The following is a 72,089-nucleotide window of genomic DNA, read 5'->3' on the forward strand; positions in this document are numbered from 1 at the left end:
ATGACTAAAAAAAAATTTTTTTTGCTTGCTTTAGGCAAATTAACCTTTGATCTGGACACTCATGTCCCTGGGACCTCTCATAATTCCAAACTAAAACTTATGTTCCTCAATGCTCTGGAAACACAAAAGAATTTAACTCTATTAAGTATTGAAAATTGGGTTGGAAATTGGGTCACCATAGCTAAATATGTTCCTGGTAATTTGTAATATTCAAATATTTATTTGAAGAATGAATCATCATCTTTAATACATAGATCATAAAATTATTGAAAGAGAATCTTTTAGATTCTAAGATTGTTTATGACAAAAATGTGTCATATTGTTTTGTTTTCCATTCTTGTGTGAACCCCACTGCTGAACTTACAAATGGATATTGTCTACAGTGCTAAGTATGAATGAACTTACCCACAGTTCCATCAGATCTGGGGAACTGTGACTAGCAAGCCAGAGTGCTCCATTCCATGTCTCTTTCAAGAAGTATCTTTCTTCAGGAGGTCTTGGGCACAAAGAGACAACAGGAACTTGGGAGATACATTTCAATCTGGATTTTTAATGTCCAGGTCCTTATTGAACAGAATTCCCCTTGCCTGTTCACATTATTAGTGACAATTCCCTTCTTAAAATCCCTCAGCTATATTTATTTCATAGCTGGCATCTCCACTAAATGTTAATCTATCCTGAGCTCAAGATTAATCTCTTGAGTTTTGCTATTTGTTCTAGCTTTGCCTAAACTAACTGAAATGGATGCTAATTTTCTTTAATGGCTTGGAAGTATGTGAATCTCTTTGCTTAAAACTAAATCTTAATTGCAATACAGGCTTTTTCCTTAAAACGCTGTGAATGTAAAACTTTTCACAAAATAAAACAGCATGGTGTCAGATTTACCTTAGCTTCTAATTATTTGTTGAAGAAAAACACAGAAGCCTTAATACATTTCAATAGCTATTGAACTCTGTATTTCCTGCCAAATAATTAACCCATAATAGAAATAATGTCTTTATTCCTTTAACTCATTAAGTACAAAGTAAGTACAAAAGAGAAAATTTCAATGGAATATAAACATACTCTCTCTCCCTTACTGATATTAATATACATACATATACATATAAATGTATATATATATATATATCAGTAAGAGTGATATAAAATACATAATTTACTATTTGAAGACTGTTATTGGCTATAAACTCCTTGGTCTGTAATTTACTTTTTAAACATTAGTTCTTCAGCATTTATTTATAGAATCTTTATTTAAAGATTAATTTATTTTTATTTGTATTCCTTTTTGCTTACATGTATGTATGTACACTCGAGGCATACCTGATATCTACAGATGCCAGAAGAAGACATCAGATCCTTTGGTACTGGAGTCACAGATGGTTGTGAGCTGACACGTTGGTGCTGTGAACTAAATAGTGTCCTCTACAAGAAGAGCACGTGTCCTTAACCCTCTTCTAGCCCCATATACATTCAATCTTAAGCGAACATGTATCTGTTGCTTTATAGAACATTTTAATGCACTATGGTAAAACCCATGATTCCAGACATTTACAAGCTTACAGGCTAGAACTTGAGATGGCAAAGAAACCAGACACTGAAATGTGGTTCAGTAGTGGAACTATCCAGTCACCCAACTTTTTATGATTCATTAATTTTCAATTTTTTTGCCTTTTCCTTTATAACATTTTGTAGTGATATGAAGATTCAATTCATAACATCAAGTCTTAAAACACTCTATAAAGGCTGGGCGGTAGTGGAACACGCCTTTAATTCCAGCACTCGGGAGGCAGAGCCAGGCGGATCTCTGTGAGTTCGAAGCCAGCCTGGGCTACAGAGTGAGTTCCAGGAAAGGCACAAAGCTACACAGAGAAACCCTGTCTCGAAAAACAAAACAAAACAAAACAAAACAAAACACTCTATAAAGCAATATAGACACAAATAAAACATAATTTAATGTATTCAGCATCACAACAGAGATGTGCACAGGGCATTGTTAGAGAAAAGGGAAAAACAATATTTATCTTTGTAAAAAAAGAAATAATTATCTCAGTGATGTGTGAGGGAGGAGAAAGGGAAAGGACTTTGAAAACATATAGTATAGTGTGAATAAAAAAAGGCAAACACCAAAAAGTAATTACAGGGTCAGGATAGGTAAATCAGTTGTGGAAAGTTGCCCATAAAAGACAGAGTGGCAAATAACCCAGAGGTCTGGAAGGCCTGGTTTATGGAAGGGAGACAACTTGCTTTAAAGATTTATAATGTAATCCACAAAGATTAAGATTATTATGTGTTCTTAAGAAGGGAAGAAACATAATAATTTTATTTTGGAAAAACAAAACACTCTTACCACTCATATGTAGAAGGGACAGAGTAAACCTACTTAGGGCTCTTAAGACTCATAGTCAAAAAGAGAAATTAAACCAATTTCTAGAGATAACTAAAAAGGGATGTTGGTTGAAATATTTTCATTCATCTGTTGGAATAGGGGGAGTTATGAAGACTTCAAGTTGGATGGATACAGTACCATTGATGGAAACTTAGGCTATATGAAAAGCATCCATTAAAATAAAATGTTTGTGCTCTAAATTTGAGGTTCAAATTGATTCTTTCAGTAGACTATAAGTGGTCAAAGGAACTTTTGAGATTCAGAGCCATGGGCATACAGACTATGACAGAAATCATAAAAACAGATGAACTCCTTAGGAGCATATGTATAGGTATGGAAAAACGAGAAGGTGACTATCCTTAGGAAGATACATCAATGCATAAGTCTGGGAAGAGGAAAATGGAATGCTACAGAAGAGCTATATCCATTTCCAGGGTATTTAATGCCCCCCTTTAGCCTCAGTGGACTCCTGTACACACATGGTGCACATATGCTCATGCAGGTTCACAAATAAACTAATAAAAATGTCTAACAGCTTGAATGCAAAGTTCTAAATGTAGATAGTTTATCTAGGATTTGAAAACTAACAGGAAAGCAACAATTTGCAGCCAAATTTTTGAATTTTAAGAGCTATATTTACATTATTAAATGAATAATAGAATGATTTGTAGTCCTGTGTTCATGTGGGCCCAAATCAATATCAACCCTGGAGAGTAGATGCACTTTCTCTATCTGAAGACCACAATGGAATGGATGAAGCAACATAAAAGATTAATTTTTCTGATGTGTGTGCCATAAACATAAAAGCACTCACTCTTCACTCCTGGAATATGTTTGCATAATAACAAGTTAATTTTTATGCTTTTAATTCTTTTGAGTATACGTGCTGTGAGATTTGCATGTCATCATTGAGTGAGAAAAGGAAAATGTGAACATGTTGCCTTCTGTCGGAAGTGTGGAGGAAGACAGCTGAAGATATGGATTAGGGTTTCGAGTCTTGACTGTCTTGAGCAATAAAGGATATTAAAATGGATCATACTTCTCACTTTCCTCTTCTAAATTCAATATAGTTGAAATTAGCCTAAAATTTCCTTTCTCTGCAAGGCATCCCTTTCTCTGCATTAAGCACTCACAGCACCAGGCAGGTTGAACTTTGGAAAGGATACTTGAATCCCTCCCTGTATCATACATAATTCTACACACTAAAAACTGTCGCATTTGCAGAGTCCCACAGGCACTGTTAGCATGCTCCTCAAGAAGGAGACAGAATGCCATTATTTTATCATGGCTGAGGCAAAATAAGCACTTCCCAGGAATATTTGAATAGGCAATCTATGCCATGGAAACTAAGAAGTGAGACTGAAACTTAAAATAACTTTTAAATGTATAATACACTTCAGCTTCTAATCAAGTATGGCCATTTTGTTGTTACCTTTTAAATTTATTCAAGAAAAATGACATAATGCTTCTTGTTGCCCCTACTACATTTTATGATGTTATCATGCCTATGTATTCATCTAGGGAACATATAAAAAAAGTTTTGGGTTGCTTTAATTTCATTGCCTGAATAATATAATTCAGTACTTGCAAGTACATAGGTTTTGAAATTGAGGCCAAAATATGAAAATCCATACGAAATACTAAACTTGTTTCCAAGAGATTCTTCTTTTCAGGAGAAGAAATTAAAGCCGAGTAACTTGTCTGTAATTTCAGGAGTCTCAGGAGGCAGAAGTGAATGTGGCCCCCTGAGCCAGAATGGAAAGCCTACTCTATTCTCAGTATGCCAGTTATCAAAATACAACATGAATTTTCTCTTTTCTCACCCTTAAAAGGAATCTGTACAACTCCGAGCCTGTACTTCACTAGTTTTTAAAGACACCAATAAGAACTTCCTAGAACAGATTTACAGGGTGCACAATAAGCTATAATTAAATCCTGCAAATTGCTGTCTAGAACTAGCCAAGAGCTCCAGGTCCTCTGTGTGCCCTGAGCCCTTGAGTGTAGCCAACCCTGACCACTCACTGTTCCCTTTATGAACACTGTGATGAGTACAAGGCTCTACTCATGGCTGCAAACCATGGCCACGAAATTGAAAGAAGCTAAGTGACTCAAGAAGAACTGTTTATAACATGGTTCCATGAAACACTGATATTGGCACTGACCAAAATTAATCTATTTTCTGAGCTGTTGGTATCACAGTTTCTGGGGGAGTCTGTGCAATCTTTTGGCATGAAAACAAAACAAAACCTAACCCTAAAGCTCTTTTAGTGTGTACGCCAACCTTGGTTCTGACCCTGGAAAAGCTTCTAGTTGTTTATCCTCTTTAACTCTTGAGTTCTCACTGTATTCCATTTTTGGGTGCTACAGTCAGTCTCAGCTCTCATTTGGTAGGTGGAGAAATGATAAAATGGTTACATTGAAAAAAGGATGTGACAAGAAAGTTTCATTGTATTTTCTTCATTTGTGGGATGGGTTCATTTCATTTATTCATTGTTATTCTGACTGCCTCCTTCCTAGTCACTGTACTTGTAAACAGGATACTTGTCCTTTAAGTAATTAAAAAAACAGTCAAAAGTAGGGCACTTTCCAGAGGACAGATAAGATAGGCTACACTGTGTTGGTTACATATACTTGAAGCCTGGGGCAAAAGCACATCATGGACCATAAGAGCACTTGGGGTTGTACTCATGTGCAGCATGAAGTAGGAAGAGAGGTGAGAATCAGGCTTTGTACAGCAAGAGGCTAGGGTGCTCTTGAGATCTTATGGAAGCTGTGATTGGCTGTGTGAATAACATCAATTCATGACCAGATAGGGAGCAGCTAGTCCACCTGATTTTGCAGGAGTGTAACAGGAGCCATGACTATGATTTATTCCATCCAATCATGTGGCTGACTTAAAGCTCCAGCCCTTGGAGTAAATGGACCTATTGATGCCCCCAAACAGTCCCACTATAAATTGGCTTTGTATAACCCAAGACATCCAAGTAAGGAACAGTGTCCTTTCTGAGCAGGTAACATTCCTAGAACTCAGAAGTTGTCTCCCAGAAGCCAAGGACAAAGACTGCATCTATCATTCATTCAGACTTGTCCTGAACACATGTAGTCTCTTTCTATCACTAGTATTCTTTCTACACCTCTTGTGACACTGGGTTTAAGCTTCCTCATCTGTAAAGTGAGATGGCAGTGGCTCTCACACTTATGCAAAAATGTTTATGGGTTTTTTTTAGACCTGAGAGAAAATTGTTAAATGTGGAGAAGAAAAAAAGCTGCTGGAATCTTCCTCAACAAAGTCAATACAATGAAATGTGTATTATAGACATTTTGCATGAGGTTTAACAGGAAGAAAGTATTCTGTGAAAAGGAGATAATTCCTACAACTATAGTTTCAAAGATTTTTATCATATCCTGTGTCCATGAATAAGAAAAAAATTATTTGTATGCAACTAGATATAATTATGTGGCTACCTTTTAAAGTAATAGTCTTTAATGCAACACATAAAATACTTTGAATTTTGAATTAAACTCATGCTAGTCACTTTTCTTAGCATTGTAATGAAATACCAAAAAAAGAAAAAGAAAGGAAAAGAAATCTAAGGCAGGAGGGACTTCTTTTGGCTCACTGTTTTAGGGGATTCAGCATGTTTTAGGAGATGGTTGCTTCGCTCTGTGTATTTGATCAGAGGACAATGCCAACAGGAGTTGTTGGCTGCAGGAGCTGGTGACTGCAGGAGCTGGTGGCTGCAGGAGCTGGTGGCTGCAGGAGTTCAGGGCTGCAGGAGCTCAGGGCTGCAGGAGCTGGTGGCTGCAGAAGCGGGTGGCTGCAGGAACTGAGGGCTGCAGGAGCTCCTGGTCGCAGAAGCTGGTGGCTGCAGAAGCGAGGGCTGATAGAACTGAGGGCTGCAGAGCTCCTGGCTGCTGGAGCTGAGGACTGCAGGAGCTGAGGGCTGCAGGAGCTGAGGGCTGCAGGAGCTGAGGGCTGCAGGAGCTGAGGGCTGCAGGAGCTGGTGGCTGCAGGAGCTGAGGGCTGCAGGAGCTGGTGGCTGCAGGAGCTGAGGGCTGCAGGAGCTGAGGGCTGCAGGAGCTGAGGGCTTCAGGAGCTGAGGGCTGCAGGAGCTGAAGGGTGCAGAGGACTGTGGCAGAGGCTCTTCTTCACTTCTTGTTATACTTGAAGTAGAGAAAACGGAATACAGGAAGAGACCAAGGCACTAGGTAGCTCCATAAAAACAACTCTGGTGACCCCACTTTCTTTAACTAGACCCCAGCTCCTTCCTCTCAGCACCTCTCAATGATGCTTTCAAAATTTTCTAAACCAAAGCATTGCTTTATCAATGAGATCTAAGCCCTCATGATCTAAATATGTTTTAAAACTTAGTCATAGACAGAGACATAGAAGTGTATCTCACTAATTTCCTAAGGAAGTCCAGTGAAGTCTTCCCTAGATGTTTTGGTGCAGACCTAAGAATCAGAAGACAGAATGAAAGTCCTGTGCTCTCAACCCCAACCCCATTCATCAAAACGATTTTAATGAAGTCCAGACTGCCTTCCTCTATTCTTCCTGAGTTTCGATAATTTTGAAATCCCAGATGCTTTACGTGTAAGTTGAAACTAGTTTTACCTGTTTCTCTTAAAATAAAAAAAAAAACACTATAGAACTAGAATTAAACAAATGAATGACTCCTCAAAAAAAAAAATCTAAAGATATTTGAGGCTAAGTTTGGAGTTAGTCAACATAGGATTTTCTTTCAGCTCTCAGTCTCAAGGACATTGTGACTTTGTACCATATAATTCCTTCCTCATCAGGTTTTCGTGTGGCTAATGAGGACGTTGAGCTGAGACCCCCAGCTTGGGCAATGCTTGAAGTTGATTGCCGATCTCTTATCTTCTAGCTAAGTGTTAGGCATTTGAAAGCACTGAATCCTGGATATACTTTTAACGTATTTTGTGAAAAATTATTTCCGCATGCTAATCATTTAGTGATTGCCTCACAGAGGGCAGCGGAGGAGGTTCAAGTTTTGTTAAAACACAACTTGCATAGCTCAATATATTTTATCACTTCTAAGGTTTCTTTTCTCATTATAAAAATGTATTTGACTGAATAAAATAGTCAGCATTTGTTTTCCAGTTCATTTGACCTTTAAGAACAACTCCAGCCTCCCAGTTTGGCCACTTGTATTAAATAACCAGCTATAAAGGGCACACATTTGCTACAGCTGCCAAGAATTACTAAGAAACTATAATGCAGAGTTCCAAGGCCATAAACTATGACTGCGTATGAAAGGCGGGCTGTGACATCATTTCGTGTCACATTCATTGTGTGTCAGTCCTGTTTGGTTCTTGGGGCCCGGAAGTGTGAAGGTAAATACAGACAATTCCTTTAGGGTAGGCTGAAATACTACTGACCGTTTTAGAACCACAGAAACACTGTGCCATGCTGGGCAGGCCATCTCATTGCAGTGAGTCACATAACTGCCACGGTCACTGGCCTCCTTTGTTCTCTGTCCAGCTTATTTGGAAAAGTTTGGACAGTATGTATGAATCAAATTACTGTTTGATTCTGTAAATCGCTTCTTTAAACATCTCTTCAGTAAGCAGAATTTAACTTAAAACAGATAAATGAAAAACAAAACTGTGCACAAGTAAGAACGTGTCTTTAAAGGTAAAATAGGTATGGTTAGCAGTTAGTACTGAATGTATGTGCTAATCATCAATAAAATACTTTTGCGTATGAAAAGTCATAATCTGTGGCCAGTATTTTAATTTCCATCCAGCTATCTCACATTAGTGAGAAGTTACGTATGTTTTTATAGCTGAATGATTAAAAAGCTTGCATTTAAGCAATGATCACCACAGTAATTAAAGCACATAGTTCATTTTGGGTTCATTTCAAATAAATGACTATTGTTTTCAACCAACCTAAAGTAAAACAAGGCCATTAGGAAGCCACCTGGGCCACATTATGTCAGAGAGTGGAAATAAAAGTTTGAATCCTGGCTTGGATGGTTCTCAGAAAGAATTACCTCACAGACCTGGTCTCATTCGTCCCTTGAAATAAGTGAGTTTATAATTGCTGGTACAGATGAAGCAAATATCAGTGTGGATGCTGTACCATAGATATTTTGTTTTAATAGATATACAAGGTCCTAGAATTGACATTTTAAAGTTCCTTCAGGTAGTTTTAATATATATTTAGAAATTAAAGTACTAAGTAGATGTATTTATTATCATATTTCCATTTTTCTTATACAGTAAGTAAAAAAAATCATACAATTCACTTGATCTGGAAATTACATTCAATAGTTAATTTACATGTTGTATGTGAGCTGTTAGAATATATTGATAAAATAGCATGAAATATTTTCTTAATATCTATTTCCAACCTATTAAATTCTCAATAATCTCATATTCTAAAAATGGCTGTTATCTCTTTTAGATTTTCCATTTATGAATCATATCCTGGACTCTATAAAACCAGAGAAATACAAGAGAAATATCACCGACAGTATTTTCCAATGCTATATTATATAATTAAAAGTGAGCAGTAAAATCTGGTATTAGGGATAAAGGAAGGTGGGGCAGCTTCTTGGAGGGAAGAAGCTAGGGATAGAGGAATGTGGAAGGGTGACATGGTGGGCTCTTAGATGAACAGATGGATTCATGGACGGATATATGAGGAGTAGATCTGGGATCTTGTTAGAGTCTCTGAAGGCTTCACAGTATGATGCTGCTACGTGTTAAGTCCAGGAGAGAACTAAGCTCTAGAGATATGAGGACATGGACTTAGAAAGCATTTGTTGAGAAGAACCAGGAACTGTGAGACAAGTGGTTGAAGGGAAATCATTTCCATGATGTACATCTCTGGGAAGGATAGTGGAGGAGCATAGATGCGCCAGAAAGGAGGAGCAGGTGCTGGCATCCTAAAATGAACAAATGAAAGCTGTGCCACTAGACAGAGAGGAGGTGGGCAAAGTAATGAGAAATACGGCACAGGCTTTAAAAAGAGGTTTTATTTATCAGTATCCAAAGACGCAGATTGCAGTAAGAAAGACATCAGCATTAGCATAAATAATACGAAGTCTACAAACTCAAATGTGTAGAAAGTCCAGCTAAGGATCTCAGATTTGAGTTAATGAAGGCAAAATAATTTTATTTCTCTATACACTGATACAGACTGTTTTGTATAAGAACAGTGAAGATAAAATGCTTAACTAGATTTTAGAGAGATTTTAATTAGAGAAAAAATGTACATTTTGTATGTCAAGGGCAGGGAAGATGAATCTTTATCATTACTCTGGAGTGATGTTTGCTACAGTTTTGAGGTAAGTATTAAAACTTCCCTAAGTTTTACACTTAGGGAAGGATGACAATAGTGTGCCAAGGGCTATGAATACAAAGAGGTGTCTTGCATGAATAGCACTCAGAAGGCAGAGGCAGGAGGATCTCAGAGTCTGAGCCTACAGAGCAAGCTCCAGGACAGTGAGGGCTATACAGAGAAACCATGTCTCAAAAAACCTAACAGAAAAAAGAGAAGAAAATAGATTCCTCTCTCATATATTACATCCTGACCACAGTTTTTCCTCCCTCCACTGCTCCCAGTCCTGCTCCACCTCCCACCCATCCTCCCACCCATTCTCTTGTATTTCTCTGGTTTTATAGAGTCCAGGATATGATTCATAAATGGAAAATCTAAAAGAGATAACAGCAATTTTTAGAATATGAGATATTCAGAAAAGAGGAGACCTCCCAAAGACAACAACCAAACAGGACAAAACAAGATACAATGAAACCAGGCCAAAACCCTTACACTGAGACAGGACAAGGCAGCTCAAGAGGAGGAAAAGAGTACCAGGAGCAGGCAAAAAAAAAAAAAAAAGTCAGAGACACATCTGTTCCCACTGTTAGGAGTTCCACAAAAACACCAGGCTAACAGCCACAACATATATGCAGAGGACCTGGTGCAGACCCATGCAGGCCAGGTGCTTGCTGCTTCAGTTTCTGTGAGCCTGTATGAGCCCTGCCTAGTTGATTCAGTGGGCTGTGTTCTCCTTCTGTCCTCCACCTTATCCGACTCCCACAATCTTTCCTTCCCCTCTTCCATGGGGTTCCTCAAGCTCCGAGGGGAGGGAACCAATGGAGACCTCCAATTCAGACTCTCTCTCTCTGAATAATGTCTGGTTGTGGGTCTCTGCACTCACTCCCACCTACTGCCAGCAGAAGCCTATCTAATGACAAATGTACAAAGCACAAATCTATAAGTATAGCAGAATATCATTAGGAATTATTTATTTATTTATTTATTTATTTATTTATTTGGCCAGTGGTGTTTGGTTCTACCCTAGGTCTCTGGGCTATCTAGTCTCTTATTCCTGGTCATTCAGATAGGGTAGGGAATGGGCTCTCTTTCATGGCATGGGCCTCAAGTTAAACCAGACACTGGTTGGCCACTCACACAGGTTCTATACCACCATTTCCCTAGCACATCTTACAGGTAAGACAGTTTGTAGGCTGAGGGTTTTGTGGCTGGCTTGGTGTTCAGGTTTCTTTTTCTGTAGCCTACTAAGTACCTTCCCACACCAAAAAGACTAGAACGCAGGGATGAAGGCTTCATGTAGACACCTGCTCAACCTCTGGTGTTCAATGAGCTGTGTAGATGTTGTCCTTGGCAATAAGGCCTTACTGTCAATTTTTGGAGAGTGACTCTGACACAGCTTCAGTCTGGGTTGTATAAGAATCTCCACAAGATTCCTCGGCCAACAACAAAACAAGGCAAAAAAACCACCTTACTCCTCCATCTTTCCGGTCTCTCCAACACAGTCATATGTCCTAGTGGCTTTGGAGCTTCAGTATGTCACTCATCATACCCTTTTGTCCAGTCAGTCCCATCTGCAAATGTTCATTGCAATGAGTCATTGGACTGGTTCAAGGCCTCTGGTCTCTGACATACCATCATCACTGGATCCTCACCAAAACTCCTCAGATATCCTGCTGTTGCATGGACTCTTGGCAATCCTGCAGCTATGGTTCCACAAGAACAGTTCCTTCATGCACTCTAGTAGGTCCTAGATTGGGAACATGTTAGGGTGGGCCAACCCATGGCCCAGGATGTGGGTCTGGGAAATAGCTGAGCTGGTCAGTCTAGGCCATTGGGACCAACCCCTCTGGTGAGGGGCAGAGCAAGTTCTCTTAGGCCCAGGCCATCAGGGCCTGCTCTCTCATATCTGTGGCGAGGGGTGGGGCCATGTTTTCTGAGTGGTGTGGGGGGGATAACTCTTCCATGAGGGGTGGGGCTCTATTCTTCTTCAGTGTCCAACAGGCAGCTCTCCCATGAGGGCTTGACTCTCTTCTGCTGCAGTGTCCAGTGGGGGGTAGGGCCAACTATCCCAGGGCAAGTGAAGGGAAGGCCCAGCTCAGCACAGACATTGGATTTCAACATCCATGGTCCCTATGGCCCCCTGTAGTAACACAGGCCATGGACATCAACACAGACCCTAGCTGCAATGGGAACAGAGACTCAAACATGGCCCTTGGCAGCTCAGGCCTGAAAATCACCATGACCCCACGTGGCAGCACAGGCCACCCAGATCAGTATGGCCCTGGCAACATTATGGGCCTTGTACACCAACATGGTCTCAGGTGGTTATTGGTGAAATTATTAAGGCCACTCCACGTAGTTAAAAGGGAGGTTTATTTTGTGGGGTAACTTACAAGTGAAGGAATAGGCTACAGGGTCCGGCGGTGTTCTCTGGAGAACCCTGCTCGGTCTGCCTTCAGCATCCAGGGTCCATTAACCAAGAGCGCCTGCTCATCCAGATCTCGGGTCTTCAGCTTCCTCTCTCTGCCCTGCCTTGTAGGCGTGACCATTACCGAAGTCTCAATGGGGGTTGGAACTTCCAGGTCAAAGCTGGAATGGCTACCCACTACAGGTGGCTGATCAGACCACAGGCATATGCATGACCCTTGGTGATAACAGGAGCCATGGATATCAACTCAGATCCTGGCTGTATTAGGGTCACAGACCCGGACATGGCCTTCAGCAGCAACCTGGGCTGGGACAACACAATGGCCTCATGTGGCAGCACAGTCCACTCAGATTGACGTGACCCTTGTGGCTGCACATATGTTGGACACCAACATGGCCATAGGTTGTAGTTGAAAGTCTTCCTGTATCCTGCCAGGTCCTGTAGCTGCTCAGACTCAAATAAACATACAGAGGCTTATATTATTTTCAAATTATGACTATGGCAGGCTTCTTGCTAGCTAGCTCTTATATCTTAAATTAACCCATTTCTATAAAACCATGCCTTGTTGCTTACCAGTACTTTACATCTTGCTTCTCCTGGCAGTGGCCGGCAGTGTCTGCTTTACTCTTCTTTCTCCTCCCACTATCTTTCTTGGATTTTCCTGCCTGGTTCCATCCTGCCCTGCCATAGGCCAATGCAGCTTTATTTATCACAGCATACAGAAAGATATCCCACGGCAGCCAGTTGAGGCCCAGACCCCAGGCATCTGTATGGCTTTTGTTGACAACATGAGCCATGAACATTAACACAGACCCCAGTTGTGGTAGGACTACAGACCCAGACATGGTTCGCAGCATCAGGTCAGGCTCAGATATCACCATGTCTCCAGGAGGCTGTGCAAACCACTCAAATCCTCATGGCCCCAGTAGCTTCATGTTCCTTGGACACCAACATGGCTCCAGGTGGCAGCCCAGATCCCCGGCCGGCATCAGCATGGCCTTTGATGATATCAAGAGACTTGGACATCAATAGAGACCCTGGTTATGGTAGGGCCACAGACCCAGGCATGGCTCTCAGCTGCAGCTCAGGCCTGGCTATCACAATGGCACTTTGTGGCAATGCAGGCCACTCAGATGTGTATATCTCTGACTGCAGCATGACCCTCAGACACCCAACTGGCCTCAAGTGATGGCCTGGAACTCAGGTATTTTCACAGTCTTTGGTGGCAACATGGGTCACAGATGTCAACAAAAAGTGTGGCTGTGGTAGGACCATGGACCCAGACATGGCCTTAGGCAGCAGCTCAGGTCCAGATGTCACCCTGGCCCCAGGTGGCAAACAGGCCACCCACATTAGCCTGTTCCTCACTACTTTGTTTCTTCAGTTCAGTTCTGCCTCTTTCCACAGCTCATGAGCTGTTCTGCTTCTCTTTCTCTCCCATTTCTCCACCATATATCTGCTGATCATAATGGCACCTGTGGGTGCCTTCAGGCAGCCAAGACTCTGAGGACCCAGGCTGGCCCATGGGTGTCTTTTACCCACATGAGCTGACTGCACCAGGAAGGCCTGTGCATTCCTTAAGCCAGGCCCGATTCTTGAATTTCTTTAAGGGATTTATTCATTTCCTTTTTAAGGACCTCAATCATCTTCATATAGCTGGTTTTAAGGTCTTTGTGTGTGTGTGTGTGTGTGTGTGTGTGTGTGTGTGTGTGTGTGTGTGTGTGCTTCAGCTATGTGTTCAGGGCCTGCTGTGGTAGGATCAGCCTGAGCTGGGGGATGGAACATAGCAACAAGAAGGGAAGGGGAAGCTAGAGGGGACTGTCTGTGGGATCCACAGGAGGTGTGGACAGGGGAGAGGTGAGGCTGCAGCTGGTGCTCAGTTGCAGTGCTGGGGATGACCCTGAGGTTTAGGTTTGGGTGAACAAAGACAGTAGAGAGGAGATGAAGACAACCTACCTAGTCTTCTGGCAGGCTTGGCCTGTGGTTAAGCAGAGGGTATCTGCCCAATTTGGGAGATGGAACACAGTGATAAACAGGGAGGGAAGGCCAGGGAGCATGGTCTGTGGGATCCACAGGAGTCATGGATAGGGGAGAAAAGAGGCTGCTGCTGCTGTTCTCTTATAGTGGTGGCCCTGAGGTTTGCTTCTGGGGGACGAGAGCCAAAAGGTCTTTGTATAAAGAGAATTTTGGAGTCCAGTACCATAGACTCTGAATCATAAAAGATGAACATTTGTATTTGTAGAGAATAACAGCTATTCAAAATACTTTTACAGTAAACCAGCATATTTTGTTCTGAAGAAATTATATTGGTTGAATGGCAGTTAAAAATAACAGCAACCGTTACTTAGCAATGCAGCCTACTTTTACAATTTCCTGCTTGGCCCATTGATGGTTGCCCTTCCCTTAATTGATAAAGTTCTTTTCAACAAATATAGCACTAGTGTTATAAAGTGCCCATAGTTCAACAAATTTGTGTGAAACTTCTTATAAAAGGATGAGTTTATTTTGGTTTACGGTTCCCAGAGGAGTGTTCATAATAGTGACTAGGGCACAACAGTACAAAGCTGAAGTAGGAAACGGAGAGATGACATCTCAGCAGCACACAAGGAACAGAGACCCCAGTGATCTACTTCCTACAGCAAGGCTGCACCATCTATAGGTTCCATACCTGCCTCCCCTCCAAATGGTGCCACCAATTAAGGAGCATGTGTTCAACCTGGGATGTTTCTTATTCAGACCACTAGGAAGTGTGTCACATGGCATGAATGCTGTGCATGTTTACTGGCACTTCCTGTAATAAGTTGAACACTCCATATACATACTAAAGAGATATAGAAAGTCATACATCGAAATGCAAATAAATACACAAGATGCACACACAAAATAATAAACCAGTCTCAGAAGTAGTACCAATGCTAGAGCAAGAAGAAGGTCTTTCTTTGGATAAAAGGTAAGATCACAGAGGAGGGTGGCTATTAGAATTTCATATGCCAATGCCTTCTACAGTTCTGATTTCAAATTTCTTTTTCATGGAGAATGGGGAGCCATAGTTCTTGTCCATTCAATGCATACCTTTATAATTTTCCATTCTAGATATGTCTTCAGCTTTTTCTCTATTCTCCATTCCTATGTTAAGTGGTTTTATGATGTCCCATACCCACTGATCTATGAGTATAGAAGAATGCCATTAGGAGGGATTTAGTTATTTTCTGGATGCCTTGTCCATAGGTGAGAGTGGGGAATTGGAGACTGACTTTTTGTATGACTTAGACTGTAAAAGTATGAATTTGTGTGCCCTTGTGTTTGGTGTATAGATGTTAAGAATTGTAATATCCTCTTGGTGGATTTTCCCTTTCATGAGTATGTAGTATTCTTCACTATCTTTTTTGATTAGCCTTAGTTTGAAGTCTGTTTTGTCAGCTGTTAAAACGGCTATACAAGCTTACTTCTTGGACCCATTTTGTTGAAAATACTGTTTGTGACTTTGAACTGAGTTTTTTTTTTTCTTTATTCTTATTGTTCATAGATTTGGTCTTTTCATAGTGTCCCAAACTTCCTTAATGTTTTGTGCCAGGAGATTTTTTTGTTTGTTTGTTTTGAGATTTTTGTATTTGTTTTTGTTTTAGAGTTCACATTTTCTTTGATCAAAGTATCAGTGTCTACTATCTTGCCTTCAATGTCTGGGGTTCTCTCTTCCATATCTTGTATTATGTTGGTGAGGCTTGCCTCTGAGTTTCCTGTTCAAGCTTCAAAATTTTTGTGGCCAGATTTCCCTTAGTTTGGGTATTCTTTATTGACTTTATTTCTACTTTCAGGTCTGAACTATTTTATTATTTCCCTCCACTATTTTTTAAGCTTTCATGGATATCTTTAAGAGATTTATTCATTTTGTCTTTAAGGACCTCTATTATAATCATAAAGGTATTTGTCTTGTGCTTCAACTAGTTGCAGATTTCAGGGTCTACTGTAGAAGGGTTGATGGGCTCTAGTGGAGACATTGTTCTGGCTGTTATTGATTTTGTTTTTATGCCTGCATTTGGGTATCTGGATGTGGAATGATTATAAATATAGGTGTTTATATCTGGTCTTGTCTTTGTTGGATGCATGTTTTTTTTTTTTTTGTTAAGAAATATTAGTTTTATTTAACCAGTTTTCACAGCTGAATATTTATTCTATAAAAACTTTACAGATTGTACAGTTTATATATAGTTCAAACTACTGAACAAAAGAGTAGGTCCCACAGATGCAAAAATACTGTACCAACCCATCCACCGTAAAGGCAGATTTACACACTGCACAGCGCTCCTCACGGCTGGGAGGTGTCAGTTCTGAGTATAAACTCAAAACTGTACAAAAATAAGGTTTCGATTTTCTTTCAATCTTCATACATTCAATATGATTGCAAGCTCAGAAGCCTAAGTAGTCATAGGCGCCTGTAGTCAGGAATCAGTCCCCACTCCACGGGGTACTCGTGAACACAATACTGTGCACAGTATACGGCAGACTTCAAAGCAGAGACCGCAAACAATAAATGTCCAATATAAGGTAGTTCTTTTCTGGTTTGAAAGGAGTTTCTGTGTTTAATAGTGTGCCAAGAGAATTTTAAATTAAATAAAATATATTCTAAGTGAACCTAAAAATTACACTTTATAACCATAAAAATACTCTTTTTGGTGTAATACATCAATCATATCTGCAGATAGACAAACAAAACTATGCAAAGTAGTATTTCTCACCCAGCCACAAGAAGCACTTACATAGTTATTTTTTTAAAGAATCAGGAAAACTATTTAAACCCACTAGTGCTAATTCATAACTTAGCAAGTAGCACTCAAGCTATGGAGGGCTTCACGGACACTAAACCATTCGATTTCCTCCACAGACACTGATTGCTTCATGTTAGCTGGGTAAGAATGGAACACATTAAGAAAGGGAGAATTGGTGGTCATCTCAGCATGAACCCATAGTTCATGTAGGATTTTCCATCAATGATGCTTTTCCTACAAAACTGGTTTTAATTTTGATTAGACTTTTTTCAGCACTGAGGTACTTGTACTGCCCCTGCCCCTGTCCTCCTAGGTGCAGGGACACGTTTCAGATATTTCTGTATCTGTTTAGGTAGAGGGAGGGGGATGAGGCTGGCTTGCACTCTTTAGGGTCTGTGATCTAGGTTTAAAATAAAAACCAAAACTAAATGAGGAAAACAAACATTATTGCAAACTCTTCTGTCACCAAAAATGAAAACATAATTCCTTTAAAAAACACAACAAAAACCCCACAACTAGCTTCCAAGGAAATCAGAGCTTCTAAGAGTAGCCTGGTGCTCAATTACATTTTTATACTGTGTATACATGGGTATAAAATAATGACATTTGGACAAAGAAGCTTTGTAGTTATTTTAAAGTTACAGTACTTAAAAACTCCTCGGTAATAAATAGCTTGGATGTTTCCAGTCCTGCTTCCAAGCGTGAGCTCCTGGTGAGGATGACTGTGGCAACGGGGAGCCACTGATGTCCTGCTCAGTCGGCCAATCTAAACTCATCAATTTTTCTCTGCAAATACTTCAACATGGAGTCCATGCCCTGGGCACAGCCCCAGATCTTCCTCAGCACTTCACATTCCCTCTCGTTGGCCTGCTCCAGCTCCACCTTCATGTTACAGCGGACCAAGGCTTTGGATTCCTCCAGGACAACTGGGTTACACGAGGCCAGCTCCCTGATGCGAACCATGACTTCCTGGGTGAAGGTCCCTCGCCAAAACACCTGGGAGACCAGGCCCTTGCCACATGCCTCCTGAGCCGGCAGCTTATTCCCACTGAGCAGCATTTCATCTGCAGACGCTCCTCCCATACTCTTGGGAAACGTAACAGTAGAGCAGCCATCTGGACTCTGTCCGAAGGTGGTATAGGGTATTTGAAACCAAGCCTTTTCGTTAGCCCAAACCACATCACAAAGAGGCAATATGGATGCTCCTAGTCCAATGGCTGGGCCATTAACTGCTACAATAATAGGCTTCTTAAACTGAATGAAAGTATTCACGAAGTTCCTGATAGCATCTGCCATCTTAGTGCTTTCTCTCTTTCTGTCGTCCGTGAGAAATAAATAAAGTCCAGACCACAGCAGAAGACACTGCCCACAGCGGTGAACAGCACCAGCTTGCTGTTGTCGGCTGCAGCCGTGCTCAGGGCACTCTGGACTTCTTTCATCACCTCTGGGTTTAATGAGTTATTCTCTGATGATTTTGTGGATAACAAGATGTGGGTGAAGCCATCTTGCTTCCTGACGACAATATCTCTGTATCTGTAGGCACTCTCTGTCTGCCTCACACTGAAACGCAACCGCTTGTCAAAAGGCTGGTCTCTTCTGTCGTCAATAAATTTCCTTTTCCCGGCTGTCACTCCTGTAACAGACGTCTGTATGGTGGCTGTTCCATTGGCAGTTAGCGCATCCATGAACTGAGATGTACCTTTTCCATTAACAGCTAAGTCCGTGGCCATGGCAGCAGTCACAGGGCCAGAAACCTGAGGCACTTGTGGATGTATTCGGGCCTGCTCCCCATCCTGGCTCGTTCGGCACCAGGGCCCAGCAAAGCTCCAATGGGCTTCTCTGCAGTCTCCTCTGGTGCTGTGGTGTCCTCGGGACCCTGCTCCACAGGGTCCAGCTTCTCAGGGCTCTCCCCCTGAAAGCCGTCCACCGAGGTCTTGCCCTTTACAGGGCTCTTAGGCATGAGAATCTTGATCCCTGACTTGGCGAGGTCCATGTTCTTGCGGTTTGCAAGAGACGGGGCTGTGTTTTTCCTGAACTTCTGGCTGGTAGCCAACAGCTGGCTGTTTTTGGACTCATGATCTCTGCCTACCACAAGTGCTTTGGGGGTGGTCTTGGGGAGGTTGCTGTGAGTGGACCTGGAGATCTGCTTCCAGACGTTGCTGGGGAAGGCTCTGTTGGCACGGGCCAGGCTACCCTCCTTCTGCCTCTCGCTGTGGCGCCGGTTGAAGTCATGGATGTAGTCCTCACAGTTCACCAGGTGCTGCTCCAGCTCCCACGTATCATCCTCGCTCTCATAGCCTTTCCAAGGCACCAGATACTCTGTCTTTCCTTTCTTGTTTTCCTTTTGTCAACAATCCTTTCCACCTGGCTTGAAGCAGCGGAGGAAGGAGATCCACACAGTCCATTTTACTCCTTCTCCAGAAACACACAAGCCAATACTCAAGTATTGCTCTTGGATCAGGCGCCATAGCTATTTTCCACCTCTGGAGAGCAATGACTGAAAACAAAATTCAAGATCTCCTCTTTCTCCCTTCCTTCTCCCTCATTGGATGCATGTTTTATTCCTTGGTTTCTTTCTGGTTCTTAGAAAGCTATGGTAGCTTTCATGTAGCCTGGTGGGAAATGCTTCTGAGTCACTACCAGGTCTGGTTATTAGAGGTGTGAATAAAATGTGCATCCACGTATTGGGATTTCATAGGGATAGGGATGGGCTGGAGGGTGCATGATCTTCTTAGTCATCTGAGTATGGGAGCAGAGACTGAGGAGAGACTACTTACAGGTAGTAGGATACGGAGTTGGGCATGAGACTGGGGGTGGGGAGTTAAGTTTGGAGGAATGAAGAGTGAAGATCTGAAGCTCACTATGTGCTTCACTGTCCTACTTGCTTGTCCTCAGGCTTGGATGGTGGGTTCCCTAGGAATTTCTGATGAGTTGGGGTCTGGGATAACAGGATGAGTAGGAAGATGCTTGTGGGAGAATAACAGATAAGATTGACATTCTCTCTATTTCTAGAACTTACTATCATACCTTTAGAACATAACCTACAAAATCTTGGATCACTCCACCTGTTAAATTGAGATATATAAATTCTATTCTATGAAGAAGAGTGAAAAATTCTTAATTTATAGATACTTTCTAAAAAAACTATAGATTAAAAGTTACATTCTCAATGACATTAAAAAAAGAGAATAAATGCATTTAAGATGAGATAAAAAGGGTTTAATGTGAGAAGAACTTTACTGGGAAATTGCATTTTTCTTGTATTATATTACGTCAAAAAAATGAACTGCAAAACTGGACACTGTATAAAACAGCAATCAAGTTAGAATAGTAAGATATAACTTAAAATTAGGTCAATATTATACCTTGAGGCACAATCATAGCTTTTCATTTATTTTTAAATGAAAGTATGCAAATAAATGATCTAAGTCTTTAATTTAGGAAATAGATTGGGTGTGAGGCAAAAGAAGTGACTTTTTTTTTTTTGGTTTTTCGAGACAGGGTTTCTCTGTGTAGCTTTGCGCCTTTCCTGGGACTCGCTTGGTAGCCCAGGCTGGCCTCGAACTCACAGAGATCCGCCTGGCTCTGCCTCCCGAGTGCTGGGATTAAAGGCGTGCGCCACCACCGCCCGGCCAAGAAGTGACATTTTATATTGTAGTTACTGATTTATATAATTAATATACATTAATAAAATATACATTTGAGTCTGAAATTGTAGTATAGAACTGTAATCCCAGAACTCAGAAGACTGAGGTAGAAGATCATGAATTTGAGGCTGCCTTGAACTTTATAGGTCTTTCTCAGAAGATTAAACATAACAAAACATATTCTTAAAGTAAGAAAACTCATTGTGGTGGTGTGAAAGAAAATGGTTCATATAGGCCAGTAGGGAGAGGTATGGCCTTATTGAAGTAGGTGTAGCCTTGTTAGAGGAAGTAGTCACTGGGGGCAGGCTTTGAAGTCTCAGATACTCAAGCCACACCCAGTGTGGCAGTCACTTCCTGCTTTCTGTGGATCCAGATATAGAATTCTCAGTACTTCTCCAGCAACATGTCTGCCTGCATGCCATGGGTCCCACCATGATGACAATGGACTAAACCTCTGAAAATGTAGGCCAGCCAAAATTAAATGTTTTGCTTTATAGGAGTTGCTGTGGTCATAGTATCTCTTCACTGCAATAAAACCCTAACTAAGACAGAAATTGATACCAGAAGTAGGGTATTATGATAGGTCTGACCATGATTTTGCTTGGAGGAATGTGGCCTTTGGTAGTTTGGATTAGAAAAGCAGTTAGACACTTTAATTGGGGCTTAATAGGCCATACTAGTAGGATCATGGAAGACAGTGGTACTAAAGGTGATTGGAACTGTAGGGGCCTGGCTCAAGAGGTTTCAGAGGAGAAAAATTTTAGGACATTGCCTAAAGATCATTCTTATAGCTGAGAGGAGATATAAGTAAAAAAACCTCATCTGTTACCCAGAAACTATCCCCAATTTGTAACTTCCCACAACAGAAAAATTAATTTTCTCCAATGGACTTTCATTGGTTAGGTAAATTACACTAAAGGGCAGGCTCCATGGCCAGCAGTAGATAGTCAACATAAAAATTAATTCAGTGTTATTTTTGTAAGTTTTTTGGTCTCATAATGCTTGTCAGGGCATTTTTTAACTTTATATATCATTAGGTCATCCATTATGGTTTCTGATGTTGTTTTTTTTGGTTTGTCTGAATATGAATGCGTGTGTGTGTGTGTGTGTGTGTGTGTGTGTGTGTGTGTGTGTGTGTGTCAGTATCTGTATGTGTTTCTTGTGATTTTTCATTGGCTCATTTTTTGTTTGTTTGTTTTGTCCTATTCTGTTTTCTACTTATTTTATCTTATCTTGTAATTTTATTGTTATTGTTATTTTTAGATGACTGTTTTCTAATGACAGAGAGAAAGAAAGCATGTGGATTTGGGTGGGTGGGACAGTGGGGAGAACCTTCGAGGAGCTGGAGAAAGGAAAAACCATAAGCAGAATGTATTGTATGAAAAAAATCTAATTTCAATAAAAAATAAAATATACAAAACCAAATAAAAATTATTTCATTTCATTTATTAAATAAAATTTGTGGGAATCCAAGAATTTGGAGTGGGTACCTTTAATGGTCCCAAAAGGAAAAAAAAAAAAAAAAAGCTGACAGGACCAGGAGGTCCAAGTGGAGAATAAAGACATAAGAAGGAGGAGGAATGGGAGTTTCAGTCAATTTGTGGAAATGGAAAACACAAAATTTGGCAAGGTGGTTTAAGGTCAGAGTGTATCTTTGGAGTTTGAGGTAGGTGGTAGTTTTAGGGGCTGGGCAATCACTGAGACATCATGTGTGGGAAATCATGCTGTTGTCTCTCTGTTCCCCAGTGATGGGGTCAGATAAAGTCGCTTGTATTGGAAATGAGCTAGTCTCACAGGCCAAGGTTAGGTCTGGTTGATAAAATGTCTAGAGGGGTTTTGCTAAAGTTTGGTTCATTTTTACACTGATATATCTTGAATTTAAAATTAAACCAATTTTGAAGTTATTAAAAACTACCTGGATGGTATGAGTCCAACTTTTACTGATTTTCATAAAGGCTGGTTGCTTTATTTGAAATAGATTGCACTCAGCACTGATAGTCGTACATGCTAAAGCACATACAGAGGGTTGGTATTGAATGCTAAAACACAGGAAAGAGATTAGGACTGAGAGAGATTAGTAGGCATAATATTGACATATCTATGAGGTTGAGTTTCTTGGCCAAGGATAAAGCATAGTTTGAGAAGAGAAAGCAGCCAGGGACAAAACCTGGAGGCATGCCAATTGAGGGTTGCATGCCTTGAATTGATTTTCTAGGCCTGAAGCATTTTTCTTTTGGCCTCATTTACCTTTTTTAATTTCTCAGAAGAGAAGTGGTGTGTGGGTAAGGGAATGTGGAGGGTGTTTGAAAAACATGTTTAACTCAAAATATGATCTCTTATTTTCCATATCATTCTTCCCACATTATAGGTGATAGGCTTATTTCTTGTTTATCATTTTTCTCCCATTGTTATGTAATTTGAAGATTCTTTGAAGACTATTGTTGCTGTGAATCATTTTTATTCATCCTGGATCTTTTTATTTTTTAATTTCCAAGTGTGTCTAGTTATTACTTTACATCTACAGGAGTTACTTCTAGTCAAGTGAAAAGTGGTCAATATGGAAAAATACCCTAGTTTCCATTCCAATGTAAAAATGATCCAACACAAGAAGCTTCTGCATCAATCTCCTGCATGATCCAAAGATAAAGCTTTATTTGAACAGTACTTGATCCTTTATGTACATCATTGTAATCAATGAGTATGCAAATATTTAAATAGTTGACCCAGGATTAGCAGTGAAGAAAGAGTAAATATTTTCTTAATTAATACATGCGTTTCTGTCTGGCATTCTTTCACAGGAGACTAAAGAAACAAATAAAGGAAGTATTGCAAATCCCTGAACAAAACAAACTACTGCAGGACAGGGAGGTCAGCATTTCTCTCTAGCATCAACAACAAGAAGACTAGTTGGTTTCTATAGTATTTAAGGCCCCATTTCTAAAGTTGCCCTCTTAATGAATAAAAGTGTCAGCTCTCTGAGCATAGTTTGGGACTTGTATCAGTGATTTTCTTCTTGCTGTGACAAAATACTTGGCAAAAGCAATTTAAGGAAGAAAAGTTTATTTTGGCTCAAAGTTTAATGGTGCACACTTTGTCATATCATGTAGGGGAAGAATGGAGTGTGAATGGCTCTAAGCTGAGGCACAGATGTGTGAAGCAGCTGGTTTTTACTTCTGAAGCCAGGAAGCAGAGAGAAACGAATACTGGTCCTCAGTTTCCTTTTCCCTTTTTATTCAGTCTTCAACTCTAGTCCATAGGAGTGGGTCTTCCCACCCTAGTTAAGTCTCTCTGGAGAAGCTCAAAGACTCATCCAGAAGTGTATCTCCTAGATGATTCCAAGTCTAGAGAAGTTGACAATGAAAATGGACCCTCACAGCCGTACTGCCTATGACATTCCCGTCATCCAATTTGAAGGTCTCAAAGTAGATATTCTAGTGAACAAAATTATTTTTTCTAGTATATAAAGACGGTAACATATGCACTGCCTATGTGATCATTTTTATGCTGAAAGTATTTCTACTCCATCTGTTTAATCTATGTCTTTTGGCATTGATAATATGTTAATTACTTTATTAGAATCTAGGTATACAGAGTTATTTAAAACATAACTTCTATAGCCACGGAGTTAATAAAACTGAAGGAGAGTAAAGCATAGTCTTAAGGCACTACAGTTAATTCTGGACATGGGGCCACATGGAGACCAGAACAGAATAATTACCTGCCTGCTGGGTTACAGAAAAAAAATGAGCTAGATAGAAATCAGGTTTCCAGAATCATATTTGATAAATAAAAATTACCAAGACGGAAAGGAGGTAATCAACAGCGGAGAAAAATGGAGTCAAAGGAGTACATGATAAGAAGAGAAGTAGCAAGTCTTACATAGTTTAAACAGAAGTGGGATACAGGTGACAGGCAGGAGACTGGCTTTAAAAGGTATACAGAATACATGATCAATTTTACCAGGATGGGAATTGACTGTAGCTTAAATGCATTTAAGGATTTTAAGTGGGACAGTGTGTATACACTTAAGATTACTCAAAGAAATAGAACCACCAGGTATAGAAATACTGGTATAGATATAGGTATAAAGAGGGCAAGAAGTATGGGGATTGGCTCTTGAGATTAGGAGGCTGAGCAGTTCCTCAGTATGCATCTATAAGCTGAAGAATCACAGAAGGTGGTAGGGTAATTCAGTTTGAATCCAACAGTTTAAAAAGCTGAAGCAGGAGGGGATGTGCTTGTGTAAGTCCTAGAGTCTGAAACATAGATACTCTGGTGCCTAGCACAAGAGAAGAAGGACTTTTCAGCTAACAGAGAGACAGATATGGTGCTTTCTCCCTTGTTTCAGTCCTCAGTGGATAGGCTCATACCTGTCACACTCATGAGGGTGGATATTCTTTATACACCACAGTGATTTGGATACCACCCTATTCTAGGAACTCTCCCAGAGACATAAGCAGAACTCATGTTTTACCACCTGTCTGGGCTTCTTTGAGGAAACTCAAGCAGACATACAAAATTAGAGAGATTATCAGTTGAGATATGTGGTTCATTGACACTGTCTTGATGCAATTTCAGAGCCAAGAGCACTATGGAGGGATAGGAAAGATGCAAGGAGGATCTTCAGGGGTGTTTCCATAACCACACTTAAAATCCATAGTGAGCTTAGTATAATGTTGCTCAAATGCTGCTCTTGATTCAGGTTATAATAGTAGAAGTGGAAAATCATAAAAATAGACACACTGGGCAGTGGTGGCCTTTAATCCCAGCACTTGGGAGGCAGAGCCAGGTGGATCTCTCTGTCTTCCAGGCCAGCCTGGTCTACAGAGTGAGATCCAGGACAGGCACCAAAACTACACAGAGGACTGATCTCCAAAGCATATAAAGAACTCAGGAAACTAGACACCAAAATACTGAACAATCCAATTAAAAAATGCGCTAAAGAGCTAAACAGAGAATTCTCAAAAGAAGAATCACAAATGACTGAAAGACATTTAAAGAAATGTTCAACATCCTTAATCATCAGAGAAATGCAAATCAAAACGACTCTGAGATACCACCTTACACCTGTCAGAATGGCTATGATCAAAAACACTAATGACAGTCTATGTTGGAGAGGATGTAGGGCAAAGGGAATGCTCCTCCACTGTTGGTGGGAAAGTAAACTTGTACAACCACTGTGGAAATCGGTATGGCAGTTTCTCAGAAAATTGGGAATTGATCTACCTCAAGATCCAGTCATACCACTCTTGGGCATATACCCAAGGAATGCTCAATCATACCACAAAGATACATGCTCAGCTATGTTCATAGCAGCACTATTCGTAATAGCCAGAACCTGGAAACAACCTAGATGCCCGTCAACTGAAGAATAGATTAAGAAAATGTGGTACATATACACAATGGAGTACTACTCAGCAGAGAAAAACAATAACAGCATGAAATTTGCATTCAAATGGATGGAACTAGAAAATATCATCCTGAGTGAGGTAATCCAAACCCAGAAGGACAAACATGGTATGTACTCACTCATAAGTGGATACTAGATATAAAGCAAAGAACAATCAGACTGCAACCCACAGAACCAGGGAGGCTATATAGCAGAGGGACCCAAGGATGACTGTGGCTTATAATAAGTTTTGGTCTTACTCAATTACTGGGCAAACCTCAATGAAACATTTCACTATTAGGACAAGAATTTATACTGTATCAAGCTGATAATAGAAAAATAAATAAATAAATAAAAATGAAAAAAAAAACAGATGATGAAAACAAAAAAAAAGGAAGAAAAATAGACATTAAAGAGTGAAAACTGGTGGCTGGAGAGAGAGAAAAGTACCAATGAGGCAAGTGTCTTTTGATTATGTTTAGTGTTGGATCTAATTCACTATTCAGTCTGTGAAAGGATTAAGATGGATGGCACTAGCCTTTAGAAACTAAAGAACTTAAAACTATAAGACACTCATGGTCACCATGATTAGCATATGTGAGTCCTCTGAAACCTCTCAGGCAGAAAAACTAAAAGTGTCAACTAAAATGAGGTGATGAGTTAGGATACAACTGATTCTTGATAGATTGCACTGTATTTAGATAGATCTGAACTGTCACAGATGCACATAAGGAATCACGCATTTTCTATGCTGAAATTATTAATACTACTTACAATTTCCCATGCATATCTGCTGGTTGATGTAAGCAAATACATTTTACTGTAAATATTTTAATTACAGTGTCACTTTTTGTGCACAAATATGAACTCAAAGCATTCTGTTTACAGTATCCAAAGTTGCTCTTAATAATATATGTGACTGACTGGGCATAATTAAAATATTACCCTAGTAATAACAATGCATAGAAACATTTGTGGATATTTATGTTTATACATGAGCATTAGAGGCTTTCTCAGTGGAACTCACCCCACTGAAAGATGGGATAATGAGAGTATCCATTTCTTATTGCTGACCTGGGTCTCACACTACGACATTTTGGTAAAACTAACTTCCCATTATACAGGGTAATTGAGAGTTTTACTAGTTAAACAAAGCTACAAGTTCATTGTTTCTAAACCCCAGTAGAAGCAATCCATGGGCCCATTCAATTCCATCCAACCTCTCTTCACTCTCACCAAGGTAGTTTACAACTATTTGTTTAAAACAATCATGGGCTTTGTATCAGTCCACAGTCTATGATGGAACTAGCAGATTGATTTTTATCTCTGCAAATGATGTCTCTGAACTGGAAAGTTGGGTAAGATGGGCTTGGAGGTAATTTTTATGGGCACTTACTGGCCATATTCACAGCTCATGAAGAGGATTGCAGAGCAGGAGCTTTAAAACTATTTCTTCAAAGTACTAGAAAGTTTGTATTGGGTTTTCTTGCATTGCATAGAAATCAGTATTTGGGTTAGACTTAGAAATGTAGACAAATGGACAAAGGTTAGTACTAGGCACTAACTAAGAAGACCATTTAAGTAGAAGACTCTGGGACCAGACCCCATTTATTAAAATTATATACTGCAATTTAGGGATAAAGCTTACTTATTATTAACTTTATCCATGTGGTTCCCTTAGCTACCTACAGAGTCCAATAATGAAAGTAGAATCTAGCTATTGCAAAGACTTTTGTCTTACAGGACACCCCCATTATAGTGAATATTGTCACCATGTCAACTCCAAATACTGTGCCTATACTGGGATAATATTTTAATAATGTATTTGTATAAGGTACTTATCTGTTTCTGTGGTTTTAAAAAAAATACCCTAACAAAAGCAATTTAGGGAAGAAATTGTTTGTTTTAGTGTAATGTCCTGAGGGATAGAACCCATCATGGCAGAAAAGGCAAGGCAGCAGGCAGCCATGGTGACTGAAGCAAGAAACTTGCTGAGGAGATTTTCATATTCTCACAGGAAGCATAAAGAGAGATCAGGAAGTAAGGGGGGATATAGGCCCTCAAAACCTATTCCAGGGACTTACTTCTGTAGTAATGCTTTACCTCCTAATTATTTCATAACCTCTTAAACAGTAGTACCTCTTGCGGGCTGCAAGAATATATCATAGAGATTCAGTTGTGTATTAAAGCTAAACTTTGACTAGCCAATGGTCTGTCAAAAGGCAAAGCCGTTTATTATGAATATTTGGTATTATCCAGCCTTTAATATTTCAGCTGTCTTCTGCTAAGAAATCCTTGCGTGCCCAGACCAATTGGTAAATAGTTCAGCTCTCCAGACCTGCTGAATCTACTAAATTACTAACTCCCCTGCTGAGTTTAGGAGACAAGCTGATGGCAGACGCCTAGCTTTGTTTCTTGTGCTAATGAAGCTCAGACCATCCCTTAGCCTTGAGGGGGCCTAGTGGTTCACCAGAGCAATTGACTGAGAACAAAAGAGGTTTTTACATATTTAGGTGGGAAGTAAAACAACATTCCTGAAGAGGCAGAGAACCACGTGCCCAGGGAGAGCATTTTCTGTGGACAGGGACAGAACAGCATGGCAAGAGAGAAGAGGTTCCATAGCGGGTAAGCAGAGCTCCAGTAGAGTGTTCTGAGTGCCAGGAGTAGAGAGTAGCAGAGATGGAGAAAGAGGATACAGAAGACGAAGATGAGGCTGGAAGCATAGGAGTTTAGTCGTTAACAGGACTATGAGCTAGGGAACTTGGCAGAACTGTAGTTATGAAGACAGGATTTCATTCCAGAGAAATAAAGTAGACAGATACAGAGGTTGGTATATCCAGAGTTATTCCTGCCCTGAATTCCTGGTGGACCTATAGCTGAATTGATAGAATTTTGTCTTAGAGGAATAAAGTTAACAGACATACGACCATAGTGTACTTAGATTTTTTTCCCCTCAGATATCCCACACCCGACGTAGCTAAGCCCCTGGACCCTGGGTACTCCATAGCACCAAGTGGGGAGCAACTGCTCAAATACATGAGGCCATGTAGGACATTTCTGACTCAGAGCACAGATGTAAATGTGTACATTTGAAGCCTTTGCTTTTTCATTCATATTTGTCATATAATTATCATCTAGGTAGAGACACATAGAATTTCTACTGTCCAAGAATGTTTTCTCTGGCTGCTTTCCAGTGATTTCCCTTCAGTCCAGCTGCAGTTATTCTGAGTTCTATCTTCTTTTGCAGTATTTATTTTGCTTGTTTTAATCTCTATGTTAGTGTTATCTATTACTGCATTATTTATTTTTTGTATGCAGATTTCTGAATTCAGTATGAGGCTTTTGAACTGATTCATGTTGCTGCATATATCAGGAATGATTGATTGTACCCACAGTGTATTGATAGTATATCAACGAGTGCCAAAAGCACTCAAATATATCTAGGACAAGGTAGCAAGCTTCTGTGTTGAAATGAACAAAATTCTAGAGTCACAGAAGCAAAAGTTCTACACTTGAAACAACTACATATATATGAAATTCATGAAATGTTAAGTAAAAGAGGAGAAATACTATATTAGTGGATTGCAAAACTAAAAGTGTTCAATGTTCTAATTTTTAAAATTATTTTAGTCAATCCAGCTAAAGTTATTGAGTGTCTTTGATAATTGAAGTCATACAAAAAAATGACTTCGAACATCAAAATAATCTTCATAATAACTATGGTAGATGATTTAAACTCCCTACTACTACTATTTACATACTGTTATGTTAAGATAATGTGGTATTGTCACAAGGATAGGGATATCCATAAATATTATGCTATATGTACACATTATATGTCATGTAAGTATATCATATTTTATTAATTTATTTGAGACAGGGTCTCACTATATAGCTCTGGTTGGCTTGGAACTCATGGAAATCCACCTGCTTCTGCCTTATAAGTTCTGAAATTAAAGGCATGGGGTACAAAGTCTAGCCCTATTTGTTTTTAACTTTTTAAATACTTTCATTATTATTGTGAATATATGTGTATACTATGTGAGAGTATGCACAAATGTCTGAAACAGCACTCATGTAAGAGTCAGTGGACACCTTCTGGGAATCTGTTCTCTCTTCACTGTCAACTTGGGGACTCAAACTCAAGTCCTCTGGCTTGAACAGCAATTAATTTACTGCAAGGAACCATCTTACTTTCCCATATTACATGTTATTTATTAATAGTATTTTATGTCATATACTGCATTACTGTGTTTTGTGAGCAGAGGATCAATATCTATAATAGCTTTTCCATATGATTATAATGAGGAGCATCTGGAAGGAGTTCAGAAGGAAGATGAATATGATCAAAATACAAAGATCATAATATAGCTGAATCCTCCTGCAACTTGTGATATAGGTATCTGAGGCTGTGGTTGTAAACTCTATGATGTCCTTCACTAGGCATCTTTCAGAAGGCATCTCCATCATAGCTTGAGGCTGAAGTACAATGTTATATATTCTTGTTTATAACAATAGTTACAATGATCGAATTTAAATGCTAATCCCACTTTACACTCCTTAAATATGTTATCATCTTACATGTGGCTGATTTTAGTTCATTGGGTTTTATTTGGAATTTTCATGTGCATGAACATGAGATCAATTATTCCCTGATTTTGTGTGGTTAAAATGCTCTGCATCTGTTTGTTCTTTCACATGAAGACTAAACCAACCAGTTGACAAGCATTCCTTTTTAAATTCTCAGCAATGGAAATTAAACCCAGGGCTTCCCAGATGTTAGATAAATGCTCTGTCACTGAGATACATCATAACATCTATGATTGTTTTTGATTGTCTGGGACATCATTATATATCGTTGGTCATACATGCTTTTGAAAAGTTTGAGATACACAAAAGGCCAATAGATCTTGAATGTGGCTTACATGTGTGTGTATGTGCAAAATTTTAAGTTACAGATTTCATTTATTTTATAGATTTAGAATTGTAAGAAACTGTTTCATCTTCCATTAACTGTGCTTTTGTTCAAAACGTAGTACGTTTGATTTAAATTTTTATGTTTATTGCTATAAATTGTTTCACAGAATCCTTTCACTGTTATCCACACTTTGGAATCTATAATATGGTGGCATTTTATTTTCTGAAGAGTGTGTGTGTGTATGTAATTTATTTCCTGATACACAGAGGTGTATGTACATATATAACTGTATAGCTGGATATGTAGATATCATTGCTCACATTTCAAATAAATATCTTTCAGCTTAGTTAATTTTCTAATATGTTGTTACTTTTTCTTTGTCTTCTATTATGTTTTGAATAGTTTTGTCATAGGTATAAAAGCTTTTCTTATTTTTCTGAAGGATTTAGTACATTTTATAATTAGTACCTCAAAAAAGGTTGGACTGTGACAGGCCTCATCTATATAAAATACGTAATTTGTATGTTATGTATTGCATACCAATGGCTATTTTATATAGATAAGAAGATAGATATAGTGACACAAGGTCTTGCGGTGTCTTGCTGGTGGTTTGAGGGTGCTCATTGTGAACCCAGGTGGGTCTTAAACTCATGTCAATCCTCCTGCCTGATACATTATTTCTAAATTGTGAAACTTTCATTATAGAATAGTTTGGAAGTATTTCAGTTCTTTTGCTTTAATTCAGAAAATCTTGGACTTCCTATGAAGTGGAACTGCTTCTCACCAGTTTTACTCTTTATCCAAGGTGTCCTTTTGACATCAAATCATGGAATTTTCTTCACATTTTGTCATTTTCCCCTCAATATTCATATATACATTACTTCTGGTTGACATGCACCTTTCTTTTCCTGTGTGAACTTTCCCTTACACATTCAGTTTTAATTGGAAGATTATCTAGAATTTTTAATCAAATCACCAAATAAGGTTTTTGCTAGTACCAATCTGGCAGGATTGATACAATAATTGTGATTTTTCGTTATTCTCATAACTTTCTGGATTTTAGGTTTTTTTTTTTTTTATTTATTGTGATTGATCTATTGTGGGAGGAATTTACCACGCTATTTTGCAACTTTGTAATAATTCAATGAGAGATGCTCTAAATCTTTTTTTTTTCTTAATTTTAACAAAAGCTTTTGTTTTCAATTTCTTTTTGCATTGACTTCAAGAATACGTCTGCATATGGCAGTCTTTCTAGTAGACAATGGAAATATTAAACATGATCTACAAATAGTGCATTGATTTCGAGCAAGCAGTCTCCACAAATTTTGTTACTATGTGCAAATTATCCAGTGATAGCATGCATTCAGATACTAGCACTTAGACAGAAAGACTTTGGAAATTTGATGTAAAACTGAACTACAATTTCTAAGGATGGTTGTGATGAAAAGACTCAGAAACATGTTTTAAGAGGAATGTTAGACATAACAGGAAGAATGTTAAAATGTCTTTCCACCTTTCTGGGGTGATGTATTGTGTACCCCAATAAAGCTTACCTGGGATCAGAGAACAGAGCCAGTCACTAAATTAGATATAGAGGTCAGGCAGTGGTGGTACACTGTGAGTTCAAGCCCGTGGCTATATGAGAGAAAAAGAACCAGGCAGTGGTGACACACCTTTAATCCTAGGGAGTAATGTGTCAGGACACAGAAAGGTATATAAGGTGTGAGGAAACAGCCTGTCTCTTGAGGCTGAGGATTTCGTAGAGGTAAGTTAGTGGCTGGCTGTTCTGCTTCTCTGATCTTTCAGCTTTCACCCCAATATCTGGCTCTGGGTTTTTTATTATAAGGCCTTTTAAGATTTGTGTTACACCTCTCAAGGCTGTTGGGCATCTACACCTTAATAAATAATAATGCATCAGTATTGGTTCATAAGTCATTTGTGCCTATTGTAGTCAGTTATTTGAGGTAATTAACTTTGTAAAGGGTGGCTGTTTATTACTTCACAGTGTTGGACATTCAATCAAGAATGGGCAACTCCATTTGTTTTGTCTCAAGTTTGGATGGCACATCACCACTGTGCTACACATAGGAGCAAAATGCTCACATTTTGATATCAAGTAGAGACAGAGAAAGAAAAGAGGACAAGAACCTCAAATGTCATGTAAGGGTACCCTCCTTTGCCCAAGGACTTCCCACTAGACCCTGCCATCTGAAGGCAGGCAGCGCCTTATAATAGCGCCACCTAGGGACCAAGTCTTTAATGCCTATACCTTTCTTAGATGTTGGCAGTGCCATGACAATGCAAAATGGCAGGGGAGGATGTTGGAAGCAGCTTGGGAGAAGCAACAAGGTACTGTGTACTTAATATGTTTTTTACCAGGCGAGAGCTCCTCATAAGCCTATTAAAATACTTTTACCGATTTCTATGCATTCATAGCTAACAGAGGGACCTTAGAAGACAATAGCAACATTACCAAGGCAACACTGAACTGATGACTTAAAAAAAGGGGGCGGGGGAGATCGAATGTCCCACCCTCCTGAGTGCTCTTGATTCTTCTTCCTTAGTAGAAAAGTCAGAGGGTGGAGTGGATGAATATAAGTGCTGTTACCTAAGGGGTTCTCTGTATGCCCTACCCAGCACTGCTAGCTAAGAAAGACTATTTGCCTTTTTTATTGAGATACATTACTTGGCTTGGTTTATCACTTTTCACGAACAAGACTCCAGGGCATTTCTTTTTTATCTTCAGTTTGGGTTTCATTTTTATATGGAAAATCTATAATGGATGTGATCTATATCCTGCCTTTTATCTGTTTCCCCATGTAGCTCTAGAGATACAGTAATGTATACATTGACACATGTAGCCCTTTATTTATGCACTCATACACTGCCTTAAGATCAGCCAAGAATTAATTAAAAACTGCACTTCTGCCTTGGAGATGCTGTGGAGATTTCCGTGGAAGATGTTTTCTATTGTTATTTTGAGGCATGAGTATATTTTATTAAGTACTAGAAAGCTGCGTCTCTGCCTCCAGCTCCTGTGTGTGTGTGATGGTAAGGATGGGAAGTAACCCACTCTTTAACATTACACAACAGGATTAGGAGACACTCTGAGCTTGCAAACATTGCTCCTGTAACTTTGTGTTCTCCTGTGGTGGCCACATGGGCTTCACTGTTTTCCCTGGACTATTTCTAGTCTGGCCTCTGTGTGTAGATCCTGGAGATTTAGAGCTGGTTCCAGTTCAAGTTAGGATTCAAACCTGATATTTCTGTTTCCTTGGAAACCTAAAAACCAATTTCTTTTGTAGTGGAGGCTGGAAGATTTTGGCATCACTGTATAGTGCTTCATTCCTCGGCTCAGTCTTAAAATATCCTAAAATACTGTAATAAGTCTGTCACTTTTGAGCACAAGTTGGAGAGAAGTCTTCTTTCTATCTTGATGAATCTCAGCCACCTATATTGTCTCTGTTCTTGATACAGACTGGGAGACCAGCTGAGCTTTTTTTACATTTTATACTTCCATTTAATGAAAACATTCAGACATAACTGGGCAGTGGGGGCACACACCTTTAATCTCAGGAGGCAGAAGCAGGCAGATCTCTATGAGTTCGAAGCCAGCCTGGTCTACAGAGCAAGTCCCAGGCCAATCAGGCTACACAAAGCAGTGAAGCCCCTGTCTCAAACAAAAACAAAAACAAAAAACAAAAAACAAACAAACAAACAAAAAAAAACCAAAAAAACTTCAGATACTATTGGGTCATTATTGAGCCTACACAAATATTTTTAAACATTGTTTCCTCAACACTGTCCTCAAAAAGAAAGGTTCTAAATATTGCCAGTTAAAAGTACGGCTGTCACATGTCCCATTCTAGTAGAAACACCTATTTACTCAAATAGAGATTGCAGAGTCCTGCTCTTACATTCATGATATCTCCATGGAGCCTGAGAATGGATAGTCTGCCAAGTTCCCAGTATTGAAGCTTCTCGTCCTGGACTCTCATAAGTGATTACACATAAAGGACATTGATTTGGGGTCTTAACTGGGCCACTGGAAAAAAAAATCTGAAGAAGTAGACAGAACACGGTTTCATTTCTTACATGATATCAAATTGAATGATCTTGGATAACTAATGCATTGATGAATGTTACTGACCTCATCCATTCTCTGATTTTAGTTTGAAATATCCTGAGCAACTAGTTATCAATAAGGACAAGTCCCTGCTGGTAGGAGCTCCCATCCTTCCAGAATTGACAATTTTACCAGAAGACCAGATAAAGAATGGTTACCTAATGCTGTCTTCTTATTGTCCTAAAGGCTGAAGGATTATAGTCAGTCATCACAGATGGGAGCAGAAGTAGAAGGAGGATGCAATTCAGTAGTGACCTTATTAACTAATTTTTCTCCCTATGACTTGACATCACAGAAGAATAGGACTCATTCGATTCATGGATAGGTAGAAAGAATTAACTTTTTCTCCCCATGTCTAGGTATGTCACGTGTGCCTACATATCTTAAAGTTCTAAGGCACTTAATATCAGGCTATAACTTTAAATGCTTTTTGTAGCCAAAAATAAAGCAATACTTCATTGAGATATGATTCACATACATTAAAATACATTCACTTAGATGATATAATTTAGTAGCTTTTGATATTCAGAGGTTGTATGTAGGTTATAATAATATAAATTTAGAAGACATTCATTATGCACACACACATCCCTAGGTACTTATTAGAAGTTATGTCATTCTTCACACTCCCACTTTTTATTTGTAAAGATTTGCCTATTCTGAGCAGTTTATAAAAAGTATATCATTGTTTATTATAATCACATTTTGTTTAGTATATTTACAGAGCACTATCTACCTCTCTCTCTCTCTCTCTCTGTGTGTGTGTGTGTGTGTGTGTGTGTGTGTGTGTGTGTGTGTGTATGTTTAAATTGGGAGTTCTTACTTCATTATTGTCAACAAATATTCCATTGTAGAAATACACTACATTTTGTTCATTATTCATTAGTTAATTGACATTTGAGGTGCTTCAAAAATTTCAATATTAATAAACAATAATGCTATGAACATATGCTACCAAGTTATGTTTTCATTTCTTTTCTGGGTGTAAATTTTTTGGTCACATGTTCATTTAACTGTTCATAGCTTAAAAACTGCTTTCAAAAATGGCTATTCGTTGTTCAATTCTCATCAGGAATGAACAGGTATTCCAGAAATTATCTGTTAATAATCATCTGATGATGGCTATCCTCATCCTAATAGATTTGAAGAAAGATCTCAGTGTTGTTACCCTCTATTTCCCCAGTGAGCTGTATGGTGTTACTATGTCTTGGTAGTAGTGGCTCTTTGTGAATTTCCTTTAGAAATTTATGTATGTATTTCTTTTGTAAATATGAAGTTGGCTTACCTTCTTTTTATTGTTGAGTTGTAGGGCTTTATTATATATCCTGCATTCAAGCCCCTTATGAAAATACAATTTTGAATATTTTCTCTTGTCATATGGATAATTTCCTTACATTATTGACGGAAAATTTTGTAGCATTACATTTTAATTTCCATTTTTTTGTTTTGTTTTTTTCAAGACAGAGTTTCTTTGTGTAGTTTTGGTGCCTGTTCTGGATCTTGCTCTGTAGACCAGGCTGACCTCGAACTCACAGAGATACACCTGGCTCTGCTTCCTGAGTGCTGGAATTAAAGGCGTGCGCCACCATTGCCCTGCTTAATTTCCATTTTTTAAGGACAAGTTCTCCTTATGTAGCCCAGGCTGACCTTGACTTCAGTATCCTCCTGTCTCAGCCTGCTGAGGTCTGGGGCTACCCAGCTATGTAGTAGCATAGGTGAGTATTTGTGCAGTCATCTTATTGGTATGGTATTCTTTCCCAGATCTATGCCTATGAATGATTTTGATGGTTTTAAGGAATATATACATATGCACATTCAAATAGTGTTTGGTATACACACACACACACACACACACACACACACACACACACACTTTATACAAAGATAAGTACAAGTATCAATTGGAAATCAATTATCTGCATTAAGTTATTTCTACTTCTCAGTTCCATCCTATTGGTCCATAGGTCCACTCCTCTCATGCTAGTTTGAACCATCTTAACTGCTGTCTCATTAAATTAAGGTTGAAATTAGGCAATTTAACTTTTCAAACTTTGTCCACTTTATTCTCATGATTATTTTGTTAATTCTGCCTCTCTTGTATTTCCATATAACCAGTTAGATCAGCTAGTGAATTTCTGCAAAAGAAAGAGGCATAGATTTTTATAGGAATTGAGAGCAGAAATCAATTTGTAAGAGCTGAACTTATAATGGTTAAATGTACGTGTCAACTTGATTGGTCATGTAGTGTCCAGCTATTTGGTCAAATATTGTCCTGGGGTTATAAGTGAGGGTGTTTTCAGATAAGATTAATGTGGGGATTTGTAGACTTAGGAAAATTGATTGTTTTACTTAATTGATTTGTTCTCATTCACTTGAAAGTCTGAATAGAACTTCTTTGAAGTAGAAAATTGGTTTTCTCCTGATTTCAGACTCATTCTGAGCTCTTCGTTCATTCCCTGGCTTCCCAGCTTCGTATGTGGAGCTCGATCACTTTGTGAGCTCTGCTAGTTCCCAGGCTCTGAGGTTTAGAATGGGGCCATGCCTTGTGCTTTCCTGTTTCTCTGGCTTGCTAGAAGGAATTTAGGACTTCTCTTTTCTCTAAAACTGTCTGAGCCAATTCCTGAGAACATTGCCTTATATACATCCCATTGCTTCTGTTCTCTGGAAAAGTTTGACTAATAGGGTGTCAGAAATATAATAGGATTGTTGGATCATGGATATGGGATGCTTTTCTTCCTTCCTTCCTTCCTTCCTTCCTTCCTTCCTTCCTTCCTTCCTTCCTTCCTTCCTTCCTTCCTTCCTTCCTTTTGTCCTTTCTTATTGATTTATTTTAATTTTTCTCTACAAGTTTAATAGTCTTTGATGTAAAAGTTTATACTTTGTTAGTTAAAGTTCTTTGCATTGCACTTTTTTTGACATTTTAAAAAATAAAATCATTTTATAATTCCTTTGCCGTGTGGCTCAATGCTAGTATATAACTGATTTTTGCAAATTAATCTCCTCTTCTTCATTCTTGCTTAACGCACTTTATTGTGATTTTTTTTTCTACAAGCAAAAATTCCACATGGCGCACATATAGACAGAAGTTTTGAACTTCTGCAGTCCGGATGTGGTTCTGCTTTTGTTCCCTAGTTGACCTGACTAGTACTTTCAGTACAATGTTGAACAGAACTGTAGCTCTCCTTAGTCTTGACTCTGAAAGGGAGACATTTAATCCCTCACTGTTAAATATAATGCTACCTGAGAATCTTTAATAGGCATTCTTTTCAAGATTTATTTGTATTATTTTTAGTTATATGCCCACGTATGAATGTTTGTGCATGGATATGTGTACATGAGAGGCTAGAAGAAGCAGAGCTCCCTGTAGTTGGGTTAAAGGTGGTTGTGAGTCACCCCATATGGACTCTGAGAAACAAACTTGGGTCCTCTGCAAGAGCAATATCTCTTAATCACTGAGCCATCTCTCCAGCTCCAAGTCTTTTTTTTTTTTTTTTTTTTTTTTTTTTTTTAACGTTAAAAACCAGGCTTGTGGAATAAGCTTGTGAAGACGCTTGTGTTTAGAACCTATACGCTCTCATTCTCCAGGCGTGGAATCCTGGGAATATAGAAGTGTGTGTCAGGCCACCCAGTTTTTCCAAAGTGCATAGGGTGATTGGTAGGACCTTAAGGTAGGTGGAGGAGAGTTAGAAAGATGAGGTGGGAAGAGGTTTAGGGTGCTACAGGCAGAGTTGTGGGAAGCTGTGGGCAGAACAGGGGATCTGGCCTCTGTGTCTGAGCAGAGAGTAAGCCATGCCCAGATGAGAGAAAAAAGGCCTGTATCCGAGGGGTTGTCCTCACCACCTCTCCCCACTTTGAGGATCTCGATGGACATTCTTTATCAATCTGAGAAATTGTCTCTTATTCCAGGTTGTTTGAACGTTTACAGTAAAAGATGATTAGTTTTTGTCAAATACTTTTCCTAGGTCTATTAAATTAATCGTAGAATTAATACTTTTGCATCTGCTAGTCTACTTATACAGTAGTTAACATTAACAGCCATAAATGTTAACCATTCTCAAATTTATATTATTAATAAATCATATTGCTAATTGTCTCAGTTCCTCTTTTTATTTTTGTGACAAAATAGCCTAGCATAAGCAACTCAAGGGAGAAAGAGCTTATTTTCACTCATAGTCCAAGGGTACAGTCCATCATGCCAGGGATAGCAAAGCAGCAGAGCCTTAGAACTGCTTATGTTGCACACACAATCAGAAAGCAGGCTACAAAGAGCTTGTGCTCAGATAGCTTTCTCCTTTTTCATTTTTATTTAAATTATTTATTTTTATTTTGTATGTGTGGGCGTTTTGTCTGAATGTACGTCTCTGTACCATATGGATGCCTGGTGCCCACAGAGGTCAGTAGAGAGTATTAAATTATCTGAAAGTGCAATTATAGATGGCTGTCAACCACCATGTGTGTGCTGGGAATCTAACCTGGGTCCTCTGCAAGAACAAGAAGTGCCCTTAACTACTGAGTCATCCGTCCACCCCTCTCCTTTTTATATAATCAAGGACCCTGGCCCGTAGTGTGGTCCTAACTTGGCCTAATCAACGTAATCCCTCACACGCATTGCCAGAGGCTGAATAACCCCTTCCAACTGTGTCTGGACACTTATCTCCCAAATGACTCTAGATCTCATCAAGTTAATAATACTATTACAATAATGGTGAATAATTGTTTTGCTGAAATAAATTGCTGAAATTGTATATATGTATATTTACAACATGTACTAGTCTAATAGCTGTGATTCCAGTTTTAATGATATATATATATATATATAATTTATTATATATTATATAACTACATAATATATTATATATCTGATAGTTTAAATGTAATTGGTCCCCATAATCTCATAGGGAGTGGCAATTTTGGAGGTGTGGCTTTGTTGGAGTGGGTATGGCCTTGTGGGACGAAGTGTGTCACTGTGGGGGTGGAATTTGAGGTTTCCTATGCTCAGAATACTGCCCAGTGCCTCAGTTTACTTCTTATTGCCTGCAAGCCAAGATGTAGCCAGCACTACCTCTCATTGCATGCTGTCATGCCTCCCTCCATGATGATAAGGGACTGAACCTCTGAAACCGTAAGAGAACCACTCAGTTAAATGTTCTCATTTATAAGAGTTGCCTTGGTCATGATATCTCTTCACAGCAATACAAACCAAGTGTGTGTGTGTGTGTATGTTATATGCATAGATATATATACATGCACATACATATATATGTGTATATATATATTTTCTCTGAATCTAGAAATACAAATGCAGTAGCACTAGCCTCAGGTTGAGAATATGCTTCTTTTGAGAAAGGTTTATTAAGAATTTTGCATTATTTTTTCCCTAGTTATTGTTTTGGATTTACTAGTAAAATCATTTGGCTTGAACATTGCTTTGTGTGAAATTTGCAAATATATTTTAAAAAATTATGTTTGTACGTGTGTGTGTGTGTGTGTGTGTGTGTGTGTGTGTGTGTGTGTGTGCCATTGGAGTCCAGAAGAAGGCATCAGCATCAGACCTCCTGGAACCAGAAAAACATGTAGTAAGTCACCTGAACTGTGGATACAGGCAACAAAATGCAGGTTCTCTGCAGGAACAATACGTACTGTTAAATGCTGAACCATCTCTCCAAATTTGTTTTCTTTAATTGTGTTGGGCCTACTTGATTGTTCATGAATCAGTTCTCATAATTAGTCTTTATAGGAGTCTTAAAAAATATCCGAGTTAGCAAAATTTTCACAAGCAGTAGCTCATGGTATTTGCTTATGACCCTTTTTAACTTTATAAGGTAGGAGTTTATGCTCTCTCTTTTGTAGTTGACATTTTTCTTTAGTTTTCTCTTATTTCTTGGTATACGAGAACATTTATGACTTTTATAGATGTTTGTAAAGAAGCAACATTTATAGTTCTCAATTTTGTCCATGGGTTTTCTGTTCTGTTTTATTAATTTCCACTCTGTCTTGGTTACTTTCTTTATTATGCTTATTTAAGTGACCTTTGCTTTCTTATGATGACAGCTGTAGCTCATAAACTCTGGTTTCATTTCAGTTGTCTCAATTTATTTTCCATTTCCCCTTATGAGTTCCTACTCAATTAATGATTTAGGATTGTGCTGTTTAACATTCACACACTTTTAAATTTCCCAAATACCCCTGTTTTATTGATTTCTAATTTCATTTAATTATGGTTGGAAAGTATGCTTTGCATAATGTCAGTGCTCTTAAGACATTGAGAAGTATTTTTGGCCTGAAATGATCTAGCATCGGGAAGGCTTTTGTGGTCTTATAGTGTTTATATAATCATGATTTTAAATATACAGTAATATGCTATTCAGAAAACATCAATTATTTCAAGGGGGAGTAAAACAGGTAAGTTCCATTCATTGAATCAACCAAGAGGCATAACTATGATATCTTAATAGATGAGCATAATTAAAATCTTTAAGGAGGGCCAAACAGTACTTCTATTAATGGGCAATTTTCATTGAACATATGGTCAAATCCACTCATACCAAAAACAAACAAACAAACAAACAAAAACCAGAGCTTTTGTCCTCGGAGAATATTTGGTGCTTTTAACATCACAAAAGTGAAAGAAGGTTGATGTTCTCAGGGACAGGCCTGACTATAAAATGTTTAGTAAACAATTATTAATTGATTCACACAATGAAACTACACTTACTGTTCTTGACATTCTTTCAATAATATAGAGATTGTATCTACTCTTTAAAAATCATGTGCATTCTTAATATATTTTACTGTAGGAGGGGAGAAAACAAATGTCAAAACCAGAAATTGAAAAATGCATTCCCTTGTACTTCTTTTCTTTGACTCAGTAATAGCCTTGACCCAGGCATTCTTTGGAATTCTTTAGGTCCAATATCCACTTGGTCTTACTTGAATGAGGACCACAGTCAGTTGCAACTGATTGCAGGAGTCTCTAGAGAACATGCTATGAAATCCGCTTAGGTGCAATCTCGTGTCAAGGAAAGGATTCTATTGTTAACTGTGCAGTGGGGCTCTCATCTGCTTCCAATAATTCTGTACCCTTCACCAGTTCAAAGAACCACTACCTCTTCATAGAATCACTACTCCCTCGCAGATAAATCATTGGTTTCCTTATTATTATCAAAGGAAGGCATGGTATTTCTGAAATATGTGATACTTCACAGAATAACTGACATTGTTTTAATTATCTATTGCTGTGTAACAAACTACCCAAATTGATAGTGTTTCTTAAAAGACTAATATCATTGATTTTATTTTCAAGTTTGGAATGTGAGTAGGATTTAATTGGTGACATCTTACTTCTGTACTCTATATCCCTGGCCACAACTAAGCTTGGACTAAAGTTATCTGAGGATTTGTTTAGAAGCAGGTTGCTGACTTAAGCCCTTTGCATGTGGGTGATAGTTGTGTAGTTTGGTTTGTTTGTGGGCCCTAGCAGTGGGACCAAGATATGTCCCTGGTGCACGAGCTGGCATTTTGGAACCTATTCCCTATGGTGGGATACCTCGCTCAGCCTTGATGCAGGGGGGAGTCTCAACTTGGTCTTGTCTCAACTTACGATGCCATGCTTTGTTGACTCCCATGAGAGGCCTTACCCTTTCTTAGGGGGTGGGGATAGAAAGGAGTGGGAGAGAGGGAACAGAATGAGAGGAGGGAGGGGAAACTGTGGTTGGTATGTAAAATGAATTTAAAAATTTAATTTAAAAAAAATTATGCTGCTTGGTTGAGCTACTACTCATGTCATATAATTAGTTGGAGGTATTAAGCAGGTTTCTTCAAATAGTCTGTACTTTGAACTTCCTCACAACATGGCTGCTAGGTTCCTTGAACAAACATCCCAAGGATGACTCAGATAAAAATGCATTGCCTCTTCTGCAAACCATGGCACCACACATTCCCAAAGAACAAATACTTCAAACTGATCTATATTCAATAGGAGAAGTAGACACCAGGCTTTACCTTTCAAGAGAGTCAATGAGTTTAATGAAATGTCTTAAAACCATCACAGATACTCATGTTTGGTTGATTTTATTTTTGCTACTTATTTTTGTTTGCTTCATCTTAAATACCTGTCATTCAGACAGCCAAGTTAATCAATAATATGGTTTTTTTATTTTTGAACTTTGTCACATTCCACTTTTCTCATTCAGCCTTTATTCAGAGTAAAAGGATATACAGGGTCCAGAGGTATTTTAAAACAAATAGTCAATTGTGTCAATGTGAATTATTGAACAATTCATCCTAACTTTGAATGTCACCTTTAAAATGAAATCTTATACATTATTCATTCTTCTTTTAGATATATAATTTTTCTAATGATTTATTTGTCTGTTTTAAATATTTATATATTTTCATGTTGTATACATGTGCATTCATGCATGTGTGATGTGAATGTGTGTGTGTGTGTGTGTGTGTGTGTGTGTAAGTAGAGGATTATGCATGCCATTGAGTGCCCATGGAAGTCAGAGGACAACTCTGGGAGTCATTTCTCTCTAACTGCCTTGTTGGATTGATAGTCCGATCTCAGGTCCTCAAAGCTAAGCTCAAGAGCTTGTATGGGCTGCATCTTCTTGCTGGCCTTTATTGATTCCTTTAGAATCTACTTAAGGTGAGGTTTATTACTGCAGTCTCCTGAAACTGTAAGATCAATGTCAGTATTGGTAGCTGAGAATTTGTTTGCTTAATAAAGCTTTTGTTGGTGTATGGAATACAATTTCATCCTTCATGTGAAAAATTCATTGTCCATCCTCTTTGTTCTGTTCTGGATCTCTTCGGTGAGGAGTGGTTGAGGATATTCATCCTTAACGTTGTTACCAATTCTTTTCTATTTCCCATATTTATTAATGTCTTTGTGCTCTGACTGTCTTTTTGGACTGAAGGGTTTGATTTTTCCTGGGAAATTAATAGTAATGATGACTAAACTATACTTCCTCATTTTGTCAGGTAAGAATCATTCATGCTATACTCTCCCTGACCTCAAGGCCACTTACATCCTATGTATATTCTCTTTAAAATGAGGTCTTTTTTTATAATTTCAAACTTTTCCCTTTATTATAGTTTCCTCTTTTGAGATGTGGATGAAAATTCTACTTTTTCTTGCCTCTTCTGCAGTTCTGAACGTTCAAATTTCACAGCTAAGTCTACCTTCAATTTAAAGAATATAGCACCTTTTTCAATCTTTCACATTCAGTTTTTTCATTTTATTTTATGATCAAGTTTCTCAAAGTTAGAAACCCTTGACATTTAGATTTAGATTTAGTTTTAAACTTGGGAACACAACTCGCTGATGACCACCATCATCACTGTCTTGGAAGACTTCATTTTTATGTCTTCCTAAGCACATTGCCTCCAAATCATTTGAACATTTCTACTTATTCAATTATGTGAGCTGGCACATTTTAGTTGATTTCTATGGTTTCATTTTTACATTGCCTCTTCTTGGAGGATGCTGTAATCCTGGTTAAGATTCAGGGCAAGGTTAAGGTTTCAATGAATAAGGATGTGTCACTATTCAGATCTGGAAGCAGGAAGGTAATGGTTCTATGTGCTCCGGGTCCTTGTTCCCTACCTCCCATATAATAGACCCTCTAAAATAGCAATGGGAAATGAAAGAAGGCACATGCAATACTGTAAGCCAGTGTTTGTCAAAGAAGTAACCCATAGGTTCCCAGAAGATTTTTTAGTCACATAATCTCAAGCTAGCTCTTGTATTTATAAAGAAAATTAATTACCTTGGATCTTACTCTCATGATCCTCCCAGATACAGCTAGCTAGCCACCTGTGATTCTGAATGTAATCATTGTTCATGTCACTGGTCATTGTCACAGTTCCAGCTGATGATACCATCATTAATTCAATGTGAGGAATCTGGTGCCAGAATGATTGGCAGGAGCAGAGCTGAATGTCAGCCCTTTGTTGAAATATTGGCTGCATCTTATTTAAACTCCAATCTTATTCTTGCTATTTTATGTTTGGAATGAGAAAGAAGACAAAATCAACATTCTACAGTTCTGTGCACTCTCTTGTTGATCGAGTTTCTGCTGAATACATAGACTTTGCTCATTGTTTTCCTTCCAAAAGCCTTGTTGGCTTATTTTCCTTCTGAATTGTCAACTTAATATGCTCTCTTACTTTTGTGCAACTTCAAAAGATAGTAAATAATTTGGTTATTGTTACCATGGTCAGAGAGGAATCTGAGGACAATAAAAGATAAATTGAGAAAGATCCTTGATTTGGCATGTGTCTGTGGGAGATTCCTCCAAGAGATAGAGTTGTGGGGTCTGTGATTACACACCAGCATGTTGCTGGAATGTTCCAGTTGAAAAGTTACTTTAAGAGCATGTTAACCATAACCCAAACACACAAACAGCAACTGTCAGTAAATGCACATGTGCCACAGGCATATACACAAACCTGCTCACACACACATGCAAATACACATGCATACACATACACATACACACATATATGAGCATCAACATATAGTTATAAGAAACACACACACACAGTCTTTGGCAAAAGAAACTGAAGTCATTCCACAAGAACACTCTCCTTTAGAAGGTACAATAGGTCCCCCCAAATTAAGGTGCGATTTGAAATAAGATAAAATTAAAAATGCACATGATTAGAATGAGGAGAGAATATGAAAGGCACAGTAAAACAAATATTTTGAAAGGATTAAATGGATAAAATAAAGATTACCAAAAAATGGAAGCTATCAGAAGAACAGGCATATTTTTAAAGGGCTCAAAAGGTCTTGATATAAAATTACAGCCTTTAATGTAAAAACCCCAGTGAATGTTAAATAGCAGATTAAGTGCATTTGAAAATGATTTAGTGAGCTGAAAGATGGATCTGAGGAAATTACCCACATGCAGCACAAAAAAGAAAAATAAAAGAGGTAACAGAGAAAGACGAGCATGTGAACATAGTGAAGAATTAATCCACCAAAGGAATGCAAAGCTGTTACAGAGGATGCTTTAATGTCTTACTGACTATGTAAAGGATGGCTGGCATCGATGGGCAGATATGTCACATCTGCAATGAAAGGCTTACTGCCTTAAAGATATCATTCTTCCTCAGATGCAAAGTAATATTGGGATGTGTTTTTACAGAGCTATACAGAGTGATCTTCAATTCTGATGGATCAAAACATTCCTTGAAACCACCTGGGAAATTGTAGAGTAGAATATGGTGGGAGGCAAATGAAAAGAAACTGCCCCAGTAGATAGATAGCAAATGTGGCACAAAACTTTGGTAACTAGAAGTGAACAGTGTCGCTATGGTGACCAAGTAGAGGTTCAGGGAAACAGAGGAACAGAGGGTCAGAAGCAGCCTTTCATGGGAGGCTGGTCTATAACAAGCCATGCCTTCCCAAACAGGAAATGTTTCACTCAAACAGTGATGGAAGGACAATGTTTTTTCTAATCATCAGTTGTAAAAATCTAGGCATCGTAGTCTGTCATTTGCTATAGCAATCCAACTTTGCTGCTACAGTAGAAAAGTAGCCAGTTATAATGTGCAAACACACACATGAGCCATGTTCTAATAAAACCTTTCTTGGAAAAACAGGCATCTGCCCTATAAGCTGTAGCTTGGAAATCTCTGGTCTGTTAAATTACATTTTGATTTGGAAAATCCCGAGATTAGATCCCTATTCTCATGCTGTGTGTAGAAAGAAATCAACATAAAAGAGTGTACTAAATATAAAAGGAAAACTTTAGAATGTTAGAGAGAAAATTCTAGAAGAATGTTAATGTAGAGGAAAATATCTTAAGAAAAACAGAGAAACACCGCCGGGCGGTGGTGGCGCACGCCTTTAATCCCAGCACTCAGGAGGCAGAGCCAGGAGGATCTCTGTGAGTTCGAGGCCAGCCTGGGGTACCAAGTGAGTTCCAGGAGAGGCGCAAAGCTACACAGAGAAACCCTGTCTTGAAAAACCAAAAAAAAAAAAAAAAAAAAAAAAAACAGAGAAACAAAAAGTATTGATCTGACACAAAATTTAAAATATTTGGGTGTACCAAAATACAGTTCATGAGTTAATTTTAAAAGGCTGCTGCAGTTTTGAAGGTAATATCTACAGCATGCATGGCTAGCCCATGGTTATAGAAAATACATTCATAGAATATTTATAGTTTAGCAGGTAAACCTACCAAGAGAAAAGAATAATTAGAGCCAGTTTAAGATAAAAGTCATACGACTAATATTCACATCTAAGTATTTCAATTTCTAGTGTTGAGTAAATACAATTATAAGATTTTATTCATTTTTTTTTTGTGTGTGTGTGTGTATCACAAGCGTTGAGTATTGCACTCATCTTTTTTCATGGATGCTCAAAATACAAACTCTTTTGTGCCTGTGTAGCAAGCTTTTGACCAGCTGAACCATCTTGCCAGCTTCCTGAGATACTATTTTATAATCTTCAATATTATAGCCATAGGGAAAGAAAGTCAAATATTGCCACTCTGAACTTAAGTGCCTCCAGCCATGTCAGAGAGCAGTATTATTCAGTAATGCTGAGGCTGTGCATATGCTAAAATCCAACCCTTTCTAGTACATATCCTGAAGAAAATCATACATATATGCATATGGAGTCAAACAAGCATATGACTTTGGCATTGTTCAGATCATTAAAAATACCAAACAATACTATCAGTAGAGGGATAGCAAAGCTTTTAATGCTAATGGAATAGAATGTGTGTGTGTGTGTGTGTGTGTGTGTGTGTGTGTGTGTGTGTGTGTGTGCATCATAACACTGGGCACAAACTTCTTGCGTATTTAAAACAAATGTTTGATGTTACATTGACGTGTAATATGAAACTAGTACCTTAAAATAAAGAGAAAGGGGGAGGAAATGTGTACGGACTTGGCTGAAAGGCTAAGCACAAAATTTTAAGAGAGTGGCTATCACTTGAAAAAGAAAGAGAGGAAATGACCGAGGTATATTGATGCACTCCTGCAATCCTAACAACCCAAGAGGTGTAAGTAGGAGTTTTAAAAAATGTTGAGGACTGTCTTTGCTACAAAATGGGACCCTGTCAAGGGAGAGGGGAGGAAAATAAGGGGAAAAATTATAAAGAAATATAAAATTATGATAACTAATATATAATATTCTTGTTTTTTTAAAGAATGACATTAAATTATTTTGATAATAATGGATAAAATCATTTTTACTGGAATACTTTCTTAGTGCTTGAGTAATTTGATCACCTTTTAAATATGGCAAAAAAGAAATATATACATATGTGTCTACATGCATATATACTCAAAAATATTCATGGAATGTATGCAAGCATGTGGGCACACACGTACAAATATAGAGAGAGTCTGAAGAGGAGAAAGATTCAGAATTATTCAATGGTAAAAAATGAATAGAAAAATAATTTCAACTTTTAAGGCTGCACATATGCTATAAGTTTGAAAATACTACTGGGTAATAGTTTATGCAGAACATTGTTAAGTAAAAGAGATGGCTAGTGGAGGATTTTAAATAGAAGCAGGAGATGAAATGGTTACAAGTTTTATTTTAAAGCATCCTGTGAGGGTGCAGCATGAAAGAGCATTTCTGAACATTGTGAGTCAGCCATTCAGGGAGCTATTTCCTTAGTCCTGGGAAGAGACAAAGCAGCTGGTAATGATTTGTGCTGTGATGTCAAATAGGACTTGGTGATAAATTGGAGGACAAAATTAACAGCTCTGAGATTTTAAGCATATGTTATGCCATGCTAGTAGTCAAGAGGTAATAGGAGAAGATGAAGACCACAATTTCAGTTTGGATGTGTGATGTAGAATGGACAAAGTAAAAAAAAAAAATGCAGAAAACAAGAGGTCATACTCATGGTCTGAGACCATGTTCTTACAGAGGCAGTATGCTCTAGTACCTTTGTGTGGCTTTTTCACTACTGGCATGGAGAAGGCATATAAATGGAGGAAGTGGGTTGTTCCTGTATCATTGAATTTACAGTTGAAGACATTACTGTGCTGTGCACCCTATCTTGGACTCTTAAGTTGTCTACAAAGAAAATAAAGGACAGAACTGATGGGATGTCTCAATAAATGTGCCTTCCGGAAGATTTTAAAAAGCAAAAATCAACACATTGTGTCTTTATGTGCATTTTACTATTCTTCAGAAGCTGTTTATAGAGGACAAATTTCTGATATTTGCCCACAAATATCTTCATTACTCATAGTCATAAGTACATAATAATTTGCTAGCCATGTTTTCCCTAGGAAAAAATACTGTGAGAATTAAAACTGAAACTTTTCAAGTACACGTGTGATTTTGAATTTCATTCCTACTTCATGGGAACTCTCTGACCTCAGGGAACATACTAGCAATTTGCAGGGTGGTTTACTGTTTTGTTAAATATGGTTAAAAACAGTGACTGACAATCAGAGTAACTGAGGGGAATACATGGACTATTACCAGGAGGGCACTTAACCTCCATATTGTAAGTAGAAATGCCAGTGATTCCAAAATGGTGGGAAACTGGTGTCCTCCAGAATTTGACAAACATTGTCAGTCCATTTTCTTTCAGCATACTCTATCCGACACACATCTGACTTCTCTTGATATAAATAACTCTTGTTCAGATAATTCTTTTTATTTTTTTAGAATTTAAATTTGTTATTTTTTTTTACCCTTTTTTTGTTTCCCCTCTCTCTCCTTATCCCAGTTACTCCTCACCCTCCCCTACTCACTCCTCCTCCACTGTTTCTCTTCAGATACAGGCTGGCTTCCCATGGATGTCAGCCAGCCATGGTCTATCAGGTTGCAGTGAGACTTGGCACTTCCTCTTCTCTTAAGACTGAATGAGTACTCCAGTGGGAGGAAAAGATTCCAAAAGCAGGTAGCAGAGTCATAGACATCCCTTGCTCTTACTGTTAGGAGTTCCAAAATAAGACCAACCTACATTACTGTCACATACATGCAGAGGGTCTAGGTCAGTCTCATGCAGGCTCCCTGGTTGTTGGTTCAGTCTCTGTGAGCTCCTTTGAGCTAGGTTAGTTAGTTCTGTGTGTTTTCTTGTGGTGCCCTTGATACCCCTGGGTCCTATAATCCTTCCTCCCCCTCTTCTGCAGGATTCCCTGAGCTCTGCCTAATGTTTGATTTGGTGTGTGTGTGGGGGGGGGGGTGTCTCTGCATCTGTTTCCATCAGTTGCTGGGTGAAGTCCCTCTGATGACAGTTGGGCTAGGCACCAATCTATGAGTATAGCAGACTATCATTAGGAATCATTTCATTGACTTTTTGTTTTTGCCCTTAGTATTTGGTTCTATCCTAGGTCTCTGGAGAAATCCTGCCTCTGAGTCCTGGCCCTCAGGTTATGGGCCTCCAGCTGTGCCAGTCCTTAATCCATCACCCCACAATTTCTATGCCGTCTTTACCCTCAAACATCTCATAGGCAGGACAAATTGTAGGTCGAAAGGTTTGTGGCCGTGTTGATTTTCCAGTCCCTCCCTGGAAGTCTTGCTGGTTTCAGAAGGGGGCTGGTTCAGGCTCCATATCTTCCATTACTAGAGTCACACTCATAGATGCTTGGGAGTTTCCATTGTACTAGGAAATGCTCCTCAATTCTAGTTGTCTCTCCCAGTACTCTCTTTCTCTGTTCTCCCCACACCTCACACCTGCTTCTCTCATCCATGTTCTCCTTTCAGGCTCCTCCCCACTTCCACTGGCAATGTTCATTCTATTTCCTCTTCACAGAGAGATTCATAGCCCCCGCTCATGGCCCTACTCCCCATCTTGAGCCCTCCTTCTTACTTAGTTTCCCTGGATCTGTGGGTTATAGCATGTTTCTCCTTTACTTTATGGCTAATATTCACTTATGAGTAAATACATACCATGTTTGTCTCTCTGGGTCTCCGTTACCTCACTCTGGATGACTTGTTCTTTTTCTATCCATTTGTCAACCAGTTTCCTGATGTTACTGTTTTTAACAGCTGTAAATGTCTGTATTTTCTTTATCCATTCTTTGGTTGAGGCACATCTAGGTTATTTCCAGTTTCTAGCTGTTCTGAATAAAGCTACTGTGAACATAGTTGTGTAGGTGTCCTTGTGTTATGGTAGATCATCCTTTGGGTATGTGCCTAGGAGTAGTATAGCTGGATCTTGAGGTAAATTGATTCCCGATTTTCTGAGAAACTGCCATATTAATATCCAAAGTGGCTGTACAAGTTTGCACTCCCACCAGTAGTGGAGGAGTGTTCCCCTTGCTCTACATCCTCTCCAGCATGAGCTGTCACTTGTGTTTTTAATCTTAGCCATTCTGACATGTATAAGATGGAATCTCAGTTTCATTTTGATTTGCATTTCCCTGATGGTTAAAGATACTGAACATTTCTTTAAGTGCTTCTCAGCCATTTGAGATTCCTCTGTTGAGAATTCCCTGTTTAGATATATACCCCATTTTTTAATTGGATTATTTGTTTTTTATGTCTAATTTCTTGAGTTCTTTATATATTTTAGATATCAGCCTTCTGTCCGATGTGGGTTTGGTGAAGATCTTTTCCTATTCTGTGGGCTGTCATTTTGTCCTTTTGACAACATTCTTTGCCTTACCAAAACTTTTCAGTCTTATGATGGCCCATTTGTTAATTGTTGATCTTAGTGCCTGTGTGATTGGTGATCTATTCAGGAACAGATATCTCATTTTCCCCTCAAAGTTTTTATTTTCAATTTACTATTATTGTGACTTAAAATTTTAGCAAGATTGGGCAAAAAAATTCTAAATGGATGAACTTTTCAATCTGAAATATCAAGGTATGTATCAACTTGAAAACAGACATAATCCAATATTATTGTTGTTAGAATCTACATTAATTTTCTTTGCTCAGTTTCCACAGTTCTTCCTGGAATGATATTGTTTATTTATCATTTGTCTTGCAAGTTCTTGTATTTCATATTTCTCAATTTTCCTTTTTCCCATAATATTTACTGATCATTTGGGAATTCCACACCATGAACCCTCATCATACTCACCTCCAAGTCCTCCCAGGTCTGCTTCCCCCCCTCTGTGACACCTCCCCCCAAAAAAGAAGAAAAAAGAAAAAAACAATTCCAATTTATGTTGCCCATGTACTCACTGAAGCATGGTCAAACTCAGTTAATTTTACTTTTTAAAAACATAATTTTTCATTATTGTTGTAACTCATTATTTTCATTTGTCTTTGTCTTTTCTTGTGAAATAGTAGCACCTACAATTAGGTCATTTTCTTATAGTACAAGTTAATGAGTTCTAATGGAGTGCATACTCACATATATGTCACACCTGTCAGTAATAGCTTTCCAAACACCCAAAAGAAGACCAGATTCCCTTACATGATTATATCTTCATCATTCTCCCCTAGAGATAGTCATTCTTTGAATTTTATCTAATAATGGCTTTGTAACTAGAGTTTTCCTTCTTTGCCCACAGTCAGGACAAACCTTTGTCACCCGCCAGTCCCACAGTCGCTCAGACCCAACCAAGTAAACACAGAGACTTACATTGCTTACAAACTATATGGTGTGGCAGACTTCTTGCTAACTGCTCTTATAGCTTAAATTAATCCATTTCCATAAATCTATACCTTGCCATGTGGCTTGTGGCTTACCGGCATCTTCACATGGTGCTTGTCATGGCAGCGGCTGGCAGTGTCTCTCTGATTCAGCCTTCCACTTCCCAGAATTCTCCTCTCTCTTTGTCCTGCCTATACTTCCTGCCTGGCCACTGGCCAATCAGTATTTTATTTATACAGAACGATATCCACAACAATGGCTTTGATGCTTTTCTCCATAATAGACCTAACTATGTATCTGCCCTAATACAGTACAGCTGTAATTTTTTCTCCACTTCTGTCTTCTCTTCCCACTTGCCTTCCACCTTCCCTGCCATCCAGATTCATCCTCTTTCTGTTTTTCACTAGAAAACATATATCTAAGGGATAATAAAAAATAAATAAAATAGAATAAGATAAAACAAATACAAAGAAATGGAATAGGACAAAACAAGTAAACAGAAGAAAAAGAGCCCAAGGAACCAGACGCAAATATAAATGCATAGACCTACTCATTCACCTACTGAGGACTTCTATAAAAACACGAAACTGGAAACTATAATATATACACAAAACAAGTAGAGTAAAAGTAAATAAATAAATACTTAAAAAAATGTTTAAAAAAAACCCAAAACCTCTGATATGACATTATGAATCAAAGAACCTCCAAAGATGCCATTGAGTTCATTTTCTGTTGTCCACATACTGCTGTGCCTGTAGTCTACCCCGAACAGTAGTTTGTTTCCCCAATGAGACTCTCTTGGAGAAAACTAATTTTTCATTAGCAGTAGTTATCAATTAGAGATTGCTTATGGGTTAGGGATTGGGGTGGGGCATGTGTCCTCTCTTGCACTTCTAGAGCTGCTCTGGGCATAGTCATTCAGGTCCTTTGCATATTGCCCCAATCTCAGTGAGTTCATATGTGCATGGATCCTGTTGATAAAAAGGACCTTCTCTTCACCAGAGTTCTCTAAGCCCTGAGGAATTTGATAGAAACATCCCATTCAGAGCTGAATGTTCCACTGTCTTTCACTCTCTGCATATTGTCTGTGTGTGAGTCTTTATATTTGTTCACATCTGCTGCAGGAAGAAGCTTCTGTGATGATTGTGGTGATATATTGTGTACCCCAATAAAGCTTGCCTGGGGATCAGAGGACAGAACCAGCCACTAAGTTAGACATAGAGGTCAGAGAGTGATGGCACACACCTTTAATCCTATCACTCAGGAGACAGAGATCTGTCTCGATCTCTATAAGTTCAAGGTCACACTGGACTACATGAGAGAAAAAGAACCAGGCGATGGAGACATACACCTTTAATCCCAGGAAGTAATGTATCAGAACACAGAAAGGCATATAAAGTGTGAGGAAACAGGAACTCTCTCTTGAGGCTGAGGATTTCATAGAGGTAAGCTGTTCTGCTTCTCTGATCTTTCAGCTTTCACCCCAATATCTGGTTCCAGTTTTTTTTTATTATAAGACCCTTAAGATTCATGTTACAGATGATGGCAGAGCAAGGCAGTGATCTATGCATACAGCTTCTATATACATAGCAGAGTGTTATTAGGAATCATTTTATTGCTATGTTTCTTTAGTAGATCAGTAATATTTGGTTTTCTCCTAGGTTCCTGGGCTATTGTGGTGGGTCATCCCATCCCCACTTTCCCCCTGGGTACTCCTGAGCAGCAGCATCAGGAAATATTAGATAGAAATTTAGAGGGGAGAGAAACAGATATAAAACACAGGATAGCCTCAGGAGGGCCTGGACCCTAATTCGTAGAGCCCCAACTATCTTTACCAAAGGGCTTTTAAAAGAATGCCAAGGGGTGGAGCAAAAGACCTCCGCCCAGCTCAGCCAAGTGCAGACCATCTCAGACACCTGGTACTCAGGCCTGTGATCCAATCATCCTCTTATACAGACCTGCTGGGTAAAGCCACTAGGAAACCTAGGTGGACTCCAACAGGCTATCTCATCTCAGATTCAGGTATTGGTTCCATCTTAATGAGTTGCCTTAAATTTATTCAGATATTGGTTTGTTACTCCCACTAGTTTTGTGCTACCATTGTACTACTTATCTTGCAGTTAGGACACCATTGTAGACAGAAGAGTTTGTAGTATTGTGCAGAGTACATTCTAGTACCAAGAACATTAGACAACAGGGATGAAGGTTCTAGGTAGGTACCAGCTCAACTTGTCCAAGTTCAATGAATTGTGTATGTGTTGTTTTCAGTAATTGGGCTGTAGCAGGGTCCTGTGCTATTTCCTTTGTGGGAGAGGGCAAGTAGGTGCAGAGTGAATGACACACACTCTGGGAGGATGTTGAAGCAACAAGCTCAGTTATATTCAGGAAGAAGCAAACTTTATACATCCTCCACCCCACCCTGGGGCAAGGGAAAAGGTCTGATGAATATGCATCTGCTGGTGTGAGATGGCTGCCTCTCATTGGCCCAGGTCATCTCAGATCATGTCTCAGCTGCTGTTGCTCTTCCCTTAGGCAGATCCAGGTTGGCTCTCAGGAAGTATCTTATGTGCATGCTCTCAATACTGGTTTGGGCTGACTGGCCCCCAGGCCTGTCAGGGCTTAGTCATCCCACTCTGGGCCTTGCTATAAATTTGTGGAAAGCAATCTATGCAGCCTTTGCAACAGCCTGGATTGTTTTGGGGCTCTTAGGGGAAGTCTTTGGCCAACAATTCAATTATATATAACCCATTCTTTATACTGAAGCTTCCTTTGGGGATGAGACATATCCAGTTTGGTCTCTGTCTCCCTTGTTATTTGGCAATTTCATTTAGATTGCCTTCATACATGTAGATAATATAGCTTTTACTATATTAAATTACCCCTCATATAGGCCTTAATTTTATCTGTCTCTCCATATTCCCTCCCTTGTCCTCTTGATTCCTCCTTCTTCCTCCTCATTTGATTCCTCCACTGTTAATTATAGCCTAAATTTTTACAAACATGTAGATGCACATATAGTTTGGTAGGTTTTAAACTTCATCTATGCTTTCGCAAGTGGCTAAATTACAATTATGTTAATTTCTGTATATTATTCACCTGTGATTTTTTATTATTATCCATTTGCTATGGATGGATGGACATTGAAATATACATATGTGAACCTATTGTGAATGGTTTTTTGTGATATGATGCTTATTAAATAAATAATTGAGTTCCTTAGAAGTAGTAGAAACAGTGGCTGGATGGTAGGGTACAAACTTTGCCTATTTGTTAAATAATAACAAACTATATTCCATAAAAAATCTTGCAACTTTATACCCACCTATATTTATGAGTTCTATTAATAGTTCACATCCTTATCCTACATATCATCTGATTTTTCCAGCTCTCCTAGGGATGTGTATTTACTCCCCCATTAATATTTTATCATGGTCTGTGATGGTTAATCATCATTAGCAACTTGTTAATCTAGATGAATGAAGTCTAGAAGATAAGTGAAGTCCAACTTTGTGTATCTGAAGGGGTATGCCCAGAGGATTAGATAGGGTGGCTCTATTGTGGGTTCATCTCTGATGTAGTGATAATTATTAGGAAATATGATACACTATAATGGTATTATTAGGAAGTGGTGATCTGAGATCGTGTCTTGCAGGAGTAGGCAGGCCACTTAGGGTAAAATTTCAGGGTCTATGTTTTGCCCATGGCTCTTCTTTTATGCCTCACATTCTGCTACCTCTTGTTCTATGAGGTAGAGATCTTTCCCTGTGGTCCTCCTTTGTGCTCCATTCTCTGCTTCCTATCTTCCATGAGATGAACTGCTAATTTTGTTACAAGTTCCAACCAAGATGATATTCTGCCCAAATACGTTATGCCAAGTAAGCACAGAGTAAAGAAACTCTCTGAAACTATAACAAAACAATAGATTCTCCCTTTCAGCTGTTCTTAGGTATTTTGAGCATCAGGACTTTAAACACTAATGAGTGGTCACTGTGGAATTTTTAAATTCATTTTTCTATGTTGATTCCTGGGTAATTCTTAATTTTGATGCTATTTTAAATTACATTTTAAATGTCTTTTCTAGCCATTGTGAATGGCATATAAGAAAGGAATTGGTTATTATATAAAGTTTTTGTGTTGAACTCATTTGTTGAATTATCCTTTTAATTAGAAAAATATACCTCTATGTTACTTTGAATTATTATTTAGTCAATCACACTATCTACCAAAAATAATTTGTGAATTTTTATTTCTATAAAATACTTTTGTTCTTCCAGGACACTGGTGAGCAAGTATGATTAAAGTGGGAAATATTGGCCACTTTGGGTTTTAATAAAGAGTACTCACTGCTTAACTGTGAAGAATTACATTTCAATCTTCATGTGATCCTTTGGTTCAAGGGCACAGTATTCCTTCTCAGTCATTGTTGAGCTTTCATATCAAAATCATAGACAGAGTTATCTTTGAATTTTCTTTGAATGATATGATCATAAAACTTCATCCTTTGTTCAAATTATTTTCTAACATTAAATCAGATCACTGGGTCCAAGGCCCAGCTTTTTATTTTGCTATAATATGTCATGAGCAAGCTAAATAAAGCAATAAATAAATCCTGTTGGCTTTTCTCCTAAGTGTGTTTCTAGTACTTTGGATTTCCAGGATTATCATGACGACTAAAATTAATTCATGAGTAATTTTAGTTACCTTGTTCTTCAATTTGATGTCAAGGTCATAGTAGATTTTTTAAAAGAAGGATGTAAATATTCTTGCACTTCTTAGAAGACTTTAGCATTATAAATGTTTCTTCCTTGGATGTGGAATGCATTCACAAACTCATTTGGGAATGCATGTTGCAGGAACCCTTTTTGACTAATAATGAATTTTCATTAATAGCAATTGAAAAAAAAATGTGTCATAATTCGGTGCTGTTAAATATTTGGTTTAAGCATAGTTTATCAGCGTGTTCAAAGTTATGCATAAATTTATTCATAATAAACTCATCATTCAGTGTCAACAAATTCTTAACTAATGTATTTTCCCATCATTTACATTGGTTAGTTTGTTCTGTATCTTCAGATGTTCACCAATTTCGTTGCTGTTTCCAGTAGCTTAGTTATTTTACTTTGATGCTCATGTTTATTTAGTTTAACACTCTAAAGTGATTCATTATTTTTATGAAAGTGTATTTGCACAAAAGTTTGCTTGTTGGTTAGTGATATAATAAGCAGCTTTCTTTTAAATACTTTTTGAAACCATGTTTTTTTCTAATGATTTTCTTTCAACATTGGGCAATGCCAACCTCAGTGGCCTATACTGCCACCTGTGGGCATGGTGTCTAAGTGTTAACATTATTGTATGTTTTTTGACATACAGCTGTAAAAATCATTGAGTTGTAGTTTGTGCTTTTTGTCAAGTTTAACAATCTGTAAATTTTAGTAATTTTTAATTGCAGATGAAATTAATAAATGACTTAATGATTTTTAAAGTTTAAATAGTTTTTAATTCTAAAGACAGATATACGATCTTACTTTAAATTTTGTCTTCTTTGGGGCTTATTAAATAATTTGAAATTATACATTTTAATTTATTCTTTGAGAAGTTCACATTATGTATTCTGATCTCACTCCTCTCCCAGTCCCTTCATGTCTGCCCCCTCACTCTTGTTGTGCCCCCCGAGGAGAGCTAAAAAGGAATAAAAATAAGATAAAAATGAACAATAATATATAATATATATATATATATATTTTTAAAAGGAAAAACATTTCGCTTCTCCATCTTTCCCACCTCTCCATCATCTCTCCATTCATCTCAGTGGCCTGGGAGCTATCATGCAGTATTCTCAAACAGCTTTACTTACAAATGTTCATAATGTAATGAGTTTTTGATGAGGTTCAAGGCTTCTAGCTTTGATATAACATCAAAACTGAACCCCCACCATATTCTACAACATCCTGCTATTGCAAGTTAAGGAGATCCTGAGGCTACGGTTCCACAGGATCAGTCCCTTCACACAGTCCAGCAGATCACAGATAAGGTAGATGCTAGGTGTGCCAACTCAAAGCCTTGGATGTGTGCCTGGGTGGCAGCTGAGTTGTTCGGTCCAGGTCCAGGCCTCTGGGGCGGAGCCAGCTCTCGCAGGCCCATGGTGAGGGGTGGAGTGAGCTTTCTTTCCTAAGTGTGAGGGCCAGCTCTCCGGTAGGAGCAGGGACAACTTTCTCTGCTGGGGTCCAGGATCTGAGCATCTGTCTGCACTACCTTCGGTGTTTCCTGGAGCCTCTGACATCGATGGTGACCGCGATTGTGGTGGCACCACAGACCCAGACATTGGCCATCGGCAACAGTTCGACACAGAAGACACTGGCCACAGGTGGCAGCACAGGCTTCCAAGGTTGGCATGGTCCCAGTAGAGACATATCCCTTATACTCCAACACACTCCAGAGGCCAGGGGTTCTTGTGGTCTATGATAGCAAAGTGGGCCATGAACATCATCGCAGAGCTAGGATGTGGTAGAACCATGGACTCAGTCATGGTTCTCATTGGCATCCTGGGCTTCGATGTCACCACAGCCCCAGATGGCTGCACAGCCCTCTCAAACAGGCCTTGCCCCAGCTTCAAGGTAGCCTTAGGATACCAGCATTCCCCCAGGCAGTGGCATATATCTCCAGTATCTGCCCAGCCTTCCATGGTAACAGGAGCCATGGATATCAACACAGACCATGGCTGCAGCAGGGTCATGGACCGAAGCATGGCTCCAGGCTGAAGCTCAGGTTCAGGTGTTACCATGACCCCAGGTTGCTACTCAGAGTACTCAGATCTGTAAGGCCACTGTGGCCGCCAAGATAGCATCAGGTGTCAGCCCATATCCAGGGCATCTACATAGCTTTCAGTGGTAATAGGAGCCATCAACATCAACACAGACCCTAGCTGCAGCAGGGTCACAGACTTGCTGCCACCCCCCACCCCCCATGCAGCTCTTTCTGGTTGACACCATAGTCACTAGTAGCAGTGTAGGCCACCCAGATCATCACAGCCCTAGCCACGGCACATCCCTAGGATGCCACCATGTCCACAGATGGTGACTCAGAACACAGGTATCCTTGTGTCCCTTGGTGGCAACACAGGCTATGGACATCATCAGAGACCCCGGCTGCTATTGGACCACGTTTTCAGACACGGTCCTTGGAAGCAACCTGGGCCAGGATGCCTCTATGGCCCTGGGGAGGCAGAGTAGGCCACTCATATCAGCATCACCCCAGCTGCAGGTTGGCCCCAAGTGGGCACCCAGACCCTGGGCATCCACAAAACACCCGATGGCAACCATCACCATAGACACCCACACAGACCCTGAGTGGTATAGGGCGGTGAACCCAGTCATGGCCCTTGGCCACAGCTGAAGCCTAGACTACTCCATGGCCCCAGGCAGTAGCCCAGGACATTAAAATCAGGATCGTCCCTGCTGTGGTGTGGCCCTCAGGCACCTACGTGGCCACACGTGGCAGCCCGAACCCCAGGCATCCTCACAGCCCCAGTTGTAGCAGGAGTCATAGACATCAATGTAGTGATGGATTGTCTCCCCCAATATACTGTGTCTCCCAAAAAAATTTACCTGAGGATCAGAGGAAAAAGCCAGCCACTATATATTTTTTTTCCATTTTTCTTTATTAAGAAAATTTCTACTCACTCTACATACCACCCACAGATCCCACCTCCTCCCTCCTCCCATCTCCTAGCCCTCCCTCCCATGCCACCCCACATCCCCACATCCCCCAAATCAAGGTGTCCCATGGGGAACCAGCAGAGCATGGCACACTGAGCCTAGGCAGGTCCAAGCCACTTCCCACTGTACCAAGGCTAGGCAAGGCACCACACCACAGTCGCCAGATTCCCAAAAGCCTGCCCATACACCAGGGACTGATCCCAATCCCCCTGCCTGGGTGCTCCCCAAACAGTTCGAGCCAAACAACCATCTTTTGTATCTAGTCCAGTCCCGTGGGGGCTTCACAGCCACTAGTCTACAGTTCATGGGCCTCCAATAGTGCGGCCGGTCATCTGGTCATCTAGGCACTTCTTCCTGTCATGATCTCAACGTTCTCTGCCTGCAGAATCCCTCCTCTCTCTCATCGATTGGATTCCTGGAGCTCATCCTAGTGCCTGGCTGTGGATCTCTGCATCTGCCTCCATCAGTCACTGGACAAAGGCTCTATGATGATAGTTAGGTTATTCATTAGACCAGTCACCAGAGTAGACCAGTCCAGGCACCCTCTGGACCACTGCTATCAGTCCAAAGCGGTGTCATCCTTGTGGGTTCCTGAGAGCCTCCCCAGGACTCTGTCTCTTCCTTTTCCCATTATGTCCTCATCTATCATGGTGTCTTTCTCCCTGTCTTCCCACTCTGTCCCTGTTCCAGCTCGACCCTCCCATTTTCCTATGTTTTTATTCCCCACTCCTAGCCCTCTGCATCCCCCCACCCACCCAGTCCACTCACATAGATCTCATCCACTTCTTCACAGGGTCATCCATGTGTACCCCCTAGGGTCTTTCCCTGCTACCTAGCCTCTCTGGAGCTGTGGGTTGCAGTCTGGCAATCCCTTCCCTCACATCTGGTATCCACTTATGAGTGAGTACATACTGTTTGTCCTTCTGAGTCTGAGTTATCTCACTCAGGGTGATATTTTCTAGTTCCATCCATTTGACTGCAAATTTCTTGATATCACTGTTTTTTTTACTGGTGAGTAGTATTCCATTGTGTATATGTGCCACATTTTCTTTATCCATTCTTCAGTTGAGGGGCATCTAGGTTGTTTCCAGGTTCTTGCTATTATGAATAGTGCTGATATGTACATAGTTGAGCATGTGTCCTTGTGGTAAGATTGAGCATTCCTTGGGTATATGCCCAAGAGGTATGGCTGGGTCTTGAGGAAGACTTATTCGCAATTTTCTGAGAAACCGCCATACTGATTTCCAGAGTGGCTGTACAAGTTTGTATTCCCACCAACAGTGGAGGAGTGTTCCCCTTGGTTCACATGCTCTCCAACATAAGCTGTCTTCAGTGTTTTTGATCTTAGCCATTCTGACAGGTATGAGATGGTATCTCAGAGTTGTTTTGATTTGCATTTCCCTGATGACTAAGGATGTTGAGCAATTCTTTAAATGTCTTTCAGCCATTTGAGATTCTTCTGTTGAGAATTCTCTGTTAAGCTCTGTAGCCCATGTTTTTAAATTGAGTTGTTCAGTATTTTGATGTCTAATTTCATGAATTCTTTATACATTTTAGAGAAATGTCAGAAGTGGGGTTAGTGAAGATATTTTCCCATTCTGTAGACTGCTGTTTTGTTTTATTGACCATGTCCTTTGCTCTACAAAAGCTTCTCAGTTTCAGGAGGTCCCATTTATTAATTGTTGCTCTCAGTGTCTGTGCTACTGGTGTTATATTTAGGAAGTGGTTCTCCTGTGCCAATGCATTCAAGACTACTTCCTACTTTCTCTTCTATCAGATTCAGTGTAACTGGATTTATGTTGAGGTCTTTAATCCACTTGGACTTTAGTTTTGTGCATGGTGACAGATATGGATCTCTTTGCAATCTTCTGCCAGCACCATTTGTTGAAGATGCTTTCTTTTTTCCGTGGTACAGTTTTGGCTTCTTTGTCGACAATAATATATTCATAGGTGTGTGGATTAATGTCAGGGTCTTCAATTCGATTCCATTGGTTCATGTGTCAGTTTTTATGCCAGTACCAAGCTGTTTTTATTATTATAGCTCTAAAGTAGAATTTGAGGTCAGGGATCATGATGCCTCCAGAAGTTGCTTTATTATACAGGATTTTTTTTTTATTTTTTTTTTTTTTAGCTATCCTATGTTTTTTGTTTTTCCATATAAAGTTAAGTATTGTTCTTTCCAAGTCTGTGAAGAATTGTGTTGGTATTTTGATGGGGATTGCATTGAATCTGTAAATTGCTTTTGGTAAGATTGCCATTTTTACTATGTTAATTCTACCTATCCATGAGCATGGGAGATCTTTCCATTTTCTGATATCTTCTTCGATTTCTTTCTTCAGAGACTTAAAGTTTTTATCATAAGGGTCTTTCACTTGCTTAGTTAGAGTTACTCCAAGGTACTTTATATTATTTGTGGCTATTTAAGGGGTGATGTTTCTCTGATTTCTTTCTCAGTCCATTCATCATTTGTATATAGGAGGGCTACTCATTTTTTTGAGTTAATCTTGTATTCTGCCACCTTACTGAAGGAGTTTATCAGCTGTAGGAGTTCCCTGGTAGAATTTTTGGGGTCACTAATGTGTACTATCATATCGTTTGCAAATAGTGAAAGTTTGACTTCCTCCTTTCCAATTTGTATCCCCTTGATCTCCTTTTGTTATCTTATTGCTCTAGCTAGAACTTCAAGTACTATGTTGAATAAGTATGAGGAGAGTAGACAGCCTTGTCTTGTTCCTGATTTTAGTGGAATCACTTTGAGTTTCTCTCCATTTAACTTGATGTTGGCTGTTGGCTTGCTGTAAATTGCTTTTATTATGTTTGGTATGTTCCTTGTATTCCTGATCTCTCTAGAACCTTTATCATGAAGGGGTGTTGGATTTTGTTGAAGGCTTTTTCAGCATCCCATGAGATGATCATGTGGTTTTTTTCTTTCAGTTTGTTTATATGGTGTATTATATTGACTGATATTTGTATGTTGAACCATCATTGCATCCCTGGGATGAAGCCTACTTGGTCATGGTGAATAATTTTTTTGATGTGTTCCTGGATTCAGTTAGCCAGCATTTTATTGAGTATTTTTGCATCAGTGTTCATGAGGGAGACTGGTCTGTAATTCTCTTTCCTTGTTGCATCTTTGTGTGGTTTGGGTATCAGGGTGACTGTAGCCTCATAAAAGGAATTTGGTAATGTACCTTCTGTTTCTATTGTGTGGAACAATTTGAAGAGTCTTGGTATTCACTCTTCTTTGAAAGTCTGGTAGAATTCTGTGCTGAAACCATCTGGTCCTGGGTTTTTATTTTTTTATTTTTTGGTTGGGAGACTTTTAATGACTGTTTCTATTTATTGGTCTTTTTAAATAGTTTATTTGGTCTTGATTTAACTTTGGTATGTGGTACCTATCCAGAAAACCATCCATTTCTTTCCGATTTTCCAATTTTGTGGAGTACAGGTTTTTGCAGTATGACCTGCATTTGTTTTCATTGAATTCTAGAAAATCTTTAATTTCTTTCTTTATTTCTTCCTTGACCCATTGGTGAGTCAATTGGTCATTATTCAGTTTCCATGAGACTGTAGGCTTTCTGTAATTTTTGTTGTTGAAATCTGACTTTAAGCCATGGTGGTCCGATAAGATACAGGAGGTTATTTCAATTTTTTTTGTATCTGTTGAGATTTGCTTTATGACCAAGCATGTGGTTGATTTTAGAGAAGGTTCCATGGGGTGCTGAAAAGAAGGTATATTCTTTTGTGTTAGAGTGGTATATTTTGTAGATATCTAGTAAGTCCATTTAAGTCATAATGTCTGTTAGTTCCCTTATTTCTCTGTTAAGTTTCTGTCTGGCAGACCTGTTTATTGGTGAGAGTAGGGTGTTGAAGTCTCCCACTACTAGTATATGAGGTTTGATGTGTGATCTAAGCTCTAGTAATGTTTCTTTTATGAATGTAAGTACCCTTGTATTTGGGGCATAAATGTTCAGAATTGAAACTTTATCTTGGTGGATCTTTCCTGTGATAAGTATGTAATGTCCTTCTCGATCTCTTTTGACTGATTTTAGTTTGAAATCTATTTTATTAGATATTAGGATAGCTACACCAGCTTGCTTCTTAAATCCATTTGATTGCAAAGTCTTTTCCCAGCCTTTTATTCTGAGGTAGTGTTTTTCTTTGAAGTTGAGGTGTGTTTCTTGTATGCAGCAAATAGATGGATCTTGTTTTTGTATCCATTCTGTTAGCCTGTGTCTTTTTATAGGTGAATTGAGACCATTGATATTAATGGATACTAATGACCAGTTATTGTTAATTCCTGTTATTTTTTGGTGGTAGTGTTGAAAGTTTCCCTTCTTTGGTATTTTTCGTGTGGGACTATCTCTTGCCTGTGTTTTCATGGGTGTGTCCAACTTCCTTAGGCTGGATTTTTCCTTCAAGTGCTTTCTGTAGGGCTAGGTTTGTGGAGAGATATTGTTTAAATCTGGTTTTATCATGGAATATTTTGTTTACTCCGTCTATGTTGATTGAGAGTTTTGCTGGGTATAATAGTCTGGGTTGGCATCCATGGTCTCTTAGTGTCTGCATAACGTCTGTCCAGGACCTTCTGGCTTTTAGAGTCTCCATTGAGAAATCAGGTGTTATTCTTTACAGGTCTGCCTTTATATGCAACTTGGTCTTTTCCCTTTGCAGCTCTTAATATTTTTTCTTTATTCTGTATGTTTATTGGTTTGATTATTATGTGGCAAGGGGAGTTTTTTTTTTTTTTTTTTTGATCCAGTCTATTTGGTGTTCTGTAACCTTCTTGTATTTTTATAGGCATTTCCATCTTTAGGTTGGGAAAGTTTTCTTCTATGATTTTGTTGAATATATTTTCCATGTCTTTGAGTTGTTATTCTTCTCATTCTTCTATCCCTATTATTCTTAGCTTTGGTCTTTTCATGGTGTCACAAATTTCCTGGATAGTTTGGGTCATGACTTTGTTGGCTTTAGTGTTTTCTTTGACTGATGTATCTATTTCCTCTACTGTATCTTCAACTCCAGAGATCCGCTCTTCCATCTCTTGCATTCTGTTGGTTATGCTTGCATCTGTAGTTCATTTATAAAATCTGTTCATTTACTCAGATTTTCCACTTCCAGCATTACCTCAGTTTGTGTCTTCTTTATTGTCTTGATTTCAGATTTCAGATCTTGAGCTGTTTCCCTCATTTGTTTAATTGCTTTTTCTTGGTTTTCAAGGGATTTACTGATTTCTTCCCATTTTTTGTTTGACTTTTCCTTGATTTCTTTAAGGAAATTTTTCATTTCCACTTTAAAGATCTCTATCATCTTCTTAAAGTCGATTTCTTCTGTGTTGGGATGTTCAGGTCTTGCTGATGTAGGTTCTGATGGAGCCATGGTAGGTTTTTTGTTGTTGACTGTATTTTTGCACTGGTGTCTACCCATCTCTTTCTCCACTTGGTGCAAGCAGTGTCTGTGTCTGATGGATACTCTTGGTCCAGTGGGAGCTCTTGGTCTAGTTGGTGGTGATGGACTGTTTGTCTCTGGGATAAGCTCCTAGTCCAATTGGCCCTTGTGGGCTCTGTCTCAGGGAGTAGTTGTAATCTTGGCAGGCAGGTGAGTTGGGATGTATGGGGCTTGTGGGTTACAAGGTCTGGTGGGGGACGGTGGTAGTCTGACCTGTATGCAGTAGGTCTGCCTGCTGACTGGCCTGAAACTGGGACTGCAATGGGTAGTGGTGTAGGAGCGAAGGGTTGTGACCCTGGGCCCAAAGCCTAGGGGCTGGAGTGTTCAGGTTTGAGCATAAAGACTCACCTCTTAGTCCAATCGGTGCTGGCTGTCTCAGTCTCAGGGAACAGTAGCAGCCTTGGAGGGTAGGTGGGGCTTGGGTTACAGGGTCTGATGGGGGATGGTGGTAGTTTGACCTGTCTGCAGGAGTTCTGCCTGACTGACTGGTCTGAAACTGGGACTGCAATGGGTAGTGGTATAGGGGCACAGGGTTGTGCCCCTGGGCCCTACCTAGGCCAGTCACTATATTAACATAGAAGTCAGGCAATGGTGGCACATGCCATTAATCTTATCACTTGGGAGGGAGGGATCTGTCTGGATCTCTGTGAGTTTAAAGTCACACTGGGAACAGAGCAAGGCATGGTGATGGCATGGTGATGGACACCTTTAATCCCAGCACTAACCATAGAGGTCTGGAGGGCTGTACAGACAGACTGGAAGTGATAGAGCTGAGCAAGAAGAGGAAGTGATGTAGCTGGGCTGAAAGAGCAAATGAGAGAACAGAACCGAAAGGCATATGGGTGTGGGTATACAGGAAGTAGCTCACTTTGGAAGCTGTGGAGTTGGTGATGTGAGGTTGGTTGTGGCTTTTCCTATTCCTCTGATCTCTCCAGGCTTTAACCCCAACTTCTGGCTCTGAGTTTTATTAATAAGACTGTTTAACAATTCTTCTACACATCAACACTAGCTGAGGCTGCAGTAGGGCCACAGATCCACATATGGCCCTTGGAAGCAGACCAGTACCTGAAGACACCATGTCCCCATGTGGCAAGCAAGTTTCCCACATCAGCCTGTTCTTCATGGTTTTTGCCTTTTCAGAGCCATCTCTTTTATAGGACACAAAGCTCTTTCTGTCCATCTATCCCTCCCATACCCCATCATATATTTGCTCACCATAATGGTGCCAGAGCTTCCAGCTTGTGGCTTCTTTCCACCTACTCAGAGAAACTCTGATAGGCATGTGTGAATTGATCTCCAGCCACTCTATTTTAATGGTGCTGAATGGCCCGTGGCTTCTTCATGCCTGCTCAGAGAAAACTGCTGAAACTATACATTTTTTTTAAATCCACTAATTAGGTTTAAAATATTGCCATATGTCAAGATCTCTTGTAACATAATAATAATTGAGGTAGTACGTGAGAGGTATGGTGACACATGCAGTTAATCCTAGAGTTTGGTTGTCAGAAGCAGGTGAATGATGAAGTTAAGATCATCCTAGGAAACAATGAGACCCTGTTTCAAGATTACATTCTAGGATTATGGTTCAGTGGTAGAGTACTTGTCTAGCATACTAGAGGCTCTGGGTTTCATTTCTAGCATCAGAAGAAAGAAAAGATAATTTGGTTCCGGATCATGGTTAGATAAAGAGGTCAGAGGAGGAGGAGAGAGTCCAGAAGTTGACTAACATACCTGTGATTAATACACACAACAAAGATGGCATCACAAAACACGTGACAAGATGGTCTGCACAATACGTAATTCCAGATGAGTTAGAAATCCAAAGTGAAAAGGGAAATTTTGATTTATGCATCATACCATGCATAGAATTAATTTGACATAATTAGTAATGTGCAAGTTGTAAAGTAATAAAATTTCTAGAAAAAAAAATTTGATTTCAACTTTGAAGTGGGAAAGCCCTGTTAAAACAAAGTCACTCAACTATTTTAAAATATTGATTCAACTACTTTAAAATATTGATGGTTTTAGAATTTATAATTTAGGTATTTTGAAAATATACCTTTAAGGGAGAGAAAAGACAAGTCAGGCACTGAGAAGAAATTCTGGTGGAAGTCAGTACTATGAATATATAAATGTGTGTATAATCCAGTTATTTTTATATATTATCAATTATCATATACATATCTATCTCATACTAAGTATAATGTAGAGGTTACTTCCACATCTATAAAAAATATTGTGACATGGGAAACTTAAATAAGTTTGTCAGTAACAGAAGAAACAAATGCCCCAATTGAAAATAATAGATCTCCAATGTCATTACTGAATATTTTCACTCATCACAAGATGATAGAGAATCCCTTCTATTACCTTCTAATTTTCTATGTAAAATGTATTCTTTTAAGTGCCTTTTATTCTATTTTAACTACTGAGCCTGTTACATTTCTCTGGAGTCTCCTGTCCTCTATTGATATTTCCAGCTTTGTCTTGTTTTGAATAGCAGGAGTCAGTATACCACAGCACATATTTGAATGTTTCAATACTTGACAACTACATCGGATTTTTCTCCCAAATCTCACTTATGGTGCCAATTTTCCGCATGAGTGATCTCATTGGTATTGTTATTAGTTATATTTTAATGCTCTTTATCCATGGGAAGTATATTATACAAATCTAAGCAACAAGTCTGTGTGGTCTGTCCATCATTTGGATTTCTCAAGTGTGTATCTCAGCTTTCATTCATTCATTTATGCCTGTTTTCAATACTCTTAGTACTGGCATGGAGCAGATTGATGTTCTTATTCTAGGAGGTACGTAGGGCAGCCCTTGGAAGTGCGTTTTCATGTAGTTCAGGTGAGGCTGTACTCTATGCTTTTTTTGTTTGTTTGTTTGTTTGTTTTGGTTTTTGAGACAGGGTTTCTCTGTGTAGCTTTTGGTTCCTGTCCTGGATCTTGCTCTACAGACCAGGCTGGCCTCAAACTCACAGAGATCCGCCTCCTGGCTCTGCCTCCCAAGTGCTGAGATTAAAGGCGTGCGGCACCGCCAACTGGCTAAGCTTCATTTCTTATCCTCGGGTCCGTAACTCCATGCAAACCACATCGTGAGTCAGCCATGTGAGTCTCTGCCATAGGGCAGTGGGAGTGGTATGTAGTGCTGGGCTCCCATCCATATCCCTTTTCTTACTTAAATTCATCACTTTTGCTCATCAACCACCTTTCCAAAACACAATTAAAAAAACATACACACAAGTTAACTATACAGACTGAGCAGGTTGTGTGATATACTTATGTGTATTCAATAATAATGAAAAAAGAAGCATGAATTTTAAAGAGAACAAGGGGAGTTATATCAGAGGGTTTGAATGGAAGAAAGAGAAGGGGCAATTCTATAATTTTATTATAATTTCAAAACATAAAAGAAATAATTTAAAAAAGAAATAGTAGCATACTTTTTTAAATTTTACTTATTTAATGTGTGTGAGCATTTTGCCTGTGTACATATCTGTGCTCTACATACTTCCATATCATGTGGATACTGGGGACCAAACCTGGGTCCACTGCAAGAGCAGCAAGTGCTCCTAACCATTGACCCTTCTCTCCAACCTATTATTAACCATCTTTAACTTCTTCCAAGGCTTGAGGGTACTTTTTTTCACGTTTTTTCTTCTAGTCTGTTTCATTAGGAAGAAAGGACAGAAAAGCTTTCCTCTTAGTATTACCAAAAGTGTAGAATATAAGTTGGTGGTAAAACTTTATACTGCTTTTAAGAAATCAAATGTCTTTACTATTTTAAATGTTCTCTTTCCATGTAACCATCTCTTATTATCAAACACAACTTATGTTTCTTACAAACCTCTTCTGACACTAATCAATATTTTTGTTTGATCATCATCCTGGATTTCTGCCTGTCTTTACTTTTCACCAGGCTGAAATATATTTATTGTATTGGTGCTTCTCTCAAATGTAAAGATTTTTCCCCTCAGTTCTTGTAGAGTTTTAGTTTCCTGTTCAACTTATTTAAGACTCCAGTAGTCACTCTAGGATATTGTCAAACCTCTGCCCACGGACTGAGACTATTTTTAGCTATGGGCATGTCCGCAGGATTTAACTTCTGATTGCAGGGGTTAGCTATCATTTAAATTACTTGGCTAAGACACATCTGGGTAAAAAGGAAGTCTTTAATCCTTTGGTTTAAAGTATAGTGCTTTCAACCATCTTTGGGCCTCCTTTCCATTCCCAGCTCTCCATGGTTTATATTTTAATCTTCTTCCCATCCCCAGCTCCCCTTGGTTTATAATTTTGCCCCCTCCCCATCCCCAGATCACCTTGATTTGATGCTTCTTGTGGAGATGTGATGTCACTTCCTTCTGTCATCTGATGCTCTGCTACTTCTACAAAGTGCAAGATAAAGTGAGTGGAAGCCTGAGAGCTCTTCTAGCTTTGGGTGGGACACTGGTTGTTAAGAGTGTGGACAAGGCAGGAGAGAAGGAAAGGGGACATTAAGGGGACATGGGAAAGCAAAGAAGCCTGTCACTTTGGAACTTGATTACATTTCCTTCTGGCTAAGAATCAAAAATATTAAAACAATGTACAGTACCCAGACTGTCTACAAAGACTATTGCCTTATCCAAGAAACACCTCAAGCATTAATAATAAAAACATGGACTGTGCTTACTTAGGGCCATATATTTCAGTTATTCTAGCTTAACTTAATCTATACTTCTCTCTCACTTCTAAATCTCAACAACGCACCTTATTAAACCAACTGGAAAATTTAATTAAATAAAATTTGAAAGATAAATAGGAGAAATAACAAGTAAGCTACTTGATTTACAAAGTTATTTAATTTTCAAACTTTGCTTAATCTTCTGACCTAGTTGTAAATTATATTGTTTAAAAAATGTAACATCAAAAGCTACAAAATTATATGCTTGTGTGTGTGTGTGTGTGTGTGGGTGTATGTGTGTGTGTGTGTGCGCGTGACTCTACTTCATGAGTAGCCAACACCTATATCTTTGGTATGTACAGGTTTTCTCTGTGCCCTCCCCAACCACACTTAAAATATGAAGTATCTGCAATTCATCTCCACTTAAAAACTCACTAACTTTCCTTCGCCCTGGCTAGTTCTGAAATTCTTTACTATATAGTAGTCAAGGCACTAGTGTTGGTTAAACAGCGTGCTGCTCGTGGCTGGCCGCAGCAGCCATGCTGGCAGAGGAGAGTGCTGATCAAAAGAATCACAGGCCATGGTTACCTTTTTAGAGCTTTATTGGGACGGGGGCAGGACTGAGAGAGAGGGAGAGAGAGAGAGAACAGACGGAAGGAGAGAGTGGAAAGAGAAGAAGGGTGGGTGCACAGAAGGCCCACCCACTTTTTAGGCTGGGACGCCGTTGCAGGATGGTGATGTAATTAAGGACCGAATCCTTACATCCCAGACTTTAGCTTATTATAAAAAAAGCGGGTAGATGGGAATAGGGGCGTCGTTCCTCTCAAAAACTGCTTCCAGCTGACTTTTGGATGTCTGTTGGCTCTTGGGGGAATGGAGAAGGGGAGTCTTTCGAGGTAGACAGGCATTGTGGGATATTGTTGCTCTGGAGACATGTATCCCTCTTGGCTGTGGCTGGGAACTTTTTGTTTGACAAGATGCTGGTGACACAGAAAAAAAAACTTAGAGAGAGAAAAGAATCATTATTATTTTATGTTGATATTTATCTGAGGTAGGTCCGGCCTGTCCCTATGGATTTTGAAACATGTTAAGCTTTATCAGAGACAGATTATTTTAAAACACCTGTTTCCTTTATTAGTTTGGCATCTAGGAGACAGGTGATCAATTGTTAAAAGCATCTCACAGTAATAGATGTTTATATTAAAGTCTTTTTATAGCACCCAGATGTTTTTGGGTCTGGGGGTGTAAATACCTTTAGTAGTTACAGTTTCTTACTTGGTGATCTCTGGACTCCAGTTCTGTGGTGGTCCTGTATCATTGGCTGAACAGTGAGTTAGAACAGGGAACTGGGAAGAGAAAAGCTTGTGGTGCATGAGAACTTATTTTTTTTGGAATTAGGGACAAGGCAAAGACCAGGGCCCTGTCTGTATGCACATGAGAAACACAGGCAGTGGATCTGAAGTGAAGCAATGAGCTCTTATTTTAGGTGGAAATCTTTTTTCATTAAGTAGCTCTGAAAGTGCAATTAAATCTGGTGAGGTGGTAAAGCTGTCCTCTGTACCCGACAATAAAGGAGAGGTGACATCCCCAAACTCCTAGGACTAAGTCAGTGGCTCTGGTGTCCAGAAGGAAAGAAACGAATTGCTTCCCTGCTGCATTCTGGGGTCCCTGTCACGTCTGTAGCCAAGCCTAGGTCTGCTGGAGGTCTTAGTTTGATGTACTCATGCTTCTTGGCGACTGGGGGCAGTCAGC

At 39.1% G+C, this 72,089-nt stretch overlaps 1 protein-coding gene across 1 annotated transcript; it reads right to left on the reverse strand.

Annotated features, from left to right (window-relative positions):
• Positions 1-17,642: 17,642 nt before the first annotated feature.
• Positions 17,643-58,838, reverse strand: LOC128106995 (chromodomain Y-like protein). The gene is given in 5 exon segments (XM_052732357.1): positions 17,643-18,217; positions 18,220-18,678; positions 18,681-19,229; positions 19,232-19,257; positions 58,762-58,838. Coding segments are annotated over 5 exon segments (1,686 nt in total).
• Positions 58,839-72,089: the final 13,251 nt, after the last annotated feature.

Source organism: Peromyscus californicus, unplaced genomic scaffold (genome assembly GCF_007827085.1).
Source record: "Peromyscus californicus insignis strain IS unplaced genomic scaffold, ASM782708v3 Scaffold_12__1_contigs__length_115047231, whole genome shotgun sequence".
Classification (NCBI taxonomy): Eukaryota; Metazoa; Chordata; class Mammalia; order Rodentia; family Cricetidae; genus Peromyscus; species Peromyscus californicus.